This window comes from Ruditapes philippinarum, unplaced genomic scaffold (assembly GCF_026571515.1).
Source record: "Ruditapes philippinarum isolate M1 unplaced genomic scaffold, ASM2657151v2 ctg3482_1_1_1_1, whole genome shotgun sequence".
NCBI lineage: Eukaryota > Metazoa > Mollusca > Bivalvia > Venerida > Veneridae > Ruditapes > Ruditapes philippinarum.
Window position 1 is genome coordinate 14,229 of NW_026861096.1, and position 65,459 is coordinate 79,687.

The 65,459-nt window shown below is 31.8% G+C and overlaps 1 protein-coding gene and 1 long non-coding RNA gene across 3 annotated transcripts; one reads left to right on the top strand and one right to left on the bottom strand.

Moving 5' to 3' along the window:
- Positions 1–19,916: 19,916 nt before the first annotated feature.
- LOC132714526 (A disintegrin and metalloproteinase with thrombospondin motifs like) lies at positions 19,917–41,661 on the bottom strand. Of its 2 annotated transcripts, none has more exons than XM_060697420.1 (16): positions 41,516–41,661; positions 32,992–33,104; positions 32,415–32,623; positions 31,507–31,596; positions 30,955–31,138; positions 29,277–29,296; positions 28,544–28,635; positions 27,479–27,566; positions 26,149–26,226; positions 24,216–24,376; positions 23,161–23,310; positions 22,548–22,709; positions 21,992–22,136; positions 21,468–21,596; positions 20,875–20,929; positions 19,917–20,683 (listed from the first exon to the last, which is right to left on the bottom strand). In XM_060697420.1, the coding sequence occupies exons 2-16, from the start codon at positions 33,041–33,043 to the stop codon at positions 20,427–20,429; spliced, it is 1,872 nt and encodes a 623-aa protein (XP_060553403.1). In that variant the 5' UTR covers positions 33,044–33,104; positions 41,516–41,661; the 3' UTR covers positions 19,917–20,426. The 2 variants fall into 2 exon arrangements, with proteins under 2 accessions (XP_060553403.1, XP_060553404.1); XM_060697421.1 differs by lacking the exon at positions 41,516–41,661 and adding an exon at positions 40,334–40,453.
- Positions 33,806–36,679, top strand: LOC132714525 (uncharacterized). The gene is made up of 3 exons (XR_009623565.1): positions 33,806–34,891; positions 35,366–35,509; positions 35,911–36,679. It is a non-coding gene; the product is annotated as an uncharacterized LOC132714525 (long non-coding RNA).
- Positions 41,662–65,459: the final 23,798 nt, after the last annotated feature.

Below are 65,459 nucleotides of genomic sequence, written 5' to 3' on the forward strand. Positions count from 1 at the left end.
AGAATTTGTTAATATTTTTAAACAAAGAGTCATTGATGTTTTTAAACAAAAATGGTTTTCAGATATTGTTAATAATAACGTTTTAAATACATTGTATAGACATATCAAGGATAATTTTTCTATGGAATGCTATTTAGATAAAATTAAGTGTATGAAATCAAGACAACAATTAACCCGTCTCAGAATATCTGCGCATAATTTAAGAATAGAATCTGGTAGATATGGTAGAAACAGACTTGAAAGACATGAGCGCATATGTCAACTTTGTAATACACAATATATTGAAGACGAATTTCATTTTATACTTGTTTGTAATTTGTACCAGGAAATACGCACTAAAGTCATTAAAGATATTATTATAAAAAATCTAGCATGTTTAAATTCATAGAATTACTTCAGTCATGTGAAAAGTCTATATTATTAAATTTATGTAAATTTCTTAATTTTGCAAAAAGTAAAAGAAAAGATATGTTGATAAGCTTAGGTTATCAAATGTAATGTTAAAATGTTGTTATTATTTACATAGATATTGTAAACGTTTAGATTTCGCTAGTAATTTTTATATTAAAATGAGATTATTCTGATATTAAAAATGAGATTATTCTGATATACATTTATTTTATACAAACTCATTTTTTTTCGCAGCAATATATGTTCATTCTCCAATATACTGTTAATCTTTGAATTATATCATGTGTTTATCTATTTATAATATTTGATATGTGTAATGTAACAAGATATTGTATTGTATACGTTACGAAATAAAAATTATGTTCTGTTCTGTTCTGTGTTTATATACGGCCATATAACCTGTCAAAAATCTGTTTTACTAAATATATACATGGCTGCTGTTAATTAATATGAATAAATTTTCATTTTGTTTTAAACAAAGGATGCTTGCTGTATTATAAATGAAAATATAACGAGGTAAATTATAACAACTGGTGTTCGCGAGTGAAATATATGTTAATATAAAATGATAAACAAACAACATTTCTATATATTACATCCCTTTTTGTGGTACCGATTTTTGCAGCTGACGTAATGCACTTTTCTTCATTATGTTATTAATACGTCACAGTTTACTTTTCGAAATATAATTTTGTAACTAGTTTCAATTTTGTTGAATTTTCAGCATGATGTATGCATATATTTATTTATGTTTTCTTGTGCAAAATTACACATTACGGAGATTATTCCTTTCGCTGTTTAAGTTATGATATGTTTTTATTTTCATCCGCATTCAAATATAAGTCTTAAATTAAAATGTAAAGAACCTTAACATATGTTTGATATGTGAGACAAATTTTGTCTTTTTGGATTTTTAAAATGTTATGTAAAACTTTGTAAATGACAATAAAAATGAGCCAATTATATCCAAGAATGCAAGTTTATCTCTTTCAAATAATCAATGATATTTTTTATGGAAGAGTTCTTTGAGTGAATTTACACAATAAAATCTATTACGGGCCTGTGAAAATTCACGAGAAAAAGAAATACAATAGATCTAATCGCACCTTTCTTATTTTTGTGTCAAAATGATAGTAACGAGAGCCTTACGACACCCTCTAGGCATCCGTTGATAATTGGGCATGTTAACGATTATTCGTTAATTACGAGAGCGTCGAGATAGCGGTGAAAACCTTAACGAGAGGTATACGATAGTCGTTATGGTGAAAACCTTAACGAGAGGTATACGATAGTCGTTATGCTAACGATAGCTTCGAGATACTAACCCAGGGGTTAGTATCTCGAAGCTATCGTTATATTTGCGTTTACGAACGTGCTAACGATTGACAGAGGGTTAGTTAACGAGAGACTAGCGCGGGTATCTCGAAAGCAGTAGTTAAGCAATCGTTCGTCGCTTACCCGTTAGTTATTAACGATTGCGTTGTGTCATAATTTGAATACATGTACTGCGAAAATTGTGTACAGCTCTTGTTTATATTCACCGAATCATTATTTTGCGAAGACGAAGGTGAATATAAGGTTACGATCATGCTAAACCGGAACACAATCACACGACACGTGCAGGATCCGCCGATCTGTCGTCTAGCAATATAGACTTGTTTTGCGATGAAAATCCCAATTGCCTTGACAATATCAATTGTGATAGTGGTAAACCTACGAAAACTGGTCCTTTAAAACAAGAGAACAGTCATTGGAATTGACCCTGTTGAAAGTTCCAATGAAACAGTCGTGATTTAAATTGAGGGGCGGGGCGGGAACTTAAAATAGAAACTGCAATACTAGAAACAGAGGAAAACGACTGTATATAGAACCGCAGAGACTGAGCAGCAGCGGCTGCCAGTGTAGTCAGATATTTTAAACACTTTACATAGTTAAAGCCAATATTCTGGCGGAGCTTTCAAAAAATCTTAGGGCAGATAACCACCCCTCATTCTTCAGGCTATAGCAACATGTTGTTTTAGGGTGTGAGTATACTGTCAATATTCAAATTTGAAAATGTTGCTTTCATTGTTGCTTTCCGTTTGAGTGAAATATAGACTTTATTTTCACGAAATATAATAAAATTTTACCCTTTAGACAAACATATGTACAGCAACTCTTTCTAAAATCCCACTTGTTGCACAGCTGCAAAGACGTCATGCGCCTAACAATGACGCCATGAGCAAAACAATGACTTCATAAGCATAAATATATATCAAATATGTAAAGTCGATTTTCATTGGATAATCATGACGTTTATATTATTAGTTATAAAGATTTTTGACAGGTAATATTGCCCTATATAAACGACTGTTTGGAAATATAACCTGAGCCGCTAGGCGATGGTTATATATTTCCTAGAACCATTTATCATGTCAGGAATTTTTATAACGAATTTATTAAACCGCGAACTTCCCTTTTTTGAGAAAAAAAGTGAGATTTCTAAGAAAATTGCCTGAAACAGTGTACATAAAACTATAAAAATAACACGATTCTCCAATGAAAAGTGCCGTGACAAACGTGCAGTATTATAAAATCTTTTATAATACTGCACGTTTGTTACTGCAAGTTTGGTACGTCAATTTTAATTGGCGTTTATATAGTTTATATACACAGCTGCTGTTAATTTATCAAGAAATCTCTCTTTTTCTGCAGTAGAGTAAATTATATGGCCGATATAATTTTGTTTGCAATATAACTCTCACTTGGCGGCTCGGGTTATCGTTTAAATACGGCCATATAATCTGTCAAAAATCTGTATTACTAAATATATACATGACTGCTGTTCATTTTGTTTTAAACAAAGGATGTTTGCTGTTTTATAAATTAAAATATAACAAGTTAAATTATAACAACTGGTGTTCGCGAGTGAAATTTTTGTTACTATGAAATGATAAATAAACAACATTTCTATATATTACATCCCTTTTTGTGGTACCGATTTTTGCAGCTGACGTAATGCACTTTTCTTCATGATGTAATTAATACGTCACAGCTTACTTTTCGAAATATAATTCTGTAAAAAGTTTGAATTTTGTTGAATTTTCAGCATGATGTATGCATATATTTATTTATATTTTCTTGTGCAAAATTACACATTACGGAGATTATTCCTTTCGCTGTTTAAGTAATGATATGTTTTTTCCCATCCGCATTCAAACATAAGTCTTAAATTAAACTGTAAAGAACCTTAACATATGTTTGAAATGTGAGAAACATTTTGCTTGTTTGGATTTTTACGGGTCGTCAACACATAACTGGCCATATCGTGCCGAATGCTATAATAGGCTTAAAATGTTATGTAAAACTTTGTAAATAACAATAAAAATGAGCCAATTAGAATCAAGAATACAAGTTTATCTCTTTCAAATAATCAATGATATTTTTTTATGGAATTGTATTAAAGAGTTCTTTGAGTGAATTTACACAATAAAATCTATTACGGGCCTGTGAAAATACATGAGAAAAAGAAAAACAATACTATATTTATGTCGTTTTATCATTTTTTATCAATAAAATGATATAATTCTCATTTTTTATGTACTTTAAAATCGCACCTTTCTTACTTTTGTGTCAAATTGATAGTAACGAGAGCCTTAAGACACCCTCTAGGCATCCGTTAAAAATTGGACATGTTAACGATTATTCGTTAATTACGAGAGCGTCGAGATAGCGGTGAAAACCTTAACGAGAGTTATACGACAGTCGTTATGCTAACGATAGCTTCGAGATACTAACCCCTGATTTATTTAAGAAATAATATCGGTCAGAGCGGCGTTTATCTGTTATTTTAACACCGGTTTGGAGTTTGATGCGTAAGAATGTAGGCTTGAGTAGTGTTATTTTTTCCGCATCAAACGACAACACCGAGACCGATATTATTTCGATCTAATCAAGACAAAATTAGAAAGAATACTTATGCTATTTTTTCAAGCGGAGATTACTTCCGGTGACGATTTTCGTATTACATTGTTCGATTTCGCACTTTACTGATGCTATAATATAGATATTATTATAACAAAAGAAATATTAAGAAAAAGGTTTTATTTTATCAAGTTTTCAACAATAAAAACTAACGTGTCAGACTGGATTGTATTATGTTTACACCAGTACACCATTCATAATTCTTGTCAGTTTAAAATGACGTCATTCTAGCGTCTTTATGCATGAGTTGTATACCTGGGATACGAAAGACCGGTGGAGACGTTTCAACTTCATGAATTCCCGATTTCAGCTTCATGAATTCTCGACTTCAATTTCTAGAATTCACGATTTCAACTTCATGAATTCACGATTTCAACTTTATAAATTCACGTTTTCAACTTTTGTACTTGGATGACTGCATTACGCTGCCGAATTGCTATATAAATGTTTATGAACGGATATGGATCAAACCTGTGGCGGCAGTGTATGTAATATAATTTTTTCAGTATTATATGAAATGAAAACATTGTAAGAACAGAAATTATTAGTTAAAATGCGCTATTACTGTTGTCTTAAAAAATTGTTAACTTGATTATCGAGGGAGAAAAACTATCAGCCAGATATTTGGCATTTTATCACTGTTTTTATTTTTTTTTATTTGTGTATGGTGACAATATTACGAGGAATGTTAGAATTATGAATAAATCTTTGGAATATTTTGATAAACATGTAATTTGTCTATATTTATTATTTATTTTTCGTGTTAGATTTCCCGAGAACATCTCGTCAAGGGTCGATGACCTGATCCCCAATGTCAAACCCACAATTGTGGATTATGTACTCTTAACACCGGTGCTAAAAAAAACCTGTCTTACAACCACAGACAAGACGCGTGCTTTTAATGACAAAATTCCTGAGCGTCTTTTATAAATGAATTGCGTTCTTAGGATGATCATTTTACCGTTATGACTGAACTAGTAAATTCATACGCTACTATATGAAAATAGTGATTACTGAAAACAGTTTTCGTAATTCTCGTTTGAAAAAAAAAAGAAAATATGCAAGACAAAGAATCAAACATCAGCTGTCGGTACAGACGGGAATATTTAGCTCTCGGGTAACAGTGACACGGAAACACGACAGAACCTCGTAACTGCCAGTAACAGTTTCCCTTGAGCTATATATTCCGATCTTATTGACAGCTGGTGTTTGATTCCCACTTTTGCAGCCAGTGTAAGATCGTACAAAATTATCATTAACTTCATTATTATTTTTTCTACTTTTATAAACTTTGCCATTATAGCCCCTTATCCTCTGTACAATTCTTTAAAATCATTCAGTTTTTCCCTAAAATTCCCGAAATGTCTTGAATTATTCTACCATTTTTTTTTCTCAAAAAAAAATATGGGGGGCCCATTACCTTGTTTATGAAAGAGTCATTTCTGTAGATTCAGAGTGGCGCTATAACACCATATGAGAGAGAAAATAGGTCAATCACAAGGTAAATTTTCATTCTTTTAAACATGTATATAAAATTTACCTATGCGAAATTGGAGATTCATATGGATTTAACCCCCGTGATATCGTAGACTGCTAATGATGTTAAATATCACGTTGCAATAAGAACTTCGAGCTAATAATATTATATGATCTGTTGAAATTGTTGATTATCAATGCCGGCATACTTTTATATAATTATTCTTCACACTGTATAACACATAATATTGTTTAAGTCTACAGCTATTTATGTGTGAGTAAATTTATGCATTTCTGTACCCTGGATAATCAAAGCGCGAAAGAAATGAACAAATAATCTTTTGACATGACGGGACCGAAAATATTTTTTCGAAATTGATGTTCCATTTGATGTAACTGTAGACCAATACCTTGAGTCCAAAAATTCAGATCATTCGCCCACCTTTTTTTCTTCACAATAATTATTCTAATTGTGAAAAATGACCCAAAATTGAACAGCGATGCAACGCTTTTCACCTTAATAAGACATAAAATAGCATAAATGCCAGATTCTCTTCTGAGTATATTTCTTGATTGTTCTATGCATATCTTTCTGTTTTAGTATACCAGCAGTTTTATGTAACAAATTCAAATTTTATATTTCAAGGCTTTTACACCTCGTCGGAGTTTAATGTATATTGAAATCATTATCAAATCTAATTATTCTCATAGACATTACTAAATATTTTACGAACTGCACATATCCCCTTTCGAAAGAAACCAAAAACAAACAATTATAATTATAGGGTTTCAAATTACATTTTTAAAAGAAATTATGAAATCATTAACAGCACGCATCCAGAAGACCATGGCACTGATATTTCAAAATAGCTTTCAAAGTACATTATAATATGAAATAAAACGTAAAATGTTTTGACATTTTGTTTTGCAAACTGTCTGTTATATCACTTATGCAATTCTTTTGTATTTTCATGTACCATGTGATAGCGGCTGAAATGCACTGAATGACGTTTTTTACTACGCAGTAGATTAAAATAAGATAAAAAGTCCGGTTTTGATGACAACTTTGTCTATGTTTTAAATAAATGAGGAGGTCTGCTTGAAAGAATGTTCACGTTTAACCAATTATTCCAGTATATCATGTTCATTTGTATTAACATTTTACCAGGCGTGTTGCTTTATATGACCATACTTATATCAACGTCATAGTATTTTTTGACAATCCCCTTAATTCCTTTAAAGCAATGCAGACTGTATTAACTGCTCATATATAATCTGGCTGATAGTAATAAAAACACTAACACCACATGATGTAATGATAACTGACAGCCAGTCCGTCTGTACATTCTTACATTGAGATTTTGATTACTGCAAACTTTAATTATTATATAATGAATTGTGTAATATAAATTTTACTGATGAGTTTTTTCTTTACTTTTACGTTTTTTTTCTCCTTTTCATGATAAGATTTAACGAAACATTCTTTTATTAAAAACCTTACTTCAGGAACTGTCAAATGATATATATATATATGTTTTGATTTAGATCATTGCAACGTAAATCATGCCAAAACGTGAGCGATTTGGGGTAAAGATCATAACAACATTTAGCTTATACGAAATTATATCATGTAACATGCTGAATAAAATGTTTGATTACTAACCTGTATTTAAATAGCTGACAAAAATTAAGATGATGATCCACCTTGGATCATCCATGATGATAGAAGGGATATTAATTCCACAACACTCAATGCATAGTGTAAGTTCTTGTAAAAACAATTTAAAAAAGATTTAAAAAAATATTTGGAAAACGAAATAATCCGCGGAGTGATTTGATGCACTGCTTCCTGCTAGTAGCTAGAGCTGAAGCAAACTCATCTGAGAAGAGATATTGAGTCTCTATATTCGACAAACATCAAATGTCAATATTTCGCATTTCCTTGCAATAAACATTTGTATTAATGTATGCTATGATCAATTATTTAACCTTACAGGCATTGGCGTTTTCGTTTGTTTTGTAATGTGTTTTATAATTCCATAACTATATAACAATTAGTTATGCTATATTGGGATTAAATTGTTCGTCCAATTTGATAATTGTGATGTTAAAAAGTATACAAATGTAACAGATAAAAGGGTCTCTTTAATGAGATATTCCTAATATCCTGTTGTATATATTTCGCTAAATATCACATTGCCTATCCCTATTAACAATTCGTTTCCGCTAACTGATATTTGCATAAAGTGACAATTATCTAATATCAAAATGCCAGATCATGCTAACTTATTATTTATCTGCTTTTGTTGCCACCATCCTTGTCAGTAGAGTACCGAAATAACGCCATGATTCATATGTGTTTTTCCTTGTTTTTCAATTTTTTTTGTTGTTGTTAAACTAGAGATTATCAGAAATACTTATTGATGCTTAGGGATTTATGTTGCGCCAACACCGTCAAGGTCATATGACAACGTAAAAAAAACTTTCAAAAGCACAAAATATAAGCCCCTTGCCACTCACACACACACTTGCACGCGTAAAAGTTTTTTTTACAAATATATTTCTTTTTTATTACCTATTTCTACATCAGTAACATCAATACACACACATACATTCACCTTTAGTGTATAATTTGTTCAAAAATGACAAATCTATTTATATAGAAGCCAACAGGTAATGTAACATGCTAAGATCTATGCTCTGTTAATTGAAGGTTTGAAGAATAAACATTTAAGAAAATCTTTGTACATGTAAAAATATGATACCAACCCCTCACAGACACACGCGCGCACACACACACGCACGTACACACGTACGCAAACACACACACATGCACACACACACACGCACACACGCACACACACACACACACACACACACACATAGTCCACCTTGTACAGAGCCATATTTTCATATTTTATGCCAGAGTCATAATTCTGCAATCTTTTTTAGGTTCTTCTAAGCGATGTTACATGTCAATTGATATATATGGTAAGATCTTGGCTTTGTAGTTTTTATACAAGACGATATATAATATCAGTAAGTTTAATAAATAAGAATGCTACTTTACAACGGTTCATGAGCACTTGAACGTACAGTAACCATTAACGACATGAAAAGTTCAGGTAGCCCTAATAGGATGTTTTTGCCAGCAAAGGAAAACCCCGTTAAAGACGTTTCTTCGTAAGATAGGCTTACGAACCCTATGTCTATTTCTCGTCGTGTCAACATGCTTTGCACGACCACTCCCCTGAACTTCAGTAAAGTCCACAGGATACAAGTTTGCTCAAGGTTAAGTCTTAACATGTTAAGTTTGATCTTTAAAATTAAATATGTCAAAATACAGAAAAAATGTAATCACAAAATTGACAACTTTTAAGTCACCACAAATTCAGTGCAGTTGCTTCTCTTGAAATGTAAATTACAATATTTTGAGTTCAAGTTATTAGCACGACTTCGACATGAGCCACTGAACAAAAATATGAATCCTTGTCAATGGTCTTTCTTGGCGACGCCGGTGAACGGCGTCGTCTCTTATGGAATGTTTTTTGTTTGACCTATGGCAGGAGCTGTTATAATTTGCAGTTAATGTCATGTTGTGTTAATTAGTTTTATTTTGATTTGTAAAAATCAAGTAAACAAATATGTTGTTATATTTGTATAACTTTATGTAAAAAGCATGTGCATTGTGATATTATTTTCTCGAAATTGCAGGCTCAGTTTAACAGCTTGTCCCTTAGCTGTATTGGCAATACTAAAACCCGGATTTCTTATGCATTTATGTATGTTCGATAATTGTCCTACAAGAAGAACGTTCACCTGCAAATGAGTATTAGGATAGGTAATGGAGCTAATGTAAACGATTATCCTATTGATTTTATTCATATTACGTTTATCTATTGCACAGAATGAGTGTTTTTACAAAGTGTACCAGTATCCGGATTTTGAAAACTATCCGATTTTCTGCAATTACTGCTGTCATATGGCCATCTAACTTTTTATGAATACTTTACCATTACTTTGTATGGCTTAATAAAAGATAATTTTTGCTGTTTAGGGTGCTCTTTTGGGTTTCAGGTTTTCTCTATTTTAAGGGAAGTAACTCATGTTTACAAAATTATTTGTTCTTTTCTGTCTATCTTAGGTATTACTTACTATTTTTGTTGTATAAAATGTACCAGTTGTAACGTCATCAAAAGCATAGAGAACCTGAGGAGTGAATATTGATAGATTTTTTACTGGCTTTATATACCTTAGACTGGATTTTTTAGTTTGTTCACTTAGTACATACCTACAGGTATTCTGCTACATGAATCTTCTAATCACTATGTGAAACTAATAATTACTTTCTATGTGTTTGTATATAAATTGTTAATAAAAGAACCTTTGGCTTAAATGAAAGGTAGAAAATTAAAGTTTTGGATAAAGGTGCTCATGTCCATGTATCAAAACAGAGAAAGGATGACATCCTGAAGTGATCAATTTTAAACACTTGATATATATGCAGTTAGTTATATTTAGTTATATAGTAAAGCCTAATGGAAGGTTAAAAGAGGGACAGTATTTGTTACTGTAAGAGATATGCCACTCACACAACTCAATCTTTATTATATGATATAGACTATTTGAGATTTTTTTTACTTTTATACTATGCATTATAGTTTTCTTTCTACAAGATTATGAATTCCATCTGTCATGTGGTCGATATTCCGTGTTTTTGAATATCGTTTTTTATGTATCATTTTGTCTTGTATTTGTATATATATCTCTTGTATTTGTCTGTTTACAGTCCGATATACAATCCATTATCCCATATCATTCCTATATCATTCCATTTCATCATCTCATTATAACAACTAATTTCTCATATTTCATTTGACATAATTTGCATGCCGGGCCTCAGTTTTTACAAACTTCCCGGAAAAACCATCTCACGCATGCGCACTTTGATATAAATATTTCTATTGGTTTGCGCAGAAATTGTTGTCTTGTTTATTTATATTATTTATTTTATCAAGCGTATGTTTAATGTCCTTACAGGTAATTGTTGTTATTCATCATGTTTCATTATCATCATATTTCCATTGAATCGTTTATGTATTTTGGAACTGTATTTATGCACTTTGATATAAATATTTCAATTGGGTTTTGCGCCAGAAATTGTCATCTTATTTATTTAATTTATTATCAAGGCGTATGTTTATGTCCTTACAGGCATAAACAGACCATTCATACATCTGAAAAGGGACCATACGACACATACAATACAAAATGTTAATAGGATGTTATATTTATCTTTAATAGAAACTGGGAATGCATAGATGTGTATCGTAGTATACGGATATAATGTGTATTTCTGTATTTAAAGACTTACAGTTATTGATGGATGAGACTTGCATTTAAATTATAAATGATAATACATGTATCGGTTAGTCTACAGGTTATAGGTGTTTATACCCAGTGCTAGCTGGCTAATAATAGTATCTATAATAGAGTTGTTACATTATAGTTTTCTTTCTACTAGATTTTGAATTCCATCCATTAGTACCAATGTTAATGTTAATGTTAGGATTTCATATATATTTGATGGAAAACTGGGAATTGTTAATGTTTATGTGCATACATGTATATCTTTAGTATATTGATGTGATGAGACTTATAATCTTTTGTGTATTTAAAGAGTTTCAGTTATGACATTTTTATTAAAGGGACGAGACTTTCATTTAAAGTTATAAATGACAAAACATGTATTGATTGAAAATGTCCTTAAACTTGGATCAAGCAATATAATTAATAAAGTCTCAAAAAATCATATTCTGAATAGTTATTCTAATTTTTTTCTAACATGTGAATAGTTTGAAAAGGACAGCTTCTGTCTTATCTATTTGTAATGGAGGGACACCGGTCTCAACCTCCAGGTCTCCAGAGTCAACCCGACAACAGACTTTTCATAGAGTAGATTGTTACTTGCCCTTGAATAAATTTGTGCTCTAAATTTTATAGTGGGTGATTTGTGCCACATGAAAACCAACAAAGTACAAAAAGTAACCGGGCGCCAGATGAAAACATAAAAATAAAATCAACCACAAAGTGGTTCGTTTCTTGCATTGTCATGTTTTCGCCCGGTGCCCCTGATGCAAAATACAAATCAGCCTTCATATAATTTCTTATCATAGAAAAAAAGGTTAGTTTTTTATCTGTACAAAAAAGATATTGTACAAGTATTAGTACAGTTATGTTCATTTTCAAATTGACCTGTTATAAATAATGAAAATAATGACACAACCAATAACTGTCTAAGCCCTTTTTAGTAAAAATAATTATACAATATATAAATTGTTATTTTGATAAAGCCTATGGGTATGTACGTTTTTTTATTTCTTATTTGCTTAATTAAGAATTAATCTACCTGTTAACTAAAAGTATCTGTCACGGTTTAGAACTGTTCACTAGGGGGAAAATGTGATAGCTTAATCGCTACAGCTCCGGTATATTATTATGTGGGTCACAGGTTCGAGTTCTGGTCAAGCTGAACGTTTTTCTCATCCTGTGACTGCATATAACCTTAAGTTTAATTCACTATGCTCTGTAAATATCAGAAATTCAAGGACAAATCAATATAGTGGGGGGGGAATATGTTGTGGTTTAGAACTGTGTTATTATTAAAGAGAAAATGTGTAGCCGGCCGGATAGCTCAGTTGGTCTTCTGACAGTCATGGGTTCGAGTCATGGTCAGGCAGTTTCAGTCAGGGATAAGAAGTGGTTTTTCAACTGACACATGTTTGATTCATTTACAGATTGTATTAAATTTGAAATGGATAAAGGCAATATTGCATGATATTTTTAGATCTACAAAAGGCATTTGATACAGTTATTCAGACTACACTGCACATGAAGAAGTTCTTCTTCGTCTTCATGAAACTTCAAGCATCTGCCATAGGTAATGACATTCTTACATGGTTCAAGTCTTATCTATGTTAGACAGCAGCTGGTGGATGTGGCTGATACTCATTCTAATACTGCTCCGAGTACCTATGGTATCCCCCTCAGGTTAATTTTAGGTTATCTTTTATGTCTAATGACATGTCTGCAACCATAAGCAATAAGCTTTTATGATATACTGATGACTCAGGTATCCTTGTATCTGGTAAAATAAATCTGAAAAAAATGTTCTCTTATGGCATGAGTCTTATAAGATTGGTTAATTGACTACAAATTGTCTTTTTCATCTTGGCAAGACAGAGTCTATTCTTTTTGTTTTAATTTTCAGCTTAAACTGGGCCTAGCCTCCAGGTCACATGTAATGGTACTGCTATAAAATACACATCTTTTGTTAAGTATTTAGGTACAAAACTTGATCAAATTTTTTTGGCGTCGCCTTTGATGCTTTGCATCAATGCTTTTCTTGATTAAGTTTATAATAATCATGTACAATTTGCTATATTTTGCTCTCTGGAAAATATGTCTGCTACCTTGAATGAAATCCGAGGCATGATGCCAGGTTAATCTAAAAAACAGTCACCTTTACCACTAAACCACTGATACCCTTTTAAATCATGTTTCATATTCTATGATAATAGGCAGAGAATTTACCAGAGTTGATGAACCATAGAAATGTACGTGGTAACGATATTCGAAATTATTAAAAACACACACACCTATTTAATTTTTGACAAGAGAGGGTATTTTGAAATAGTCTTTTGCAGGCAATTAACTTGCTCTTTTGATGCATTGATGATATTTATGTGCCATTAATCAAATACTTGTATATAATCTTTAGTGAAATATCTTATCCATTTAATAAATCTATTTATAACAGTATCATTTCCCTTTTTGTATTTGTTTTGCTTATTTGTTTTTTGTTTCTTCATCATTATTTTGTTAAATAAAATGCCAATTTCAAAACATGTTTGGTCATATCTAGACGGCCGATCAACCTCGACTACTAATCCCACGTGATTTCTTTCCTTGTTGATCTTGTTTTTCATATTTTCCGAATCATGAATCAGCAGTGAGAGACAAACGCATTTATACCCAATGTCTTATATCAATTGAAATGCCACGGAAAAAAGCCCTGTCCGTTGAAAGAACCAGCTACTGTGCATTACTAATCTGATTCTCTCCCTATTGACATTAGTCAGCGAACTTCATATTGTATTGAATGAATATAAATATGTATATATACATCCTAGATTGTATTATCTCATTTTTATAGCAAGTCAAAACAGCACAATCTGCTTATTATGAGTCAAGTTAGGGAAGGTGTTTATCCATCCACTGCATTCATATTACAAGATTTCGTTATTGTAATGTTCTATTTTAATCAACGTTTTTGTTTTCTCCACGTGTATAGTAATCCACTGTGCCACTTTTCTAACAAATTAAAACCGATATTTTGTCTGAAAAGCGCGACTAAATAGAATTGTTTGAACAGACAGAAGTCAGTTGTATCTCTTTTTGACGTGCATATTAAGAACCAATTTGTTTGTTTGATTGGGTTTTACGTCAGCCGACAGCATAGGTCATTTTGCGACGTTCTAGCTTAACTGGTCGAGGAAGACCTCAGATGCCCTTCCATGCATTATTTCAGGCACGAACGGGCACCTGAGTTGAACCACCGACTTTCCGTACGCTAGCTGGATAGCTTCCTCACATGAAATAATCCAAAGTCCCTGTCGGGATTCGACAGCGGTACCGGTGAGGGGCAAGTAGTTTGAAGTCAACGACCTTAACCACATGGCCACGGAAGCCTCGAGAACTAATTTAAAGAAGAGTAAACCAATACCAAGAAAAGCACAATGACAAACAGAAAAAAATATATATCAGCTGTGATCCCATTATCAAATTTGGCTGGATGTAAGATTGAAAACAAAAGACAAACGACCAAAAAATACGCAAACTATAAAAAAGGGATATTTTTGAACAGTTTTAACGATATGAAGTCGATAGCTTTCTTATTATTGGTATTCTTTTTAAAGTACTGCCAGTATACATTTTAGAAAAGGATAGATTTGTGCACCAGACGGAATTATGTGTTTTTATAAAACAAATAACATTTAAAAAAATAAAATAAAATGATTCTCCATCACATTTGATGTATGGTCTGTTGAAGATCTTAAAGTTATTCATCTTTAAATATATGAATGTGAATATGAATATATGAATGAAACGCTCGTTCGAATACTTTTTCATCACAAAGAAAATACGTCCGTTTTCTGAATCATGAGCATATACTTCATTTTGTTCCATGTGTGCTTCTATATGCACAGCACCTCCATCAGAAGGCACATTTCTATTGTTCTGATTAGAAACAGAACCACTGGAAGAGGTTTTCGTCGAGAGCCATACACCATTGCTCTACGCTATGCCCCGTTCATGTCCCCAACTTCGCCATAAGGAGTGCCACCTCCAATATCCTGATACGAAAACATTTCATCGGAAGATATGTTTTGTTTGAGTCTTAAATTGCTCTCTATTGTACCCTGCGCATGCCTCTAACTTGGCCATGTGTAGCAACACGACCACCAACCTTATACGGAACCAATGCATCGGAAGATGCATGTGGTTTTGAGTCATTTATATGCCCCAGTTCTGCCACCAACTTCACCATATGGAGCAAGATGCCCACCAGTACGTCAGAACGAGACCACCGAATGGTCTCTGTTGTACCATGTTATCAACTTTGCCATGGGGAGAAAAACATCTACAATCTTCATACGAAATCATGCTGTCTGAAGATGTATCTACATTATAATCGTTCAACGTGTCATCACTGGAAATACTCTTTTGTCGTGAATCATGAATATCTGATGTCTGTGCAAACTGTTCTTTGGCCAAGGCATTAACTACGGTTGACTGGCCAGCCGTTTACCACCACCAATCGAAGATACATGTGGTTAAGAAAAAACATGTAAAACATGCTCTGAAATAAATATCTTGAAAGCTTTTAATGAAAAAGTTGCACATTTGATAGGGTTTTATATATATAAGGAGGCAGAAAAGAACCACGTTTATGAAGAATACTAGTAAATATGCGATAACAGATATTTTGATTATTATTATTTGAAGTATTTTTAACACTTAACTCAAAAAGCAATATGTATTAGAAAACATTTCAATATCTAGAGTTTGGAAATTTCATCCTATCAATGAAACAAGAAAATTCATGGTATTAAATCATAGGGCTTTCTTACAATTAATACATTTTTCATATCATATCAATAACTATAATGAAAATTTAATTGAGACATTTTAAAAAACGAAATGGCACGTTGTTTATTCACCAAAGCTTTGATGAAGTTAGCAATTGTCAATCCGCTGCCTAACTGGTTTATAGACTGAATGTGACCTGTTCATAATATTTTATAGAAATTCAATCAACGCTATCCAGTTTATGAACTTAATTAGTAAATGTAAAACTCAACATCACAAATTTTTGGTGTTAAATTCACGGACTTATATGTGATTTTCTTTACATTTTAGCTTACATTTACAAGTTGGATACAATAATTTCTGCCACCATAATTATAACCATATATTTTGTGTTAATTATTTGTTTAACACGTTACCCAACTAGTTTATCACACAATCATCGCTATTTATATAATTAACGTGTTAAGTAACGTGTTGATAACTCCCTACTTACATACTACTTACTATTTGATATTTGCCTTAGACCGGATATTATTTTTGAAAACAAAGCTGATGCAAACTGGTATTACGTTACAATTGACACGACGTGATAAATTTATATATGTACATTTACGATATCAAGTTATTACTCCATTACTAAATAAGATGAGCGATTAGGGAGATTTTGTCGAAATCTTGCATTTTACCAAACAACATGTAAACTACCCAAAACAGGACATCGTATACATATGACAAGTGTATTAGATATATGATACACATACCTTCATTACATTTTTTGACAGTCTTGTTTAAGCACTAACAGAGACCAGAGGTCACAATGATAAACAGGATCAGGCAGCCGGGGTGAGGCAATGAATGAAGGACCAGATGAAACTGAACAATCCTAATAAATATACATGTATATATATGCACTGAATATACAATATGCATTTAAAACAAAATCACAGCGACTAAACGAAATCACTTTGTCATGCCTTGCAAGCCTATTTGACTAACGCTAACAAACAGCTGCTTTTTCCGGTCGCTGTTTTTCCTCGCAAGCCTATTTATTTTAATTTGAATATTTCGTGCAAAACAATGTCAACATGGCCATCCCTCGCCAATTGTGTTTGCTCACTGGAAGAATGTATATGTAGTAGAGCAGAATAATTCAATTTTAAGAGGTCTTTTGGTAATGAAAACTGATGGCTGAAGTGATAACAGATTTGAAACCTATGCGATTACTGATGGCTGAAAATAACAAAGGACATTAAGTGAAAAATAATGCAGGGTAGGTTATCATTATTGTGTGCTGCACCCTCCTCAGTGAAATCTATCCACCTATGAAGCTTCAAGTTGTTACCTCAAACACTTTTTGAGATAAGCTCCCGACAAAATAGTATTAAAAAAAAGAACAAAAGGCAATAACTCAAAAATTATTCGTGGTAGAGTTATCATTCTTGTGCACTGTACTCCTACTCAATGAGGTCTATCCACCTATGAAGTTTCAAGTTGATACCTCAAATTCTTTTTGAGATATGCTCCGGACAAAATAGTATTAAAAAAGAACAAAGGGCAATAACTCAAAAATTATGAAAGATAGAGTAATCATTCTTGTGCATTGCACACCTCCTGAGTGAGATCTATGGACCTATGAAGTTCAGGTTGATATCTCAAAGGCTTTTTGAGATATGCTCCGGACAAAATAGTATTAAAAAAGAACAAAGGGCAATAACTAAAAAATTATGCAGGATAGAGTTATCATTTTTGTGCACTGCACTCATCCTCAATTAAATCCATCCACCTATGAAGTTTCAAGTTGATACCTCAAATAAAATTAATTTTGAAAAAGAACAAGGGCAATAACTCAAAAATTGTATAGGAAAGTGTAATCATTCTTGTACGCAGCGTTCCTCCTCAATAAGATTTATCCACCTATGAAATTTCATGTTGACATCTCAAACACTTTTGAGTTATGCTCCACTCAGGTGAAAAATTAAGTATGAAAAATAACAAAGGGCAATAACTCAAAAATTATGAAAGGTAGAGTTATCATTCTTATGCACTGCATACCTCCTGAGTGAGATCTATGGACCTATGAAGTTTCATGTTGATATCTCAAAGGCTTTTTGAGTTATGCTCTGGACAAAAATTAATTTTGAAAAATAACAAGGAGCAATAACTCAAAAATTATGCAGGATAGAGTTATCATTTTTGTGCACTGCACTCATCCTCAACGAGATCCATCCACCTATGAAGTTTCAAGTTGATACCTAAATAACTTTTTTAGATAAGCTCCGGACAAAATAGTATGAAAAAGAACAAGGGCAATTACTCAAAAATTGTATAGGGAAGAGTAATCATTCTTGTACACAGCGTTCCTCCTCAATAAGATCTACCCACCTATGAAATGTCATGTTGACATCTCAAACACTTTTGAGTTATGCTCCACTCAGGTGAAAAATTAAGTATGAAAAATAACAAAGGACAATAACTCAAAAATTATGAAAGAAGAGTTATCATTCTTGTGCACTGCACACCTTCTGAGTGAGATCTATGCACCTATGAAGTTTCATGTTGATATCCCAAAGGCTTTTTGAGTTATGCTCTGGACAAAAATTAATTAAGAAAAATAACAAAGGGGAATAACTCAAAATTATTCGTGGTAGAGTTATCATTATTGTGCACTACACTCCTACTCAATGAGGTCTATCCACCTATGAAGTTTCAAGATGATACCTCAAATACTTTTTGAGATATGCTCCGGACAAACATGTCGGACTGAAGGACGGACAGATGGACTGACGGACGGAAGGACGGACGGAGACTATTTCTATATACCCCGCCGCCTTTCAGCGGGGGATAATAAATAATTGCATACACTGTCTATATAAAAATAATATGTTCGAGGGCAAGACTCATTTTGGGGTTGACCTTTTGTTAATAATAAATCAATACTGTAGATTACCTGCAACCGGTAACATGACCACACAGCATCCTCCAATAGCACCACAACACCCCATATCCTCAAATCTATCTTTAGTAATTTTGTCAAAGCATGTTCTAAATACAGCCAAGAACATTACAACAAAGGAGGTAACTACAAGTCAAAGCGCTCTTGCATCTAATTCTGAAAGAAAAGTAATTTTGAAACATCTACTTGATGAGTCTGTGTTTTGCGAGACATAATCATTTCTATTTATTAATATTGTTCGGTAAAAAATCCCTTAATGTCGTTTTTTCCCTACCAAAGGTAATGTATAAATTTCCAGTGTAAATTTTATGGAAGTTCACAAAGGGCCTCTAAATTCTTACACACAAAATCAAAATTCATGCGCGCAACAATATAGTTCGGTGCAAGGTAATTGAATAAGTGAAAACAAGATGGTACAAAAATATATATATGTTTAAAACAATTTTTTAACATGATTTTGCCATCACATAAAATACAGAAACATTAGTTATATTGGATTCTTTCGCGATTCGATCTATAGCTAGTATATAAATTATTTCCCCTGATAAGTTTAGTAGAGAAGCGTAACATGTAGAAAAGAAAACCTTTACATTCGCGCTCCTGATATCCTCCTTTAAAAATGTTTTTTCGAGTGACTTCTAGAAAGTATTAATTAGTATAACTATTGAATAATTTTGAAAATACTTTATCATCTCTCATAAGCACCTCATTACAGGAACCTGACGTCAAAGTAATTTTTCATGCGATCCTATTGTAATTACTTTGTTCATGTAGTTTTATTTGCAAAACAAACTATTTATTAAGGGGTTTACTTTGTATTTAACTTACAATGATCATTAGAATGAGAATAGGTATTCATGCGAATTAAGTCTCTCTCTCTCTCTCTCTCTCTCTCTCTCTCTCTCTCTCTCTCTCTCTCTCTCTCTCTCTCTCTTTACATATCGTAACCACAACACATAGTTTTTACATATTTATTTTTTTTAAATAGCATTATACAGAGTGATACAGGCCAAAAGCAGTAAGGAGATTAATTTAACAATCTTTGTTTGCATAAATGTGTAAAAAGTAGGAAAGGTATAACAAAATGTACTTAAAAGATTCAATATTAGACATGGAAAAAAATTATTTCCATAAAAATGTAAAAAGTAGCAAAGGTATAACAAAATATACTAAAATGATCTAATATTAGATATGGAGGAAAACAATAAATGACAATATATTTAATTACTAACTACAACCTTGTTCATTATTATCAAACTCGATGTTTGATTTAATTACAAATAGAGGAAAAAATATTTATTCAACACTCGAAAGACTTAAAATATACAAAAGACCAAACAAAATGTGTTATTTCATCTAATAGATTTGCCATTAAATATGAATATTGTTTTAAAAATTCGAGTACATTGATCAAAGCAATTGATTACGAAATATAACATTAAAAATCAAGTTTCGGTTAAACCAAACAAATTTAACATTTGCCAATGTCACAAAATTCCCAATCAAGTTCATCTTCGTTCAATATGTAGCACCAAGGACGCACTTCACCACCAGGAGCCCGACAGTAATTTGAGGCACCTTCCACTGGTATTTCCGGAAAGTTTGGGACATAGTAATCGTAATAATATGCGTCTGTTACATCTGACCAAAGCAGACACTCCTTACCAGATTTTGTGACACTGACCTGTCCGTTATACTTGATGGCTGTTGTTTCAAAGCATTCCTTGTCTACAATAGAATTTACACAAATGTAATACATTAGTTGATACAATCGTTTTACAATGAGTGTTTAAAATCATGGATCTTAATAAAGATATTTTATTCCGGCTGAAAATATAGTTATGTTTTGTATGCATGAGACGTTGTTTAAATAAAATGATACAAAGATATAATATGTTTCATTGAAAACATTTGCTTACGTGGAGTTTCGATCACCTTCACTTTTCCCGGAACACATTTACCATTAATACACCACTACAATAAAATACATTCGTGTTTGTTTAATCATATTAAAATTAATAATGTATGGCACCAAGACAATATGAACTTACTTACCATTTTTAATTAAAAGAAATATAAAAGGATAATAAATCAGCATCGCAAGATGCTTCATTACGTTTTTCGTTTTGACATATGTAAAGTTATCAAATGTGCGACCACGAGGATGTTACTTCCATACAAAGATGACATTCTCCTTAAACTAAGATAGAATGTGTATGTCATTAAAATTTACAGGAATATGAAAAGTCAACTTTCGGACATATGGAAGAGCTAACTTGGTCTTGAAGCCTATCTTGTGTTACTTATAGCAAGTGGTTTGATAATCTAAACGTACGGAGAGATATAATTTTATCAACCGTATATGAATATGTAACTTCCAGATATCCTAGACTAAGCAAACTTGTGCAATAAAGACATTGTTATTTCAAGTTGCAATGGCGTGTATCATAGTACACGTTTTATCATTCTGTATGGTTGTATAATGTGACAAATCATTTGTATATTATTTAACCTTATTTGCGCCAGGTTTACCACAAGGAGATCCTCGAGCAGGGGTGTAAGAAGGGCAACCACCTTTGCCGATACATAATAATTCCTGGCAAATTCTCTCATCTGTTTCCGGTAATCCGCCAAGTTTTGTCTATAATGAAATTCATATCAAATTATCGATACTTGTTATAAATTATTTGATTCTTCCACCAAATGTAATAAAATGTTCTCAATAATTAAAGTATTTTGTAACTTCAACTCTTAACCTTTGACATATGAACGTTTAATCTTTACCGATATTTCTTTAAAAACGGAAAATAGTCATTTTTTTCACACGCATTACTCTTATACAGAATGTGCAAACTGAATTTAAATTGTTGGCGAACGCCCACATTTATAGAAAAACCAAAACGTCATTAATAGATGGATGAGTATAATTATGACAGAAATTTTGAATAAAGTTCAATATAGAATTTATCGTACTCCTAATTTGTTAGAACATTAATATGATTTAAAAGTACATTCATTTGTGTCTGGAAAACTTACAGGGCATACACCAGAATAGTCTCCCATATGCAATTTACATTGTTGATCAAGAGTATGAAGCTCTCCAGGTAATTTTTTGTTATGTTTGTCCCACTCTGTTTTATCAAAATAATCTCCGTGATCTGTCATACATGAGGCGTCTTCTCTGAAATGAGAAAATATCAATCAGTATGCATAACACAAGTGATTAGCTATCTTTAAATGGACCGTTGGTAGGATTACATAATATCGGTGGACTACTTTAATACCTTAATAATTTCATATCAATTATAAATTTCATTACTGACTTATGTGAAATAATAGTGAAATTATAGTCATTAGAATTAAAAGTCATGTATTTGTCAAATTGCAATAATGAGTTATAGATATTGGTCTACTGTGCACTTTTGCTCACTCTCTATACATATTAAAAGTTCCATGTTCATATCGGTCATTGTTAAAATGATAAATAGAAAACAAAACAAGCAGGGCTAGACAGAATGAAATGATATCTATTTAACTTCCGCCATAGCCTTAAAAACTGTGTGGTTGGTTATAATATAATAGATTTACTTACGATTGAAAAAAATTCTTGATCGATTTAATAGAGCATGGGCTAAATCTCCAAGGATTAACCTTATATGGATTATTATACGATAATTGGTTAGTGATTGGTGCCATAAGATACATGTCTTCCTTTCTGCAGTTATTAGATTCACCATCATGATCGGCATTCAAACTAAAATATATATTGATATATATGACATAAAGGTACACATAACATTGTGCCACGTAAATGAACAACTCAACAATAATCGCAATAGCCCGTTATCTTGTAATCTACGCTAATATTGCTTTTTAAAGTACATTTTTAAAGAATATCTTAAACTGATGTACAGCTTGTGTTTTCTAGACCTCATGATGAATTCGAAATGAAACGGAATACACAAAATAGATCAAGTTTATCAGTTCGCAGGATTTTTAATCAAATCATCCTTATAATTAATTTAATTTGATAAATTCTGTTTAATTCTTTACCGGATGTTATTGGAGCATCGGCGTCCAAACCCAATCAACAATGGTTTCAATTTGCAGTGTTGACCATGTTAGATATTTAAAACTTGACTATAGAATATATTAAAGTCACAAATTAAATTACATTTTTATGCATTTGTTAAGAAAACACTTACTTGTGTCCAAGTTCATGGGCCGCTGTAGTAGTTAGATCATAGTAGCCTGCGTCCTGTTGAAGAGAGAGTTTTTGCTCACTACAGGCACCACCAGTAAACGCAATACCAACCATACCTGTGTTTTCAATATCTCCGTCAAATAGTTCGCAACTAAAGAAGTTGAAACATAAAATGACTTAAAATTATCATTCAATTGAACAAAAATGTATAAATCTTTTCATGTATAAAAGTCATGAATGCGCTAATGTCGTTTAAGGTTTTTAAACATAAATAACAGTAATTGAAACATAATATATATTATTTACACGTTCAACGTCTAGAATCGTACATTAAAATTGTTATTCTGTGAGATAGAATACTGTTATCAAAATACTAAATATTTCACGCGTTTCTATAGTAGTAACATGAAATAATTGTCTTTCGCGACGTTACTCATTCAAAAGGGTGTATACTGATCAGTCGTGTTTAATGAAACATGTTGTAAAAATTATTTTCCACTTCCAATTTAGCACGTGGCATCCGAAGTGACTAGGGATGCAGGAAGCAGTATTTTATCAAGTTTAGAATCTTTATAAGATTCTAGACTGCAAACATTTGAGAAGAAAATCTACGACATTTCACAAAATTAAATATCGGCGTGTTCCAGCAGTACTTTTGTTTGGTCTCGGGCAACAGTTTATGGTGAACGCTAATGTAAAGGAAAAACGAGATAAGCAGACGGTTATTTTGCCCGCATTTCCGAGACAGATTCGTCTACTAGTAATAACTTTACACAAAGGCCAATCGTTGGGTCTTTTAAAATAGAGAAAAACAGAATCCCTAAAGAAAACATGATAGCTTGAATACAAAATATTACTCGATATGTGACATTCTTAAAATATAACTTCAACAATACGTTAACGCAGAATCTTATGTTTTGTAATAAATAATTCCTCCTCCAGTTGTGTAAGGTGAATAGAGTCCTAAATGAATTATTCATTAACTTGTTACATGTAGGATATATAATAGTTAAATAAAACAATGAATGCAAGCATGTTAGGGAAAGTTGAACTTACCCGGTGAATATCATGACATGGTCGTCGTTTTTCATAGGACTTAGTTTCTTAAGCCAGTCTTGCGAGTAAGTTATATATTTGTCTCCATCAACAAAAGGCTTGTTGTTATTGAAAATAGGTGCATCCTTTCCTTTTGGAACCGGGCTAGTGTCATCATCTTTCTAAATTAACAAAGTACAGTTGAGGTCCCTTTGTTTTTTTGGGGATTAAATACAGTATCAGTTACTGAAAGCAGGGGCAATATAAAAACTAAATGGCATTCAAATTTATGATCGGCTTTATCCGTGGAAACAGCGAGTCTGCAAATAAGCAGGGGCAATATAAAAACTAAATGTTGTTTTGATTACCGTGAATCTAACATGCTCTAAATCCATTTTCCAAGCATTACGGAAGTCAAATTTGCTCTTTCTTCACAAGAAGAGATGAAAGTTTAAATGTCGATGTGTATTTTGAAACACATTTATTCGATACCTACCTGTGAATTTCTTATATTACAATTCTTAAAAAAGTTAAATAACTATAATTATTAAACGAATGAACTTGCGAACTTTAAAGTTTGTAAAGCAGATATTGTCCAAAGAAAGAATTTGTTGTTGTTTTTGTTGTTATTTTTATTTTTTCTAAGCCTGTCGTAAGAAAGTGGAAAGAGCAATATATAAACAACACAGATCATCAAAAAAGTATTAGAAACAAAGATCCTTAAGAAACAGAAAATAATGAAGTACGTCACAGTTTAAACGTTACATAATAGACAGCAACTAGGTTTAGTACAAACAACACAAGTTTGCTTCTTTAAAAAGAAGCATGCGAGAGGTCTTTTTGCTGCTGTGGAAGATTTGTTTAATTTGAAAATATTTGGAAATAAGACACAATGAATGGTTACAAATTACAATTATTTAACAAAATATAATTTATTATATAAATTGAATATATAGTATCATAATGAAAGTTTGTTTACACTTCATTTTTTAATGTTTTGAAAGATTCATGAGATTATATGCTGGAGAAATGGATTTTTTCCTTGACGCATTAGGGATACTTTATATACAAAGGAAACTAAATTTAAAATAAATGATATGTATATTAAAAGTAGTATCAAAATAAAAGTTTCTTGTAAAATTCAATAAGCAAATTTTCGATTTATGTTTTGGTAATTATATGAAAACATTTCCTCTACATTTTCCAAAACGGGCATAAAGTATGTTAATCAGACAATTTTAAGTCAAGGATTTACATAAAAATGTTTTATATCATTTGATTCGAATAAACAGAATATAAAGCTGCATGCCTCCAACCATAATATTTTAAGAAAATCAAACTTGTGTCAAATGTGTGCCACTTGCGCCAAAAAATCCCCGTTGCGTTACTTAGTCAAACCAGTTCAAACGCGATACACGGTTCACTCGGTCATATAATAGTGCATGGTGTTAATGTAGCTATATATGTTCACTGTTACTATTTATCGTTACTGTTACTATTTATCGGAACAAGAAATAGTAAAACGCTTTTCAGAAAACAATACTGTAAAAGATTTATACATTTAAAAGATTAGAACGGAATGAAACATCCACGTGGCGCTAAGTAACGTAAATAATATTTTCCGATTTTTCTTTGTACCGATCGATTCGTTCACTTCGATGTTCCGTAATGTACCGGAAAACGGTGTTTAGCTAGGTTTTCGAAAAGGTCAATTTTTCGTTTAAGTTAAGTCGTATTTTGAAACGGAGCATGCGCAAAACAAATTTTGTAGACTGCTCCTAATGGTTTTAAGCTGTAAATGAGATTCATTTACTACAATCAGATACGCAAAAATGGATGCCGCCAGCAATCAGTCTGAACACTATGGAGAGGTCTGATGACCTCTCCAATGAGCTATCGCGGATACTTATGTAAATAAATTCTATCATAAGTAAAGCCTAATTACAACGCTCACCTCATAGTAAATAAATCCTGATATCGTCACGTAAATGTTGAGTTCAGGATCTTCAATACTTTCGTACATCAGACTGACCTGTTAATCAAATAAATATACATGTACTAACATAATTTGCAATATAATTGCACAATACGCAGTAATTATTTTACCAGTTTTCTTACCATGTACTAAGTTCTTATAAATAGAGAGGTTGTTTTTTTGCTATTACTTATAATTAACTGCGAAAGTGAACGGCAACTTATTTTTTATCATAATCATATAAACTGAAAGAATGTCATTTCATCTGTGAGCTTTAATGTCTGAAACAAATGTGAAAAACAATTAAAAAGTCAATGGAACCGTACAATTATGCAGGTCTGATATAAATAATGGCCAGGAATGAATGACGCAACACAACTACTAAACATTTATACCTTACAAACCTTTGTACATAACTGTTTCTAATCATTTGAAAATGGTTATCGTTACCATCTTCTACGACATGATATTCATTAGCGAAACAAATTTCACTTAATTCCTCGAGTTTTATTTTCAAGTGTTCAGAACATTTTCATAAGTTTTTTTAACAAATTGATATGAACATCTGTAATGTATCATTTGGATATTTTTTATGAAATATTTATTGGGAAAAATGTTGGTAGAGTTCTAAGAAACATTAGCATTCGCATATATGTGAAGAATTTTGTTTCTAGAACACTTTAATATCTGCTAAATATTGTTATGTCATATCGGATCATGTTTCTAACACTTGCCAACAACATCCTTATATAACTTTTTCGTAGTTTGTTTTCACTTATGGTACTAAAACCATCAACATAATTGACCAATTCACTTTAAATGTAGTTCAATCGAGCAAACTTGAAATTACACGTTAGATAGTACTTATCCACACATTTGCCTAATTTGATAATGAAATTTTTATTTTCATGTCGTTTATAAGTTTAAAGTAAAGTTCCTACCTGGAAACACATGTCTTCGTAAAGATGTAGATACCTATAAAATCTACTTCGTAATTATTTTATTGAGGAAAGTAGTCAGCAATTGTTATAAAAACCACGATATTCATAATCTTTAATAAACGGTGGGTAGCTAAAGATGTGCCTGCGACTATCTGGTTTTATCTACTGTGTAAATGTTTATATTTGCGCTGTTTTTAATGTAGTCAATATTTCAAAGAAGCAGAACGTATATTTAACCATTGACTGTGGGATTTATCAATCTTTAATGTTGATCGACAACACTCTGAAAATAACATTGTATTTAGTGAAATGTTTTTTATACAGCACTACGTTGGTTATTACCAAAATTGACAAATTATTACACTTACACCATTCATAACATGCGTGAGATGTCGCCTTAGCCTATATCTAGTTGTTTCTTTCTTGTCATTAGAATCTTTTGTTCGCTCATAAAATCTGTAATCAGAAAATATTTGTAACTATATTAATGCTGAAAGTAATTAAAAAATACAAGTAACTGAACAAAATGTGTTTTTATTGGAAATGTTGAGTATAGTGTTAGAATATGATTTTTTTAATTATCATGAATTATAGTCATTTTAGTAGTAGTAGCAGCAACAGTAATAGTAACAGCTCCAGTATTATTTTTATTAATATCATTATTATTTTTTTCATTTTCTTTTTTTATTATTATTACATGACTTTGAAACAACAAGAGGTATCAACATGAAACTTTGTAGGTAGATAAATCCCATTAGGTAAAAGTTTATTGCAAAAAAAAAACTCTGCCTTGCTTTGTTTTGGCGTTATTGCCCTTCATTCATTTTTACACTTTGATATAACTCTGAAACTATATGAGATATCAACATGAAAGTTTGAAGGTAGATAGATCTCATTTGGTAGAAGTGCAGTGCAAAAGAACTATAAATCTGCCTTGCCTAATTTTGGAGTTATTATCCTTTGTTTATTTTTTTTTCAATTTGAACCTTGTCCGGGACAATGCCTTGTTTATTTTTTGAGTTATTGCCCTTTGTTCATTTTCACACTTTTAACATTGTCCAGAACATAGTTCTGAAAGTATAAAAGATGTGAACAAGACACTTTGTTAGTAGATAGATTTTATTGGGTAGATGTGCATTGCAAAAGAACCATAACTTTGACTTGCCTTATTTAAGATGTTTTGCCCTTTGTTCATTTTTACACTTTGAACTTTGTCCGGGACATAACTCTGACACTACAAGAGGTATACATTTCTGTGTCCAAAACCTATTCGGGAGCATCACCCGGTTCAACCGGTGCTTGTTATTTATTATTATTATTTAAGCGCTAATAATGGTAAGCTAAAAATGATGATCAATTATGGGAGTTGAAGTTATTTAATTTGTGTCCGAAATGTCTTTGTTTTATTAAGTAACGATATATGATAAACTTACTTCTTCCAAAGGTAAGGATCAATTACAACAATACATTCCACGGCATACTCCGTCTGCTGTTGTCGTTTATATGTATTTCCTCTCTGTTTAATCTGCAGAATTGTCGCATGTAAAGCATAGTCCTATTTTAAATTCAACTAATTGTTTAACAAAAGAAAAATCAGATTATTGTATAAAATACAATGATTTCTGTATACAAACATTTGAGCCTGAAAGAGATATTTTGGCACGTGTCGAGAGAATTCTCCTTTAAATCCCAGAACCAACCTTTTTACAATGTTTTAAATCAATATTTTATTTACTTTGAAACATCATATCATATCTGTTTAAGATCAACAAAACTTTCGAGAATGAACGTTCTTGCTTAGTTTATATAAAAAAAACGGGTGCCAAATTTTAAACCCTTAGAGGAAGAAGTTCTATTACTGTTTAAATGCATACATATTCAAATGTTATAAAGAGTGTACTAACTGAAAAAAGATAATTATTTTAAAAGTTTTAGAATATTTTATTCAATAGAGAAACTTCGTTGAACAATATTTTAAACAAAATCTTCTTTTGAGATAGCAAATCTTCTTCTTCCCATATGAACTAAATAATTTCAAACTGAATATAACAGTGGTCATCAACAAATAAGGTAGCATGTGTTAAATTAAAAGGCTGCTTAAAACAAAACAAAAACTGAGGTTTAATGAATATGCTATTAACATAATAATTTTTAATCTTAACTTACATTTCTATGTTTCTTTGCTCCTGTAGGAAAAGGAAAAGAAATAACATTTTTAATTTTCTTATTAAAGAACACTTAGTATTATTTTAATTATCAAACATTTATCGTTAAGCCTTATCTTTAGGAACACCTGCATTTTTCATTTTTCTTAAGTGTTTGCTTCTCTGTAATTCGCAACAACAGATAACAGTATTTTCAATATAGAATAGTATTTTCAATAACAAATAGACTGTTATCAGCTCAATGGAACGAAGTATAATTTAAGTACGAACCTTTATTATATCAATATATACAAATTCTGTAATCATTGCATGAGTTTGAAATCATGATGTATACAGGACCAATCCTTGATATTTTTATTGACAATCATGTTCAAAACGGACTTCTTCAAATACCTTATCATTTTGCCTTTCTAATATATACATTCGTACTGCGAACTGAAATGATGTTACTCTTTTGTGTTATTGTCCTTTGCATTTTAGCAATCTCTTATAAATCATTGTATAACTTGAGCTGAAATGCACTGTTTAAAACACATAACTCTTATCTATAATAAATTATCTTAATTATTCCCTTTGAATTTTTTTATGTTCAATTTTTTATGAAAAAATAGTAATTGACATATCAGCTTAGAACTTTATAGATTGATAGATCACTTTTGTTTCAGTGTTTGGGAATTATTGTACACTTTTGCAGTCTTCATATTTGCGTTGTTTGTTTTATTTATTTTTTATTTAAACTATGTACAGCTGTTTCTTTTTCTTTATTGAACTTACATTTTAATTTAGCAAAGACGCGGCCAAAACAAATGCTTGAAATAAAGATTGAAACTATATGTTCTTTCAGAAGATTAAAGTGACATTTTGCTCATATTTTCATTGTCAAGTTGAGCTGAACTGACTGTATATTTCATAAGACTGACTGTTAAAATGATGATTGACCAACAGTTGATATTAGAAAATGTTAAGAATAAAATTATAAATCTGCCTAAAATATAAAAAGACTGCCCCACTCTTTTTATGAAATGAACATTACAGGTAACTTTTAATTGATATTTATGAAAATTTCGTTTGAATCCATGCGTTGTTTATTGTTAATGTGAAATAAATTTTTATATTTAAAGGAATTATGGCAAAAGGAAAACTTATTTTGACATTCACTTGTTCACTCATTTATACCCTTGGATGGGCATAATGTCACTTCGATGCGTACATTCTAACTCGTCTACCTAGATTCCGACTAAATATTTTAGTAATTTTTATCAATATAAGTTTATTTGATCCATGAGGACAAGTGACAAGATGCTCATTTTTAATCATTGTCAAGTTGAGCTAAAATGACTATATTCATGTATTTGAAAAGCTTGACTGTTATTTTGAATTTATGATATATCTAAAAAGTCCCATTTTAATGAATTGGTAATTCGGACAATTACAACAATTAACAAAATGTTTGATGTTCATAGTAATACTATATTATATGGTTTATATGTAGCAGGAGAGGGCTACTCCCGAGGCGACAGGTTGCAAAAAAATCAGAACATTTATTAATATACAAAGAAAGGGAAACAACTTGCCCTTCTACAATATAATCATCGCTTAACTCATTATTTTTCTGATTTGAAATTTTAAGCGCTTTTTGTGATATGAAACAAAACATTTAAAAACGTGCAATGTTTTACCTATGTAGTCTTTCAGTCCAATGAGTTTTTTGGCTGGGTCCATTTTAGCAAAGTTCCTATTATGCAATACCACTCTGTTAACAACGTGTACGTTTAGATTAAGTGCTCGAAGCATTCTGGTGACCAAGAGGTTACTTACTGGACGTATTTCATACGTTTCTTTGCCAATGGTCAAAAATCCTTCCTAAAAGTATCAATCGAAGATAAATCTACCGTTGCTAAGCTGTTCAAAGAACAGTAAAAGAAAATATATGATTATTCATACGTTGCAATAAAATTTTATTCGCAATGAACCAATCAGAGAAACAATCTACAGGTGCCGGAAGCCATGAGGCGTATCTGCATGTTAAACATGTATTGTATGTAACTTTTAAAGCAATTCTAGATCAGTAATTTTACGAAAATACTTGTGCGGACTATATTCTATGCTAATTGTGACAAACGAAGTAACGATTTCAACATTTTTTTCTAAACCGTTATATAATACTAAAATAATAATTCAATTGCATGCAAATATAAAATAAAATGTATTTCATTACATAAAATACATACCAGAGTTCGTTTACATGAATCATCGACTGTTTTTTCACAGGTAACACTTACAGCCGCCCTATTTTGCACGTCATGATAGTACTTAATATCCTGAAATGATACTCGTAAAATAACGTAAACCATTTGTAAAAAATACAATAATATACAGGTGATGACAAAAAGAAATAGGACCATTGATAAATATAAATGTGGTATATGAAGCATTAGTATGATTAAAAACGTTTTAATATAAAGCCTTACTAAACCTTTTTACCATTTTATATAAACCAATCACATCTACATTATAGCTCATTACCATCTTAAAATATTACTTTACTTTTTGTCCATCAAGTTCTGTTTTGCTGTTGTACTTGTCCAAGGTTATGCTTTAGTTACTCTTTACAGTTTACACTGACTTATTCCAGTTTATATTTCAATTGTTTCAAAATGTTTTTTTTTCTAAAAAAATAAATTAAACGAATATAGATAATTAAAGGCATACATATGTGTTGCAAACCTTTTATAAAATTAAAACAATGGACTTCAAAAATTAATCACACTTTTTGATATCCCTTTTTATAAGACTTTGTGTAAAAATTGTGTTTTACGGCTATACTAACAAAGATAACGTGTGAACATTCTCTATTCATAAAGACTTTTTTGTGGAACTTATATATAACTATGACACTGCATAAAGAGTTGTTTTTTTCTATTTCAAAGCTGGAAATGGACACGGTTTTTACAACAAGCAATTAGAGTCTAATGAACTTAAGTGATTCATCATCGAAGGAAACTTTTGTAGAAAGAAAGAAAGAAAGAAAGAAAGAAAGAAAGAAAGAAAGAAAGAAAGAAAGAAAGAATGAAAGAAAGAAAGAAAGAAAGAAAGAAAGAAAGAAAGAAAACATTACTTCACTGGAATTCATACCTACCTCCACTGGTTTATTGTTTGTCTCTAAACGTCTTAATGTAGCTCGGTCAATATCTTGTTCATAGATATCAGCGTTTACATTCAGACGTTTATTTTCTTTAAGATGAAGCCTGGTAATTTTATCATCACTTCCAATAACATCCATCAAGATATGTTCAGGCAATCCCGGTTCCGGTGTCATGTCCCGAAGGCTTACGTAATGTTCAAATGCTAAGAATTAGAGAATTGGGATTAAAAAGGATTTTATCAACAGTTATAACAATAATTTATATCTTTAACTGTAACACCATTATACAAAAAAAATGTATGTCAACTTAACCATGCCCTACTTTTCGTGATAAAATGATCATAATTGAAAAACAAGATACTCAAATGTAAAAAATTACTGGAGATATTATTGTGTCTTGTGAAGAAACTAAAAACAGAATGGTTTTAGCTTTTATGATTACATAGCCGCAAAAGATTCACTGTCATTTTTGCTGTTCAAATTTTGGGCAAATTGATCAAATCATGAGTAATGATCTATAAATCGATTGAAAGTAGACAATAAATGATAATTTTAAAAGCACGATACATACCAGAAACAGAGGCCAAAGTTAAAAGCAGAACGATCATTTTGTTGTTCTTCATATCATGTCATGGAAATGAGTTCTTATTCTGATAGTAATGTCGCTAGTCTTCCAGCGCAGCGCTTAAATTAGATTTGATACGATGATCCGATATTTTTCAATGAGTTAAGTTGTGTATTGTTTTAATAACGTGAAAGTACATATTTTGCAAACAAATCACTTATTACTTCAAAACCATAATGATGTTTTTTCTAAAATACCAGTTACATGAGCAATAACTTTGCTCGATAAATGGGCATCACTTTCGGTCATAGAACAGTACAAAAGGCTCATTGGAAACACAAATTTAATTTAATTTTTCATCAACTGGCATTACCCTTGCATTTATAAAGTGTTGGCCTATAAGCCATATAAATCCTGAAATAAATCTGTTTTCAATCTACATTATACATTAGACATACAACAACACTTTGTTCTATATCTGTGAAAAAGATACATAGTGTCGTTGCCATTACTTACCTATATACCGGTTAATTATTTTTTATCTTAATATATATTCAACTTGCCGATACCAGGATCATTTGTGCAAAATTTCTTTTAAACGGATGCCACGGTTTTGAGACTTGTGCCAGGATCACGATCTTTTTTTATTGACAAATCAGTGTGTAAAAGACATAAGATAAATAACATACAGGGATACCAATTTCGGGAAATAACTGAAAATGAAATGACAAATGAAGATATTTACCAAAATCATGGACATGTATTGTTAAGAGTGTAAATCATGAGGCCATTAGTGCATTAGAACTTAACATATATCCAACATATTGAAACGTACCCGGGGTCTGCTAGCCCGGACACACTTCAATATCGACACGTGGGTTCTTCTCAAACACACGTAAATGGATAAGGGAAAATAGGGACACAAGGACTAAAAGATACGGACGCCTGAAATAAGATTAACACAACAATTTATTAAATATACATTTCACAAACAATAAAATTCGTATATAGTATATTCTGTGGATGGCTCTGGCTTGGGCTCCTCGTCTTAGGTCAGGAATATTCTTCTGTTACGTCTAGAATAATGTATAATATAAGATGTAATGAAAGGCTTGACAAATACGGTGTCACGTCTTGCCTGTGGTCTGGTACAAATTCTATGGTAGGAATTACCATGAAATGCTATAAGGTTGATGGGGTATCTAAAATGGTAACTACAAAATACAGTGGTGTTCTACCCTGGTATATGGGTATCACTATAAAATATGGGATTATGGCTATGGAAACTTGGTCTTCAGTCAGGATCTATCATAAATGGTAAATAATGCCAAACTGCCAAACTAGATGATTAAATATAAAGCTTCTATATAAACTATTACTGGCATAAAGTATTATATACCTTCTGGTGGCTGGAGATACATCCATATTCAATATAGTATAGATGTGGTCTGGTGGCTATCTACCAAGGTACTGACAATTTTGGCAGATTCGGGCTGCTATTTATAGTCTGGGACGCTGGGTGGCTAGCTTGGCTAGGGTGCCTAGCTTGGCAGTATCGTCATCGTCTTCGATGACGTCACTGCCAATCTCGCGCGGGCAGAAATTTAGCCAGTGCCAGCTGCCATGTTTAAATTGGCAGCGTGTGGCTAATTGAACATTAAAACGGCTACAACGTAGAAAATAAGTTATTTTAAGTAATATAACCATCGTAAATATTAAAAGGATGAAGTTATCTGTACATGTAGTGTATGTTTTGATGATTAAAAGTTGATGTCATGAAGTACAGTTAATTACTTTAGTACTTGAGTAGTTTCCGGATACGGGTTTATTTTCGGACGTAAAATGATGGGCTTGATCGTTACATTGCACCCCGCTCACATGGATTCAGCCCCTGAATAGTAGGAAGGTAAGTATATTTATAGTCGGAAGGTTTATCATTTTACCTAAATAATGTCATTGTAACACGACGTTATGAGATAATTATATTGTCGGGTAATTATCATTTGATAATTGGTTATTATTACACTAATTAGACAGAGGAGTTTAACTTAATTATTTGTCAAACTTGGTAGGTAACAGTTTTAAGTCATAAGACACATCATATTAATGCATATATTAATTATTATACATGCCTAGTAATAATTAAAATTTGCTAAATATTTGCAAATTTTCCATGTAGGAACATACATGTACGTATTGTCGGAATTGACAAAATAATTTATGGATGTTGTATAAATACAACTTCAATTATATGGCATAAAAACAATTGTATAAAGTGTCACGTATACAGGTATCATTCACTCGGCACAGTCAAACATTCAAATATAGAGCGCTCTATTATTACATTCATAAAACAAATACATGTATTTTATATTTACAGTGAATAGAGAGCTTGGGTGTATTGGTTAGTTGGTCACCTGGAGAAGCGGTTATTACCAACTGCTCATCTAAACAGAAGTATACTTCATTACATCCTCAGCCTAAAATACACTCCTTACAGTGGGACACTGCACAATCATGGCTGGTATATTTAATAATATTCATAATAAATTAACACTTGGCTAATTTAAGCACATAGGCCGGCAAGTCATATAGACAATATATCATCATAGTAATTAAATATCATAACATATATGGCCAATATTTGGTACCCCCAAGGTATACCAATAATAAAACTTCACTCTTTGATTTCAAAGGTGGCATCACTACTTTATAAGTGGAATACAAAAACATTGCACTGTTTTTGGTTAATCATTTAAAAATTTTCAATGTCATCACTCTAAATGGTAATTAGCTGTCCATTAAATAACTTTTAGGTCATAATGTTTCAGGCTAATTTGATGATAATGGTATGATGTCTCTTATTCTATTTAATTTCTTCATTTAGAGTAACGTTCTCCAGGTTCGAGTTTTGTTATTCTCCAGGTTTGTCATATTACGGGAAAAAGGACCACTCTGATGTGCAAGCAGAGGAACGATGGTGTCCACCTGAAGTCAATATTTTTGAACAACAGGGAGCGGGTTAAAGTGTCCACCAGATGAACAGGTAGTTAAGTAAACAGCTGTTCAAATTGGAGCAGGAAGGGGGTCCACCTGAAACTCATCAATGTAAAGGGTTGATTTGTAACAAGGAGCGGTGTATTTGGAATTCCATGTCTTCATTTTTGTTAAATATTCATCAGCTGGATTGGTAAGAATAGGTATACATTATTTATTTAAATATCACTTTCATTTAGGATCATAAGTATCATAGAACAACAACAACAACTAGTTGGTTTAAACTTCCTCTTATTATTAATCTCTATTTTTTTTTTATATATATTTATATCTATGGCATATTTATAGCATATAACTATTTAACTGTCTAGTCTGTTTGTCATGTATCTGTTAGATTGATCTCTTTTAAGGTCATTTAAGTCTCTATTAATTTACTCTAATGATTTGCAAATGGTATCAAGTTTAAGGTCTTTTCTTTCCTGTTCTGGGTCAGAGACTGATGCTACTAATTTATTTCTTTGTTTGTCTGCTGTACGGAAAGCCTCTAACCTAATAGCTGCTTGTTCGGCTTCTAATAGGGTTTTTGGTGATATTTCCTTTAGTCTTAATCTAATCTCTGAGTCTTTAATAGCATCAATAAAATGATCTAAGGCTATTGCCTCAATTACTTCTTTAGAAGCACTGGCATAATAAGTGTTTCTGGTCAGTCTGTATATATCTTGTGACAATTGAGAAAATTGTCTCCCCTTTTTGTTTTACTCTGGTTTTTAAGTTTGGCTTTAAAAAATGTCTGTTTCTATTGGCTGGACCATAACGTTGGTTAAGTAGGTCAACTAGCAGTTTATAGTCACAATGGTCTCTAGTATCGATTTCAGTCAACATTGATCGGGCATCAACCTTTAAACAACTAGCTAGGCATAATCCTTTGGATCTAATGTTCCAATTATTTAAATCACTACATATTTGGAACGATATTAAAAATTCATTCAAGTCTTCAGTACCATCAAAAGTTGGTGGTTTCACTTTGATAGTGTTTGTATTTGACATTCTATATGAAGAGGTCTGGTCATCATAAGATAAATTACTACTAGGTATGTCAGTAGAATTTGAATTTCCATTTTCAAATATATCTTGTCTTCTTTCTATGTTTTTAAGTCTCTGGTCTACAGCTTCTCCCATTGAAGTGAGAGCATTTTTCATTTGTGTAGCAATCTCAAGCATTTTAGCTTCAGATTGGGTAACATTGTCTTGTGCCATAGAGGCTGGTCTTGAATAGTCTGAGTCTTCATGGTCTTGAGATAAAGAATCTTCTCTATCTGTATTTGTATGGTCTACATTGACATCGATGTCCATATCAATTTGATTTTGTGCCATCTGGTAACGAATAGCAATGCCAGGGTTGGTTATAATTATTATATGTACTATGTATAATAAAAATAATAAAACTAGGTATAATGTATAATGTCTATTCCTTTCTGCTTTCAGGTTGGCCAGACAAGAATGCAGTCAGCAATGGGCATTCAAATAAGGCTATAATCATGCATCCAACCAACAAGTAAACTTGTTTGATTGAATGGTCAGCACCTTGGAAGATCAAAAATCTGGATCAGCAAATGAAATGAACTATGATACATAAAAAAATAAAATGTTCTGTCTCTTGGTCTCCTGGTTATTTCCCTGTAATGGTAGGGCAGACAACTGATTAATGGTTGATGATGGATCAATCTGGAAAATTATATAAATCTCATAAAATCATTGGAATCCCACTTCTGACACCAGTTGAAACGTACCCGGGGTCTGCTAGCCCGGACACACTTCAATATCGACACGTGGGTTCTTCTCAAACACACGTAAATGGATAAGGGAAAATAGGGACACAAGGACTAAAAGATACGGACGCCTGAAATAAGATTAACACAACAATTTATTAAATATACATTTCACAAACAATAAAATTCGTATATAGTATATTCTGTGGATGGCTCTGGCTTGGGCTCCTCGTCTTAGGTCAGGAATATTCTTCTGTTACGTCTAGAATAATGTATAATATAAGATGTAATGAAAGGCTTGACAAATACGGTGTCACGTCTTGCCTGTGGTCTGGTACAAATTCTATGGTAGGAATTACCATGAAATGCTATAGGGTTGAAGGGGTATCTAAAATGGTAAATACAAAATACAGTGGTGTTCTACCCTGGTATATGGGTATCACTATAAAATATGGGATTATGGCTATGGAAACTTGGTCTTCAGTCAGGATCTATCATAAATGGTAAATAATGCCAAACTGCCAAACTAGATGATTAAATATAAAGCTTCTATATAAACTATTACTGGCATAAAGTATTATATACCTTCTGGTGGCTGGAGATACATCCATATTCAATATAGTATAGATGTGGTCTGGTGGCTATCTACCAAGGTACTGACAATTTTGGCAGATTCGGGCTGCTATTTATAGTCTGGGACGCTGGGTGGCTAGCTTGGCTAGGGTGCCTAGCTTGCAGTATCGTCATCGTCTTCGATGACGTCACTGCCAATCTCGCGCGGGCAGAAATTTAGCCAGTGCCAGCTGCCATGTTTAAATTGGCAGCGTGTGGCTAATTGAACATTAAAACGGCTACAACGTAGAAAATAAGTTATTTTAAGTAATATAACCATCGTAAATATTAAAAGGATGAAGTTATCTGTACATGTAGTGTATGTTTTGATGATTAAAAGTTGATGTCATGAAGTACAGTTAATTACTTTAGTACTTGAGTAGTTTCCGGATACGGGTTTATTTTCGGACGTAAAATGATGGGCCTGATCGTTACAATATGAATGGGATAAATCTGGCACGAATGGACTTTACAATAGCAGGCATATACATGTAATAGTAATATCAGAATTTGAAATATTAGATTGTATTCTACATGTTTGTATATCACGTAAACTATATAATAGGTAACATCTGTCTTAGTTTGATAAAATCTTTCACGATAGTATCTAGTTATAATGGTGTTAAATTGCTTGTGTAAAAAGCGAAAGACATGTTTTATATCGTAATAACAAATTCCTTTTAATACTTAATACAGACACAAAAAAAATAATAATAAAGTAAAAGTATTTTTTTCTGTTTTATCATTTTATTTTTTTATTCTACATTACATAAAATCCTTGTTGTAACGATTTTAGGACAAACTGTCTCATGTTACCGAAAGGATGTTTGTCGTTTCTGTTTAATCTAATTGCTTTCTCGGTTGACAATGTGTTGTTATTTTAGAGAAAGAAAATATTAAAACTGAAATCTTTAAAGTTTGCCCAACCTTTCTAAAATAATGAAATTGGTCCAATCTGAGATTAATACATCATTGTCATTGATAATAGAAAGTCATTGTCCATGTCCCAGCAGTTACTTAAGCAGATATCGATATCATTATATTTTATCTAATAGTGTATATGCGGTGGTGATCATTAGTTGTAACACTTTTATGCCCTTCTGTAAAATCTTCGTACTGTTCACGAGAAAGACAACGTTTGGAATGAACATTAAGAACACTTATCATAGGGGACAGCATGTTCTACTTATTTTAATGATGAACAACGCAGTAAAAAAATACAACTATGAAAATTAATTACAGATAATAAATTTCTTAATCAATACGGAGAAATATACTCAAATACTGAACTTTTCTCTGAAATGGAACCAACAAATTACAAGTTTGATGTAGGTCACATTAGTAGCAAAGATAACAGGATAAAAAAACATGTGTTAGTTAAAAATGAGAAATATGGACGCTCTTGGTAAGAGCCATATTAATATGATGTGGTCATCAGTGTTGATCAGGAACATATTAAATTATTTACAAAGGAATAGAGAAGAGGAAAGTTATTTAATGTTCAGTAATATTTTAAGTTAAACTGGCTGACGATAAAAGAAATATGTGTGATAGAGTTAACTTCTTCTCACAAATGCTGTAGGAAATGAAAAAGATAATATATTTTAAAGTTTGCAGTTAATACCTACGTTCAGTTAAGCAATTGTCATGGTAGCAAAGGTTATTAACTTTGCATGTCACTAAAAAAGAGATTTTCGTCAAAGAATTTGACAGATATTCTTCTTTTTTTTGGTCCTAGATCAGTTTTTGTTTTGAACATGAGGCAGTGAGGCATTTAGTTTCACTTATTCAAAAAGTGAAAGTCATATTAGCTTTTATAATCTTTCAATAGTAAGGAGTCAAAAACATAGGATCAACATGGAGGTATAATATTTATAAATGAATAGTATACGTACACTGAATAATTAAATCCTCAATTTCTATAATTTCAAGCATTTAAAAAATATATTCCAGTGATGAACTGCACTTACATTTATGTGACTGAAAAGCCTGTTATTTATTAAGAATGCCAACATGACCGAACGAATTTTTAAAATGTTTTATCAAATTTTTATTCTTAAGGTCCTTTAAAGTCATGTTTACGAGTTGATTTATCAACTGAATTTAGATATAACTATATGACTATACACCTAGAAAAGTAATAGTTATTTAAAGTGTGTCTTATTACGTCAATAGTCAGTAAAATCATTTTAAAGTAATTGTAGAAAATACACTAAAATTTATTGCTGTCAAAGTTTACTTTCCAGCTGATACGCACGAAATATTAAAGAACAGTCAAGCAGAGATTTTTTTAACATTGTCCAAGTAAAGGTACTGTGGTATCAACATCAAACAGCAATATTAAAATATATAATTTTCATAATCACGTTTCGTCTTGACACTTTGAGAATTATTTGGACTTTTATGTTAAATAACATGTTCATGTTTCCATCATAAACATCTTTAAGGCAGACAATGTTTTCTCTACAATGGAACGGTTGGTCGGTCGGTTGTTCGTTCGGTGTGTCGCTCGGTCGCTCGCTCGGTCAGTCAGTCAGTTTTTATGACTATTTTAGCACTTTATTGTCAGTCGGTCAACCTTTGTTCTTTTTTAGTATTATTTTCTTATTGATATTATCTATAAGTCAAGGAAATAATTGTATTTATATGTAAATCTTACTACATATGAAACATTGAAAGCAATGTTTTAAAAACAATGTAGCTCTACCCCGCATAGAATGACCTCAAATATGTCCAAAAAAAACTTTCATTGGAGCAGAGTGGCAAAGTAAATTGTGTGACGTTTTGTGTGATACCAATGAAGTGTTTAGCGGTAGATTTTGTTATGTCTTTATTGCAGATGTAAAAATAAAACCAACTGAAATCTGAACTCACTTGATAATAGACTACGTCTATCTTCATTTCGACATGAATTATCACTCAATATTATTATTATTATCAACATGTTTTATGATTGTTAAAAAAACAACAAATAAACACAATTCACATATTCCTGATTTTAAAATTATTTTAATATAACTTTTGTAATTGAGAACTAGGTGTCATAGTCATAATTTTACGAAATTAACCTTAAAGTAACCAGTAAAAAAATATAAAAAAATAATTAACCAAAATAATATTAATGCGGAGGTAATAATTATTGTTTCACTTACCTTTCATACAGAAACATTTACTGTACCAAAAATACTATGAGTTCCATACAACATCACAGTTTAAACTCATTTGACAAATGTATACTTTAACGTATCTTATATATAAGAATGTGACATCGGTATCAAATTAAAGCTACAAAAACTCTTTTTAAAATATCATCGAGGATAGATTACCATACTTTCGTGCTTCTTGGCAGGTATATATTTTACATCATTAAAATTGTGCAGTCATTCGGGTAATGTTGTAATAAATTAACGTTATGCATCAGTTCCATTCAGCCAAAATAATGGCACAAATTATTTATAGTCTTAGATCAAACATTTTTACATGACGAAGAAGGAAAATACTAAAGTAGGGAACATTGCCCGTAAAAGAATCATGTAATAACAAAATTGATAAGATCTAGTTTTGAAATGTTACATAAATTACAAGTCTGTTCAGACGTTTTTGTTGTTGTTTTTGTGGGGTTTTTTGGGGTTTTTTTGCCATGTTTCATCATCAGTTGATAAAGGCAAAACAAATAAAATAACTCGGTTAATATTTTTTATTTTCTCAATACTATTTCAAAACAAGAGGGGAAAAATGAGAAATTAGACGGTTTTGTACTCAATTTTTTTATTATCCCTCACTTTTTTTTGAAACGTTAATTTCCCAAAAATCAATAGAAGTCATACTTACAATTAATTCAAGTGTACCATATGACTAAATATTTTGTACTGTACATAGGAACAGTATATTTCATAGTTAAAATCTAAAGAAGAAAAAAAAAACCTATAGAAATATATTGTTATTCAGGAATTCTTGTATAACATTTTGCATGGCCCTTTGTAGTTACACGTGTTGAAAGGACCTCAAATAAACACTTACAAAAATATTATTATATGATTGTATGGCCGGGTAGATTAATCAAAATATCTAAAATGTTTAAATAATGATAAAAGATAATCGACACCACCGTAATATAAATAGTAATATCGTCATGATAAAAATCTAGTGGTGTTTTATTTATTGTATAAAGTAGAATGCCTCATATTTCATTACGTAATATAAACTTTCTTCATACATTTAATACATCTATAAGCACACTTGTCTAATGATTGCATGTAAAATTGGTCTTGTTTTTGTTTTTGTTTATGTTTTGATTTTAAATAACGAAAATAACTGCATTTTAACATGCAGTAAATGCAGTTTTCTTTACCAGCTAAGCTCCTCATTTTCTTAGTTTAGATACTTCTTATGTTCGAGAATAAAAACATTAAAATGAAAATATGATGTTTGCCAAACATAAAAAAAATAAATGTGCTGTTTCGGTTGGGGTTTTTTTGTGGACGGTATTTTAAATGCAAAACATCGTTCACGCCAAACAGCTAAATAGATTTGCTTTTAAATTTTGTACTTATTCGTTCAAAACAGGGTCTTTCTATTTGAAAGACCCCATTTAGAGGTATTACATATGATAAGTTTTACTATGTGAGTTAAGACAGCGGGGGATTTATTTCATACGCCTGCTTTATCCCTTAGTTATTCATTACGTATAGCTTATGTATAAATAAGTTTCAATTAGACAGCAGAAATGAAATCATGTCTGTCTGGCACGACTGCGCGCCACAAATTAAATGGAATTATTGATGAATTAAAAAAAACACTAACTAACCTACATAGTAGTTGAACTTTACGCAGGGTGTCTATGGTACGCTGATTTTGATGGGATAGCATTACATGAAATAGTTGGTGCTGATTGGATGAGTTAAATGTATTAAAGAATTAATAAAATGAAACGATTTGATTGAATAAGATATAATTTTAACCACTGGGCATAAATAAAAGAGAGTTTTTTCTGCTTAAGCAATCAACAAAAACATTGAGCATTCTATCACAAAATGGTATTAATCTTTAAGAGAATTGCATATTGAGAATTTTCTATAGTCTAAGGGTTTTGCCCACTATTTCAGCTTCTCCTTGTTATCTATGAGAGAATACACCATGTACACTCAAACGTGTTACGGACTGCTCTACAACACTGCTCTACAACAGTTTGATAATCTTGAGTTCCAGTTCTGTATAAATTAGTCATGCCATTTTTGTTTCACTAAGGACAAAATACCTTATCATCACCTACTCCTTGATATATTCATGCATCAATAAAACCTAGTGAACAGAGTAAATATTTTAATATGGAACACCAATTTCGCCTAATTTCATGCTGTTCAAAATCATCTTTTAACAAAGAGTAAATAATAAAAACATACTAGTTTCCTCCCAAATGTAATATCTTTAAACAGTATCTAATATTATTTGAAAATAACACAGTTTTCAAAAATACACGTCTTAATTCTTCATAAATAACGTCTTTTTATGTCGTTCTTTAAGACCTTAAATTAACTTACAAAATTGTAAATGCACCATTTCAATACAAAACCACACACAACGCTTCAATATTAAATGTAACATTGGAGGCACGAGTTTATCAAACAATTCTTATTTATATTTTGTTGTAATTAAGTAAATTTGCATAACGAAGCCTAGATGGTGAAAATTCGAAATTAAGATGTTGAAAAGTCAGAGGTACGGTGATGAAAAGTCGAAATAGCGAAATCACGATGGTGAAAATTTAAAAATTATTACCTTGCGTTCGACTTTTCACCATCGTACGTTGTTTCGTTATTTTAAATTTCAGAATCGTATTTTCGACTCGTCATCATTGTGCTGTCGTTATGTCGACTTTCCATCATCATGGTTTCGACTTTTCTCCATCTTATTGTCGCCTTCCTGTCTGGTATTTGCACAGAGATCATAGCAATGGATTGCAACGATATTTTTACGAAGGATGGTACCAAGAAAGCGGTACACCACTTTAGCAACATAATGTTGCAGCCGTAAGCGGAGTTGAAGGAGATCTACTTTTAGACCGATTCTAATTTTGAACACTTCAATTAGCAAGAAAAGGTTTATAAAAAAAACTAAAAAATCTATGATGTCACTGTTGGTTTTATTTAGAAACAACGCAAACAACTCTTAGAAATATAGAGCAACGTGTGGACTTATTTCTTGTTCTGATAAAATATTTGAAAACAACAAATGTTCAGTTCATAAAATAAATTGTTGTTAAAACAATTTATTTTATTTTTACATTTACAATTAAAGACACACATCTGATATCACTGGGTTAAATAACGTTCACTTAGTAAACAGATAATTGTTTTCGACTTGTAAATTTTCAAAATCATGGCAAATAGACGACAAGAAAACGATAAAAAAGAAACACCTGATTAAAGTAACTACATATTTACCTCAAATGATAATTATTGATCAACTATTTCTTTATCTACCATTTCCGATTTCCAATCCAATTTCTAAGAGATTCTTTTCCAAACAAAAGGGTCCTTACGCTCAAAGGATGGGAACTGCGAGTTGAACGGCATAACTGTATTCGATCTTATTTCGTTATATTTGGGACATTTAAAAAGTAATGTTCGGCACCTTCAATACTGGATGTACAGTAGCTACAGAATGAGTTATCTCGTAAATGGTTTCATAAAGATCCGCATTTAGGTAACTAAATTCGGTTCTAATACTTGCATGGTAAACAGATAGACTTTGATATCCGTTTAGAAAATATTTAGGAACATGATGTGGTTTTATAAGGGTGATAAACATCTTCCTGGTTCAATGATCTGCACATTAATTATGGCACATGTGAGAAAAATGTGCAGCCTGACACGCAATACCGTTCCGCGGCTTCACCCCTTGAATTTCAGAGAGTTACATTGCTATGTAAATTAAAGTCTGATCTATATTCTGTCACGGTCCTCCGTTTGACGCCAAATGTGACAGGGTGAGAAGAAAAATTTCAGCCTGACCGGGACTCAAACGGTTGGTTGCTATGGAAGTCACTTGTTGCGATGGAATGAAACTTTTGCCTGGTGTAAATTAACAAAACGAGGTTGAATAAAAATGAAACCATTTTTGTAAATTAAAAGAAGCCGACCTCGTGATTTTTCAGGTTTTTTCTTTAAAGTGTCTACTTTTCTTGTAAAAGCAAAGGGTTTTTTTGGTTGTTTATTGCCGAAGTACTCTTCATTTGAAGATGAACGGGAGAAAGCACGTATCTTGTTTCTAAAATGTACATGAGGTTCTAGGTGTCGTTTCATGATTATTTTACAAAGCTGGCTCTAAAAGATGTAACAATTTAGTTGCGATGCATGATGCAAAACTTAAAAAAGAATAAAAAGCAAGAAGAACATCAAGTCACATGAAGTAGCAATTGCACTTACTTTTAAGCGAAATAGAATCCCTATAAATTTCGAAAAGACACTGGTGTTCATGGAAAGTCAATCGTTGTTATTAAACGTTTCTAATTGCTATGTAAAATGTCACTGGTTGTATGGAAGTCAATAATTAGTGGTTTATATGGAAGTTAATGGTTGTTATTGAAATATCATATCAATCAATCATATCAATGAGGAAAAGCCAAAGCACCACGGGGCAGACCAATTTTAACCCAAGGGCTATGACAAGAACAGACTTAGTAAATGCCTTCTAGAAAATATTTCATGTTAAAACACAAAGCTTTAGCTTTTACAGTTTTAGAGAACAATTGTTTACGTTTTTACTAGATACATATACGGAAAATCTATGTTCCCCCGGGGTGGGACCCATTTTGACCTAAGGGCTTTATTTTGAACAATTTTTGTAGAGGTCCATTAGACAATGTTCCTATAGCCTCAATAGTATAATAGAAATAGATTTATTTGACAATATGCATATAAGAAAAATTAATGACCCCTGAAGCATGACCAGCTTTGACTTCAGGACTATAATTTGAATAATTTTTGTAGCGGTTCACCAAATAGTTATTAAGAAGTTTATGATACATATAATTCAGTTTACACAGTTATGTCGTGAAGGAGATAGTCATGTCGCCAAATAGATAGCTCTACAGCTCTGGGCATCTGGGCTGTAGGTTTATTTACAGAACTACACAATGTGTCAAGTCACCTGCCTTTCACCATTGTGTGTTCGAATCGCGAAAGTGTAAGTGAATTTAGATACCAGCTAGCTCATGTATCGTCGGTGTGACGTAAATTCCAAATTCCAAGTATCCAATGAGACGGTTTAAACTCGCGGGCATACTACATTTTTAGAAAAATGTGCACTCACTGTGTTCTTGATATTTCGCAAATATGAAATTTCATTCTGTATATAAGGGTGTAAGACACTTCATATTTGTACATCTTATTTCTCTGTTTTTACAGTTGTGACTATATGACATAAAAGTTACTTCGATTATGATTAAGTTAAGACATAGTGTGAAACAGTAATAAATTCTTATCTAATTTAATTATGACTGAATCCTGACACATAGTCAAATGGTTACTCTGTTTCCTTACGAGTTGTTCCTTTATCCTATAGATATTTGGCATTCATACTTTCAGGGTGTTGAACGTATAAAGATTCGATTGCTTTTTAAGCGAGATGAAATCTTCGATATGAAATATTGGCGGAGGAAAATGACAAATAACGTTGATAAGAGCCGGTTTGTTTTAAATATTTGTTGTGTGTTGTTATTTTTGCTCGAATAATTGTGGAGCTATATTTAACATATAAAACATGACATTGATGACCATATGCAAGTTTACGGACTGGTTGGTCAGACTGAGGAAGGTATATGGCCCGATTACTGTCATTTTTATTATAATTTACTTTCAAATAATAATTTCATTTGTCCAGTGTGTGAAATTTCTAAAACCCTAGTCGGATTTTTTTTCTATTATTTTCAAGCGATACGGAAAAAAAACACGCTCTTCTTTTAATATGAAGTTTTTGTTAACCAAATTAATATTTAATGTTACTTGGCAAAAAAAATGGATTTTAAGAATTTCACAAACTGTATAATTGAATTAAAGATAAATCATGACTTGTTCAACATGTAATAAATGTATGTTTAACATAACAAGAAATTCAGTAAAGAGAATCATTAAACAACAAAATAAAGTAGTATACCTCATTTGCACGTGACGTCATCCAGTCCATATAAGAATTATGGACAGGCTAGCCGGTCTGTATGCGATTTATGGACTGGATGACGTTGATCTAATTATATATCTAGGATAAAATATTTGTTCAACATTCGAAATACTTCAAATATAAAAAGAGATCAAACGAAATGTGTTATTTCATCTAACAGATTTACCAATAAATATGAAAAGTAATTGCTGAACACTGGATAATATTGTTCGGAAATTCAAGTAAATTGATTAAAGTACATGTAATTGATTACAAACTAAAATATATTTAAAAAAAATCCTTTACAACCCATCTTATTTAGCACTTGTCAATGTCACAAAATTCCCAATCAAATACATCTTCATTCCAACATTCGAAATACTTCAAATATAAAAAGAGATCAAACGAAATGTGTTATTTCATCTAACAGATTTACCAATAAATATGAAAAGTAATTGCTGAACACTGGATAATATTGTTCTGAAATTCAAGTAAATTGATTAAAGTACATGTAATTGATTACAAAATAAAATATATTTAAAAAAAATCCTTTACAACCCATCTTATTTAGCACTTGTCAATGTCACAAAATTCCCAATCAAATACATCTTCATTCCATGTGTAGCACAAAGGACGCGCTTCACCACCAGGAGACCGACACAAATTTGAGGCTCCTTCGACTGGTATTTCCGGAAAGTTTGGGACATAGTAATCGTTTTAATATGCATCTGATACATCTGACCAAAACAGGCACTTCTTACCAGATTTTGTGACACTGACCTGTCCGTTATACTTCGTGGCCGTTGTTTCAAAGCATTCCTTGTCTGTATACAAGATGTTAAGTTTCATAGAATGAACACAAATGTAATACATTATTTGATACTATTGTTTTACAAAGAGTGGCTAAAATCATGCATTTTTCTAAAGAGTTTATTCAGGCCAAAACGCTTTGATGAAATACAAAAACGTAGATATGTTTCGTGTGCATGAGACGTTGTTTAAACGTAAATGATACAAAGAGATAATTTACAACTGTTTCATTGAAAATATATGCTTACCTGCAGTTTCGAGCACCATCTCGGAAAACATTTACAATTAATACACCACTACAATAAAAAATGCATTTGTTTTTGTATTAATTATAATAAAATTGATAATGTATGGCACCCACACAATGTGCATTTATTAAAAGAAGGCATAAAGGGATAATAAATCGGCATTGCCAGATGTCTCAATACGTTTTTCGTTTGACATATGCAAAGTTATCAAATATACGGCCACGAGGATGTTATTTCCTTAAAAAGGTGACATTCTGATTAAACTTTAATTAAAGATGCTTATGATATTATCATTAATGAGACATATGTCAGAGCTAGATTACTTGGTCTTGAAGGGTATCTTGTGATACTAATAGCCAGTGGCTTGACAATCTTAACGTACGAGAATGTTTAATTTTATCAGCCGTATATGGATATTTAACTTTGAGATATCCTAGACTCCGGAAACTCTGTGCAATATAGACATTGTTATATCAAGTTGCAATGACATGAATCTTAGCACACGTTTATCATCCTATATGTTTGTATGTGACAAATCATTTGTATATTATTTAACCTTATTTGCGTCAGGGTTACCACAAGGAGATCCTCGAGCAGGGGTGTAAGAAGGGCAACCATCTTTGCCGACACATAATAATTCCTGGCAAATTATCTCATCTGTTTCCGCATCTATTGGTATAACTATTGTGTGAATGCTATGTTTTCCTAAAACGCGGGAATGTATTAAAAAGCACATTTTACTGAAATTGTCACACGAGTCTTCATTTTCATATGAATACAACATATATTTGTGTTTTTACTTTTTCTGATACACATTTTATAAATAAAAAACCCTGCGGACGTTAAAAGATATTTGATTAAGTGCAGTTTGATAAAGTGCTCAAGACTATATTCAAGCACTGAGGTATACATTGCTTGACAATACGGTCTATATTTGCGTCATCAAGACCATGTTGACTTTAATCTACTGACCTCAAAATCAATAGAGGACATCTTCATGTGGCACGTCTGCATGTTTAACATGTATTGTATATAACTTTTATGTCGATTCTACATGAGTCATTTTACTTTAAAGTTGATTCTGTATGAGTCATTTTATTCTTAAGTCAATTCTTAAAAAGCCATTTCATTTTTTAGTCAAATCGATTCTAGATAAACTATTAAAATACTCAGGCTAACTAAATGCTTCTATGCTAATTTTGACCGAAAGGAAAAGAAACCTTAAGACAATCTGTCCTTTATGTAAGCAAATAAAATCTTATATATAATCAGAATATAACGTGGCTATTTCAAAACTTTCAAAACCGTTATATGATAACTAATAATTTAACTGCATGCAAATATAAAATAAAATGTATTTCGTTACATACATAAAGCACTTACCAAAGTTCTTTTACATGAATCATTGGTTGTTTTTACACAGGTGACACTTATAGCCGCCCTATTTTGCACGTCATGATAGTACTTAATATCCTGAAATCATTCTCGTAAAAATAACCTAAACCAAAATACAATTGTATACCTCAGGTTATGAATTAGAGACTTTAAAAAGAAATGGGACCATTGTTAGATTTAAATAAAATAGGTACATGAAGCCTTAGTATGATTAGGAACTTTTAATATCAAACCTAACTAAACCTATTTACTATTTTATATAAACCCATCAAATCCACATTATAGATAATTACGATCTTAAAATCTTGTTTCATTATCTATTGGCTGGTGTACTTGTCAAATATTATGCTTGAGTTACCCTTCATTCTAGTTGATTCATTCTAGATAATTTAATTGTTTCAAAATTTTTCTTTTAATAAATTTGATCACACGATGTTTATAATTAAAGGCATACAGATTTGTTGCAAACCTGATATAAATCAAACAAATTATTGAGCCTTACAATGACGTTCAAAAAGTAATCACACTTTTGATATCACTTTTATACGTCTTGGTGTAAAATGTGTGTTTTATAGCTATACTTACTAAGCTTTAGTGTGAACATTCTATATTCATAAAGAATGTTTGTGAAATTTATATATAATAATGACACTACATAAACAGTTGGAGTTTTTTCTACTTCAAAGCTGGAAATGGACACGGTTTTTACAACAAGCAACCATAAAAAGGTCTAATGGCGTCAAATGTTTCATCATTAAAGGCAACGTATGTAGAAAGAAAACATTACTTCACTGGAATTCATACCTACCTCCACTGGTTTATTGGTTGTCTCTAAACGTCTTAATTTAGCCTGGTCAATATATTGTTCATAGATGTCAACGTTTACATTCAGACGTTTATTTTCTTTCAGATGAAGCTTGGTAATGTTATCATCTCTTCCAATAACATCCATCAAGATATGTTCAGGCAATCCCGGGACCGGTGTAATGTCACGAACGCTGAAATAATGTTCAAAAGCTATCAGAATTAGAGAATTAGGATTTAGAAGAACATTACTAACAGTAATAACAACAATTTGTATATTTAACTATAACACCATTATACAAAAAATGTCTGCTAACTTAATCATGCATTTTTTCTTACCACTACTTTTCGTGATAAAATGATCATAATCTTATTATCAAATCAACCGAACATATCATTGTATTGTATTTTGATAATGAAAACTTGCAAAGAAACTAAAACAGAATGTGTTTTCAGCTTTCATGTATATAAAGCCTCAAAAGATTTCAGTTACATTTTTGCTATTCAAATTTTGGGCAAATTGATCAAATCGTGAGTAATGATCTATAAATCGATTGAAAGTAGACAGTAAATGGTAATTTTAAGAGCACGATACATACCAGAAACAGAGGCCAAAGTTAACAAAAGGAGAACGATCATTTTGTTGTTCTTCATATCATGTCACAAAATCAGTTCTTATTTTAATAGTTGTTCTGTAGTGTCTACGTGGTTTGTCGCTAATCTTTCAATGCAATGCTATAATAATATTTGATACGATAATCCGATATCTCGGAATGAGTTATGTAAAATATCAAACAAAACCGAAGAAAATTATAGCAAAATTTTATGTTGTTTTAGTAGCGTGAACATACATATTTTGCAGACAAATAACTTACTACTTTATAAATGCAACGAGGTTATTTTCTAAAATTCCAGTTACATGAACAATATCTTTGATTGGAAACTGGGCAACACTCTCTGTCACGGAACAGTTCAAAAGGCTCATAGTTTTTGGTAATACAAATTCAATTTATTTTTCAACAAAAGGCATTTACCTTGCATTTATAATGTTTGGCCTGTAATCCATATCAATCCGGACATCAGTCTGTTTTCAATCTTCATCAGACATATCACAACACGTGGTTCTGAATCTGTGTAAGATACCTACTGTCGTTACCTTTACTGGTTAGTTTGTGTGTATAATATGACATTCTTTAATACACTTGCCGATACCTAGTTGAATTTTTCAAGTGAGAAAATGGGATTTTTAAAGAATGCCACGGTTTTGTGACTTGTGCCAGGATCATGTTCTTTTAAGTCCATTAGTGCATTAGAACTTCACATATATCCAACTTCTGAATGAGATAAACCTCGCACGGATGGACTTTTCGGTTACTTTATGCACATAGCAGGCATAGAGGAGTAATATCAGAATGTATATTACATTATTGTATTACAGGTAATTCCTATCACAGATAATATCAAAGTTTGATAAAATCTGTCACGATAATACCTGGTTAAAATGGTGTTGAATTACTTTTGTAAAAAGCGACATAAATGTTTTATGTCGTTACAAAACATTTCTTAAGATACAGACTCAAAGAAAGATAATGTGTAAAAGATTTTTTTCGAATTTATTATTCTAACTTTATTCTAAATGACATAAAATTTCTGAATTTTGTAACGATTTTAACTGAAGGAATAGTTGCTGTTTCAATTTAATTGCATTGCTTTCTCGGTTGAAAATGTTATATTTGAGAAAGAAAAGTGTACAAATTAAAAATTTAAAGTTTGCCCTCACTTTCGAAATTAATGTGACTGGTCTAGGCTCAGATTTATCGAGCATTTTCGGTGATTAACGAAAGCCATCGTCCCTTGTCCTAGGCAGGTTTCGATATCATTATATTTTATCTAATAGTGTTATTTCATATATCTGGTGGTAAAAGCAGCATTTCTCCAGATTCATACTAGTTTTCATGAAACTTTTGAAAATGTATTTAAAAGTACTATTAAGTGAACAAGAAAGTATTCTTGTATGTAAATACATATTGCAAACGGTACTTACAATCCACGTAAATTACCAAGAAGATGTAAAAATATACATATATACCTCTTACTGCATTAGTAACGCAGTGGAATTATAGTGATTGATACTGCAAAATATGTCTTTAATTGCATTGCACTTAACATGTAAATTATTAATTGAATATTGAATATTTTTACATTTCTTAAGTTCTTAATACATTTTTCTAAACATTGAATTTCTTGAAATGGAGGCGTGCAGCTTTAATTGTTTCTTTTATGTCCTTCCGTAAAATCTTCGTATTGTTCACAAGAAAGACAACATTTGGGATGAACATTGATACAGCACGCTTTACTTATTTTAATAATGGACGCTATTAAATAATACGTAACAATTAATCTAAGTTAATATATTTTGTAAACAATACCAAGAAATACACACAAATATTGAGCTTTCTTTTCTGTAATGGAACAAACAACATTCAGGTTTGATGTAAGTCACATAAATAGCAAAGTTAGCAGGAGAAAATACCAGCGTTTATAAAAAAATGAGATGGCTCTAGAAATATGGATGCTAGAAGTGAGAGCCTTATTTATATGATGTTGTGATGATCAGGAACATACGCTTGAAGTTTGAAATGAATCCATTTACAAATATGAAGAAATTAGAAATAAATCAGTTAATGTTAAGTAAAATTTTAAAAATTAAAAGTGGCTGAGGATAAAAAATGTGTGCTAGAGTTACAATTCTTGTCATATACGATTTACATGATACGGAAGATCATATTTTCAAAGTTTGCAGTTAATCCCCTCGTTCAGCAAAGCTGTTAAAAACACGAATACTGAAACGGTATCAAAGGTATGAATTTTGCATGTCACTGAAAGAGGTTTTCCTCAAAGAGGTTGACAGATATTCTTTTATTTTTGGTCCGTTTTGTCATAAGAATTGATCATTTTTGTTTTGAGCGTTAGGAGTTGGGCAAATCATATTTACTGTTTTTCATTTTTCAATAATAACAAGGGGTAAGCATGATATAATTATTTTTATAAATGAAATGTATAGGTACACTGAATCATTTAATTCTCAGTTGTCTAAAACACTTTTAAAAAATCGATCTTTTCTCGTGATGCACTGCATACATTAACGTATGTGACTGTTAAGATGTCATTTATCATGAAGGCTCATTATCTTCACGACTGGAGGAATTTTTAAAATGTTTTATTCAGGTCTTTTGAAGTCATTTTATTTAAGTTGAGTGTATGATTTAATATATATTTATGACTGTACACCTAGCACAATTATTTAAATTGTGTCTTATTACGTCAATAGTCAGTAACACATTTTTAAATAATTGTAAAATGTACATAAAATTTATTGCTGTCGAAGTTTACAAAGCAGCTGTTACGCATGAATTATTTTTAAATAGTCAAGCTGAGGATTTTCAACATTGTCCGCTTAAAGGTACTGTGCAGCAATATAAAAATACAATAAATGTCTGATAATATAATAATTGCTATAATCATGTTACGTTTCCAGAACTATTTGGTCTCTTTTGGGTAAATAACAAGTTCCCATCAGGCAGACAATGTTTTCTCTACAATGGATCGGTCGGTCGGTCGCTCAGTCTGTCCCTTAGTCGCAAGCTTGCTCGGTCGCTCGGTCGGTTGGTTTTTATGCCTATTTTAGCACTTATTTTGTCAGTCGGTCATTTTTGGTACTTTTTAAGTATTATATTCTTATAGATATTGTCTATATGTTAAGGAAATAATTGTATTTATATGTATTTTACTGTTTATGAAACATTGTAAGCAATGTTATAAAAAAACACCCCACATAGAATGACCTCAAATTTGCCCCCCCCCCCCCCTGCTGAGCAGTAGTTTGGCAAAGTAAATTTGCGTCGTTTTGTGTTGCCATTGTACTGTTTAGCGGTAGATTTTGCGATGTCCTAACTGCGGGTGTAAATTTTATTCAGACATTAAACGAAGAGTTAATAGGTGTTGCGACATATAACGGGCATCATAATAATTATTTTATTTATCACTTAAATAAACCAGCTGATAATAGTCTACGTCTATCTAAATTTCGTCATGAATTATCACTCATTTTAAATATTTTTTGTGATTGTTTAAATACCAAGCAAACACACTTCACATATTCCTGATTTACAACTATTTTAATGTAATTTCTGTTATTTACAACTAGGTGTCATAGTCCATATAGTCATAATATTACGAAATTAACCTTAAAGTCAACCAGTCAAAAGGAATGAAAAAATAATCAATAAAACTAATATTAATGCGACCACAGGAACCTGAAATTCTATCCAAAACAAAAACATAACGATTATAAAAATCCCATATATATACTATAAAAACACAAGAAAGGCAACAACATTTCCCCACCCACCGCTCCATTTACTAGAAATATTCGTATAAACGCCTGGAATGTACTTCCGAGCACACTGATCAATAAAGCACATTAAAATCTAGCAGAAACACTGCTTAGTCTTATCAACTGTCCAACTTTTATGCCAATTGAACGAATTTATCACTGCTCTTCTCCCATCGTCGGTTCCGTTGCCAGTGCTAGCGATAAACTCCGTCATACCGTTATTAACCGGTCTTTGTAGATCCTGAAATTCTATCCAAAACAAAAAAATAACGATTTAAATAAAAATCCTATATTTATAATAGTATATATAATATAGGATTTTTATTTATTACTTTGTTTTTTTATAGTATATATATATACTGACAGAAACGTTCACAGTACCAAAATACTATGAGTTCCATACAACATAACAGATTAATCTTATATATAAGAATGTGACATGTTTTGAAATCGATATCTTATTAAAAGTAAAAATACTCTTTCTGAAGTATTAGAGAGGATAGATTGCCATACATTTCGTGCTCCTTGGCAGGTATATTTTTAACTCATTAAAATTGTGCAGTCATTCGGGTAATGTTGTAATAAATTATTATTATGCATCACTTCCATTCACAAAAAACTGTATACAGTCTTAAATCACACACTTTACATAACAAAGAAGCAAAATATTAAAGTAGGGTACATAGCCCGTAAAAAAATTGTAGAAAATAGAGAAAACAATTATCATGAAGTTAAATTTTACTTCACAGTATTGTACCAACTACTGTGTGGATAAAGACCATACAATTAAAATATTGATAAGATCTAGTTTTTTTTACTATTACATAAATTACAAGTCTGTTCAGACTTTTTTTGCTGTGCTGTTTTAGCATCAGTTGATAAAGGCAAAACAAATTAAATAACTCGGTTTATATTTTTAAATTTCTCAATACTATTTCAACAAAATAATGGGGGAAACGGAAAATGAGATATTAGACGGGTTTGTACTCAAATCCGCGCCTCCCATTTATTATTACCCCTCACTATTTTTGAAATGTTTATTTCTGAAAAATCAATGAGAGTTATTCTTACTATAAATTCAAAAGAACCATGTGAGAAAACATTGCGTATTATTACCCCTCACTTTTTTCGTAATGATAATTTTCCATAGGCCTCTGGGAGTTATTTTTACTGTTAATGCAAGTGTACCACGTGACTAATAATGTTGTACTGTTACATAGGTAACAGTATTTTTTAACAGTATAAAATCTGGTCACGTGGTGTATTTTCTAAATAAAATGAAATAAAATGGCCGCCATTTTTTTCTCGATTCATTCGTATTTTCGTCGTTAAACCCCGATAGGACATCAATTTCTTCTCTGGAGTATCTATGACACCCATAAAATTTAGTAGTTCTCACCCTGATGTGCTTTTCGTGTATAAAATATGTTTTTGTTGAATAGTCAAAAAGTGAACATCCGTTTTCAACGGAAGTACTTACAATGTAAATAATTAATTGTCAAACTGGAACATGCAGACGATTTAAGCATGCAACAAAGGATTATTTACCAATTTTAATCAGTGAAACGTTACAGAGATGGTGGACAGACATAGGATATCATCGTTATTTTGTCAAAAACCATGCTAAGAATATTCTGGTTACAGAAGGATCAGATTTCACAGATCATAACCGTGTAAATGGGTTAGTGTTTTGTTTTCTAAGAAAAACCTAGCTTATTGTATATTTATGATTTGTAGAAGAATAAAAGAAAAAGAAAACGTCTCAAGTAGGCCTAAAGTACACTTTAAACTTGAAAGGTAAGGACAGTTTAGTTATCATTGTTACTCTTGGTTTATTTTTGTTACAGTTAGATTTAGTTGACAATTTCAGATCATCGCAGTATTTTTGTGCGGGGTAATAAAATAAATAAACTAACGCCTCTGGTAACAGTATTTTCCTCGGGATGATATTTTTACTGTTACCCACAAACCCATGTGTTATTTATATAATGTTACGTAGGTGACAGTATTTTTTCACAGTCAAAATGTGAAGAAAAAAAACTATAGGAACAGTATGCCAATGACGTATTTGTTCGTGACAATATAATAAATAACACTTAGGTTTGTAAGTAACAAATTCTTTGTAAAAAATACTGTATATACTCGTACCTGAGGCGTTAACAGTATTTTCTTCGGGATGATATTTTTGTCACTCGAAAACCTATTAGTGTCATGTTAATTTTCCAATGTCCATTGGAAGAAATTTATACCGTAAATGTAAGTGAACCATGTGACTAAGAAATTTGTACTGTTACAGGGTAACAGTATTTTTAACAGTATAAAATCTGGTCATAAGGTCTATTTTCTGAAGAAAAAAAATGAAATCATCATAAAAAATCATCACAGTTGGGGGTAATAAGATAAATAACACATGGGTTTATGAGAAACAGTAAAAATATCACCCCTCTTGAAAATATTGTTACCTTTGGCTAACGCCTCGGGTAACAGTATTTTCCTCAGGATGATATTTTTACTGTCACCTACAAACCCATATGTTACTTAATATATAAAAATGACAATAGGTTAGTGAGTATCAGAAAATTTCAGCCCTCGAATAAATACTATTTCCCGAGGCTTTATATTATTCTTCATTCGTTTGCCTTAAAAAGCAATGGGTATAGCATTCTCTCATTCATTATTTGAATAGCAAAGGCACAAGGTTGAAGTGTCTATATTCATTGATTTTCTTATTAATATTTTTTGAAATATGTATTGTTAAGACTTGTTTACCACAGGTGAAAAAAATTATTGTACTAATATTTTTCTGTAAAGCATCTTATCTGCTATTAATCTGGATTATTAATTCATTGAACAGCTTTCATTTTTTCAATAACTTCCTATATGATTCAAGTTCTTTCTGGATTACCGCTTACAGCACTTTCAGTATTTTGATTTTAGTGTAGCGGCAAAAATTACATGAATTTATGTGTAATATTTTTGCGTTGCCCTTTGTAGGTACACGTGTTGAAAGGACCTTGGCTGATATTCTGCAATGCATATTGTATCTAAAATATACACTTACAAAAAATACTATTATGAGGCCGGGTAGATTGATAAAAAATATCTATACTGTTTAAATGATGATAAAAGATAATCGTCAAGATAAAATCTAGTGGTGTTTTATTTCTTTAATAAAGTGGCATGCCTCATATTTCATTACGTAACATTACGTAACATAAAACTTTCTCTATACAAATAAGCAGTCAAACTTATGATTGCATGTCAAAATATTTTTGTATTTGTTTTTGTTCTCTTTTATGATTTCATTTGAGATAACGAAAATAAGTACTATTTAAAATGCAGTAAGGCGAACAACCTATCAGCTCTTTTTCTCTTTTCATTTTTGTTTCCTATAAATACTATGCTAGTGAGGGCAGTGGGGGATTAATTTAGTCAGCATAAATTAAATCAAATCTGTCTGGCACGACTGCGCGCCACAAATTAAATGAAATTTTTGCTGAATTAACAAATATTATCTAACCTACATAGTGTTTGAACTTTTTGCAGTTCAAGCGAAAGTGGTACGCTGATTTTGACAGGGATAGCATTAAATGAAAAATTGGTGCTGTTTAAATGAGTTAGGTTGAAAGTTATATAACCTTGAACTCATATTTTTTTATTGACTATATGCAACATTCACTGCAAAACAGTTGTCCAATTTTAATTCTTTCATGTTAGATGTGGCCATTTTCGTATATTTTCAAATGTATCGTCTGATTGCCCATAAACTGTTCAAAAAAATATATAGTTATTAATAATTCAATTTTATATTTGTGTTTGAATGTTTATGTAGAGAGATATCTTTGAAGAAAGTTATTCAATTTTCACATTTTATTTATGAAAAAATTCAAATATTATATGAATGCATTTTTATTTCTCAAAACTTTTCATATCTGTCGCGTCTCAAATAAAAATCATTTCATTTCTTATTCTTTTAATTGATGTAAAAGAAACTTTAAAAATCTCTAAAATTACAAAATAGCACGGAATGGTAATTATTTACGAGTGTATTAATTTGGAATTGGTATTTGAGTCGGGCCAATTTGTTGTGACAGGCTATAAGGAGGAGCGGACGTGCTGTCTGGTAAACTTCATGGGTGCTGGTCACAAGTACTAGATACTCTTACAATATATTATCTTATTATATAGTCAACAGGATACAGATAATTAATCCAGATCATATTTTAATAAAGTAAATGTATATATGAACCGCGTCACGACAAAACCAACATAATGGGTTTGCGACCAGCCTGGATCCAGACCAGCCTGCGCATCCGCGCAGTCTGATCAGGATCCATGCTGTTCGCTTACAAATCCTAAAGCAAGTAGAGAAACTGAAAGCGAACAGCATGGATCCTGATAAGACTGTGCGGATGCGCAGGCTGGTCTGGATCCATGCTGGTCGCAAACGCACTATGTTGGTTTTGTCGTGACGCAGATCAATTAATTATGTTGCATGTTTAAAAGGCCCGTTATGCTCCTGAACTGCTTTAATCTTTGCTTATCAAAAGCTTTTTTATTTTTGTTTACTTTATATTTTCCATGAAGTAACTAACAACATTTAGTTCTGTTCATTTCCAGTAATTAGTATAATTAGTACCGATATGTACTTGATTATGTAATTTATATGGAAGTTTAAATGTATATTTCGCTGCATCTACTACGCAGCTCCTTTATTCAGATCAAAAGCATCTAATATGCTTAGAACCTATTTGAATGTCATAAAATTCATGCTTTCCATTTCTAAAGAAATAAAATATATATATTTTTTTTAAATTAATAACGAAAAAATAAGATCCTGAAATTATTTTGAAAGATGTAATTAAAAAGGTTACATTGACTTATATTATCCGGTAATAAATAAAGGCAATGTTTCCTTTCTAAAATCATCAACATTTAATCATTTCTGATAATATATAAATGTCTTGTATTTGTATTTATTAATGTATTTGATATGTTTCAATACTTCTTGTGTATATAAATATATGTGTCGTTATTCTGTATACAGAATAATATAAATCTATATAACAAAATGATATTCATCTTCAAGAGAATTGCATATTGAGCATTTTTCTATCGTCTAAGGGTTTTGCCCACCATTCCAGCTTCTTATTGTAATATATGAGAGGATACTCTCAAACACTTTGATAATCTTGAGTTCCAGTTCTGTAACCTAGATTGTGAAAAATCGAAGTCAGAGGTACGATGATGAAAAGTTGAAATAGCGAAATCACGATGGTGAAAACTCGATATTATTTTGCGTGTTCTGTTCTTAACCGTGCTTTCGACCTTTCACAATCGTGCGTTGTTTCGATATTTCGAAAATTCAGAATCGTATTTTTGAATTGTCACCATTGTGCTATCGTTATGTCGACTTTCCATCATCATGGTTTTAACTTTTCTCCATCTTATTGTCTGGCAATTGCACAGAGATCATATCAATGAATGACAACAATATTTTAACGAAGAATATTATAACAAAGAAATGATAATATTCATCGCTTTAAGCTTAAGGTTACTACATTGGTGAAAATGCGGAGTAACGAAATAACCAAACCACGATGGTGGCAAACCACGATGGTGGTGAAAGTAAGATGGCGAAAACACTATATTAAATCGAGATTTTCACCATCGTGGTTTCGTTAATTCGATTTTTCACCATAGTAATTTCGTTTTTTCGTTGTTTCGAGTTATGTGAGTTTTTCGATATGGACCTAACGGGACACCGTATAGACGTGATACACATGAGTTTATATTTTTGTCGGTTTCAGAGACATAATTGCTGTACGTAAGTTATATGATAGCTTGTTTATAAAATTTGAAATAGAAATTATCGTCAGGTTTATTTGTTTATTTTCCTAGCATTTAACTGCTGTTCTTTTTACCAAAGCAATACAGTTATTGCTCAATGTTTCCATCAAAATGCTTAATGTTCTCCACATGCACTTTCCCAGGAGGTTCTTAATAAATATGTTTTCTTTAAATAAAAGAATAAAAGCCAGAGTACATTAAATATTAAATATGTGATAAACAATACAAACTCAGTATCATCTCATAGCACATTTTCACCTGTTATTATGTCAATTTAACTGAATAACTTTTAATCTGTCTCTCAAATGGAAATGTCCAGCTTTACAGTTTTGGAGTTTTTGGGATATCAATCAAAATGAAAATTTGAAGAAGTCAGCCAACAACATAGAGTTTGGTCAGAATCTATAGGTGCGCATACTGGATTGGTTTTATACCAGTGACAAATGTTATATATTTTTTGTTGCATCAGGGAAATGGTTAAATATACTTTAAAGGTACATTGTTCCTCTAAAATTCATATTTTTTAATTGTTTAATGTTGTTGCAAATATGTTTAATAATGTTTTTATGATGGATTTAGAGTATGTAAGATCTAAGTATGTAAGATGTTTTACAACCAAAGAAAGAACTCCTGAACGTATGTGTCATAAAGGTACCAAAGTATAAACATAATAGTACTTTGACTTCAGGAGTTCTTTCTTTGGTTGTAAAACATCTTACATACTAAAACCTAAAATCAAATTGTACTGACTTTATATATTAGATTAGATCTATGATCACTAGTGAAGTAGATGATTTGACAGATTAAAATCTTTCTCAATTAAAATATGTTGATAACGAAAGTGTGAATTTTACATACATTTTTACATACTGCATACACCATTTTTGACAATAGTATTATTTAAAGCATTTATTTAACAAAAATGATTGTGCACGGGAGATAATTGCTATGGTCTTATCGCTCGACCTGTATGTCGAGTTATATAACATCCGCCGCACTAAAGGTTTCACAATATATTGACATACAATATAATTTCTTAACATAATTAACTGCAGTTATCTAATAAAACGGAACAAATTTGTATATAAATGTGTATTGTCCATTCAATTTTGGTTACTGATAGCGAACTTTACATATCGTGCGATTTTTGGGAGATAATCAATATGTTCATATAGACTGACCTATATATCGAGTTGTGGAACGTTTAATGTACAGTATAGAAATAGACACCTCTAGGAATATATTTCTAAACTTGATTAACTGTGATATCTTTATGCAATGGATTAACTGATATATTTATGTACATTTTCCAAACAAATGAATGTGGTGTTACTGAACTACTTTATATAAAGAATAGATTGAAAACTTAAGGGGCATAATCTTGTCAAAAGCGAAATACAAGATAAGCCTACCCGATAAATTGCACTATAGATGTATGTTTGCTTATGTATTTCCTCATTCATCAATGACAAGATATTAGGAGGAACAATTAGATAACAGCAGTTTCGCTTGTAAAATAATCATCTAGATATACATATTTTTGAGCTGTAAATATAAAATTATATTATATAGGATGTATCACACATTTACATGACTGACATAGAAGAATTATCACATATTCATATGACTAACATATAATGACCAACATGTTAATTGGAACAATGATATAATACGAGAAACATACGCTTTGACAAAAGTATAGAGAGATATGAAAATAAATTGCATACTAATCAGCTCCATATAAAATATCTAAGCGCATCACGAATGCTTTTGATATACATATACTCAGTTTTCTAATTAACAATTGATTTTCAGTATTCATTAATTTTATAAATTTAAACATATTTGGAGATCTCCAGTAACAAATTGGAATATATTATGTTCTTAATTGAGAGTACATTCTACATTGTAATACAGCTTTTTACTAATCCTACGATCATCTGACACCCAACTGAACCCTGGACCAACACAGCCCAAGTTTAAGTTCCCATGCGGCGTTTGTAAGAAAGACTGCCATTGGAACTGCTGTAATGAATGTGAGACATGGTGCCACGCCAAGTGTATCCGTCTGAATGATGCTGTCTTCATGACATTCACTAAATCTTACAATGATATGAGCTTTACATGTATTTCTTGTTGTATCCCCAGCTTCTCCTCAAGTCTATTCGATTCGGTCCACGTCCACCAGAATGACACAGATCAACCAAACCATGGCAACAGTCTACATTCGGTTATCAGCAGCGTTACCTAAGAGCCAGAGAGCGTATCCAGCATCAACATATCATACATATCCAGTATTTCCAGGTCAACTCACAGCACTTCTAGTATGGAAAACTTCCCACAGTCATGCTCTAGTCCTAAAAAGAATTTCAAGCACAAACTACGCACCAACAACATCAGACTAGCCAGCATTACTATTCAGAGTGTCTGCAGCTCCAAAACGAAAGCAAGCTCCTGGAACTTCCTCAAATCGATATCATATGTGGCTGTGAAACGTGGCTAAACCCAACAATCTATGATGCTGAAGTTCTTTCAACTAACAGCAACTACACCATTCACCGTAAGGATAGACCTGATGGCTATTGAGGGAGCCTCGTTTATTATTAAGGACAACATTGTCAGTGAACCAGTCGAAGTCAACACCCAATGTGACATCCTATTCCAGAAAATTGAATGCATCAATAAAGAGACCCTCATCATCGGCTCAGCTTACAGACCAACTAATAATGATGAAGAATATTCAAAACATCTATTCCAAGCTATCTCACACATCTGCAATAAACTTAAAAACGCTACTATTTGGATTGCGGGTGATTTCAATCTACTAGATATTAATTGGTCAAACAACTCAATCAATGGACACCAATACAGGAAAGCAATAAACAAACAATTTCTTCTCCTAGAACCTTAACTAGGCCTCACACAAATTGTTGACTTCCCAACAAATGGCGACAATATACTTGACCTCACCAATCGACCACAACTTGTCAACCGCTGCACACCAACCACCACGTCATATTTGTTGACACCAACATGTGTGACACACGTCTTAAATCGACAAAGAGCACCCTGTACATGTCGGGGAAGACCAACATCAATACCATAAAATAAATTAAAGCACAGAAGGCGCTGAATTTGTTTGGGTCTCAGAATGTCAGAAAGGTGATGGTTGTGAGATTATAAACCAATTTTTTTTGTATAGTGCCACCAATGCTTTCCAGTGTTTTAACTGTAGTAAATTGGCTATAAGACTAATTGCAACACTGATAATCAATTCAATGTTTATTTGACTTAAACAATTTTTAAAAAATGAGTTGCCTTAACTGGGATTTGTACTCCAGACCTCTCGCTTCCTAAGCGAGCGTGCAAACCCCTCGGCCACGGTGAAGTTATATGTTAATAGCCTGAAAAAAACATATTATTCTTAGTTAGGGTTTGTAACATTGTATTTCGACGCTAAACCTGTTGTTTAACACAGATGTAAATAATCATGGAGCTTACTATAAGCATGTATATCTATAAAGAATAAAACAATATTAGAAATCTTTGACCATTCGGGAGCTATTTTGCGTGAAAATGAATGTGCCTGTCATTTGACAATTTTTACCCAGTGATCTCCCCTGATTTTTTCGGCATTAGTGTACATATAAAGGGAAGAAACCGCTTCAAAAAAGCGGAAAACTTTCGGCATTTGCAATCAACAAAATCAGGGTCTGAAATTTCGCTACCATTAATTGTTTGGTCTGACGACCCAAACAAATAAAACGCAAAGCCTTATCAGATACCTTACTAGAGAAAATCAACCCCTCTTCAGACATTAACTTCATCTGGACTATTTTCAAAAATGGCTGCCAAAAGATCATTGAAGATGAAGTCCCACATCGCCAAAGTGCTCAGAGGTTTAATCAGCTATGGACTAAGCGGGATTGAAGGCGAATTACCAGACTGAAACGAATGTGGTTCCGGCGTGCCAAGAACTCAAACTCCACTTCTGACTGGTCCAAATATAAAGATATTAAAAGGAAAGCCAAGCGCATATGCAGCTCCGTTCACGATGCCCACATATTAGACATGCTCCAGCCAAACCATCAGAACCCAAAAGTTTTCTGGAACTATATCAAATCCCAGAAGAAAGACAACTTTGGTGTGTCCTCACTCAAGAAGGACGGGCTGGCATACAGCGATGGTAAACAGAAAGATGAACTTCTGAACGACCACTTCACCTCTGTTTTCACCAAACAGAACATGGCCCAGCTTCCTCTTCTTCCTCCAAGTCACTTACCAACTCTAAACCCTATACATGTCACGATTAAGGGCATCCAGAAGCTTCTGTCGAAACTCAAACTACACAACGCTCCAGGCCCAGACAAGATACCAACTAGGCTCCTCAAACTTGCATCAGCAGAGATGTCTCTAGGGCCCAGAAATCCTTTC

What these genes read in the sequence shown, in the direction of transcription:
- LOC132714526 (XM_060697420.1), bottom strand. Translation starts at nt 33,043, where the DNA reads ATGAAGAACAACAAAATGATCGTTCTGCTTTTAACTTTGGCCTCTGTT. An exon ending in AACTTTGGCCTCTGTTTCTG is followed by an intron (nt 32,624 to 32,991) that starts GTATGTATCGTG and finishes TCTAATTCTTAG; the next exon opens with CATTTGAACATTACGTAAGC. An exon ending in ATCAAGAATTTTTTTCAATC is followed by an intron (nt 22,137 to 22,547) that starts GTAAGTAAATCT and finishes TTCTCATTTCAG; the next exon opens with AGAAGACGCCTCATGTATGA.